General features: G+C 35.6%; 3 protein-coding genes and 1 pseudogene across 4 annotated transcripts; all 4 read right to left on the reverse strand.

Moving 5' to 3' along the window:
* Window positions 1-17,810: 17,810 nt before the first annotated feature.
* Window positions 17,811-19,842, reverse strand: LOC149571354 (uncharacterized). The gene is made up of 2 exons (XM_089808952.1): window positions 19,589-19,842; window positions 17,811-19,501 (listed from the first exon to the last, which is right to left on the reverse strand). Exon 2 carries the CDS (start codon window positions 19,190-19,192, stop codon window positions 18,605-18,607), a length of 588 nt encoding a protein of 195 aa, XP_089665078.1. The 5' UTR covers window positions 19,193-19,501; window positions 19,589-19,842; the 3' UTR covers window positions 17,811-18,604.
* A 9,345-nt stretch (window positions 19,843-29,187) lies between these two features.
* LOC149571355 (RAN GTPase-activating protein 2-like) lies at window positions 29,188-30,040 on the reverse strand. The gene has a single exon (XM_089812893.1). It carries the CDS (start codon window positions 30,038-30,040, stop codon window positions 29,375-29,377), a length of 666 nt encoding a protein of 221 aa, XP_089669019.1. The 3' UTR covers window positions 29,188-29,374.
* A 280-nt stretch (window positions 30,041-30,320) lies between these two features.
* LOC149571356 (RAN GTPase-activating protein 1-like) lies at window positions 30,321-49,536 on the reverse strand (annotated as a pseudogene). The gene is made up of 2 exons (XR_016359806.1): window positions 49,397-49,536; window positions 30,321-31,471 (listed from the first exon to the last, which is right to left on the reverse strand). The product of XR_016359806.1 is annotated as an RAN GTPase-activating protein 1-like (transcript).
* LOC149571357 (uncharacterized) lies at window positions 36,816-49,390 on the reverse strand. The gene is made up of 2 exons (XM_089812892.1): window positions 49,197-49,390; window positions 36,816-39,122 (listed from the first exon to the last, which is right to left on the reverse strand). The coding sequence occupies exon 2, from the start codon at window positions 37,859-37,861 to the stop codon at window positions 36,824-36,826; it is 1,038 nt and encodes a 345-aa protein (XP_089669018.1). The 5' UTR covers window positions 37,862-39,122; window positions 49,197-49,390; the 3' UTR covers window positions 36,816-36,823.
* Window positions 49,537-72,089: the final 22,553 nt, after the last annotated feature.

Below are 72,089 nucleotides of genomic sequence, written 5' to 3' on the forward strand. Positions count from 1 at the left end.
TGGACAGAATACTAAGACTAAATGACAGTTGATAACTGCATCGCTAAACAAAATAAATAGACAACTTGTCTAATTAAGTAACAATTGGTTACATGCTCCATTTGAACAAAGGAACAATGTAAAAACCTTATTAATTATTAATAAAAATTATTGGCCTCAACCTTTTACCAATAAAAAAAACTAAAAAAACTATTGGTTACATGCTAAAGATTGGATGCATAATTGTTTGAATGACCTCACAAACTAACTTGATTGACATGATGAATAATTAGTTAGTGCAAGTTAAAGGGTTGGAAAAAAATTTGCTAACATTAAAAACTTATTTAATTATGCATGAAAGAGAATAAATAAAATTAGTATTTTATTTATTTTTAATGCAAACATAACTAGCATTGTAATTTGATGAAATAATTAAATAAAACAATCATTTATTTGATTATATAAAGAATCATTATTAATTAAATATTTAAATAAATTATTTAACTATGGTGAAAAGAACAAAATATTATTTTAATTAAATAATCAAAAAATTAGATGGAATCAATTATAATGAAATGAATATTAAACAAAATTAGATAGAATGTTGAATGAATATTAAATGGATATATAAATCATACACGACTAAATTTATAAATACAACTTTTCCACTTACATTTAATATAGAAGTCAATTAGTTGAAGTTTAAGCTATCCAAACTAATTGAAAGAAGTTCATACAATTTCTAGGGAAAGTTTAGATTTTTTTGTAAGAGCGTCAAAGCATTTCCATATCATCCTACACCACCATGATCCAAGACATTTACTATTTTTTTTTTTGGGATCCATTTTTTTTTAATTTGTTGAAATTTATATTATTCTTTTTATTTATTAAGCATTTTTCTATATTCTTTAAAAAAAAGTATGTAGTTAGGTTGAAATAAAAACATTTTTAAAGATTCCATGATGAGAGGCCATCTTGGATTTCACTATACTTTTTAGTGTCTTGATAATTCTAAGATAAATTAAATGATGCATGCTCTTATTGATTTCTATTGATAGGCTTAAGACATTAATTTTATTGAAGGTTAATATGGATGTTAAGTATAGAGGTATTGATAAAAATGTCAATGATAATAATATTTCCACCAAGGACATAAGAAGACTTTGTTTCAATCAGCATTTTTTTTTAACAACCAAGATAATATCATTGTTGGATTGATATTTAAAATTATGCATATTTTACCCCTCAAGATCCTTTATTTTAATAGACATAAATTATGCTATATGATCCTTGTTCATGCAAGCCTAGACCCTACTTGTATATGCTCTTCTCATTATCCTTAGAGCAACCTATAAAATATTTCGGGTTCTTTAACATCATGAAAAAGCTACATGTTATAGATTATAACCCTTTCATCACAAAAGACACCCAGATCCTAATTTGATTTCCCTCCAATTATCTTTTGAAACTCTTATGTCTATGTTTGAAATTCCTCATTAGATGCTTCTAAATATGGCACCCAAGCTTGTTGAACTACATCCAATGACTTGTTGCAAATGCCTTTAAAAAATGAATAAAAACAAGAACTAAGTCGTATAATAAATTGAAGTCTTAATTATTTTCTCAAAATCATTAGCCTTTCCCTCTATTCTAGGAACCTAAAATGCAATAATAAAACAAGAACAAAATGTCAATGTCAACTTGCCTTACAATTACTTCCCTAGACATCCAAATTGAATAAACAAATTCAATTCCATTTTATAATAATATGTCAATTAATTCCTTCACCCTATGAAATCTTGAATTTATGTAATATAACATTTTTATAATCACAACAGTCACCCTTTTTTCTTTTATTTTTTAAATGGAAGTCTATTCTGGATAAAACTAATATTTAATCTTTCTAACACTCCAAAACACCTATAAAGCTTCAACCCATGGAAAAGTTTAAAAACTTCAACTTAAAAAGAATTTTCTATAGTAAGAAAATAATTTTCTAAGTAAGACAAGATTGCCTATAAGTCAAGATGGCCATGCATCTTCTTAAAGTGACATTTATATTTTAAATTGCAAAATGATGAAAATTAATAAGACATGTAACTTTGAATATAATTTTTTTTAATAATTTTATTGTTTATTTTTATAATTCCTCTACATACTTAACTAATTTTTATTAATTTTATTAATTATTAATTAATAAAATAATCATAGATAATGTTCTCCTTAAAATAATCTATTCATTTTCTAAATTAAGATATAAACTATTATCTTTTTTTCAAATTTATAATAATCTTAAAAATGAAATGGAAAACAAAAAATCAAGAAAAATAATAAGCATTATTATAAGTTTTTATTTTGGAGGTTGAGTGTTATGGCTTTTTTTCTTTGATTAAGAACTAAGGACTTATTCATTTGTCCAAATTCGCTCTGAGGAGATCCCTTTTTGATGTGTGGGGTCTTGCACTCAACAAGACTTGATTCTTGGTGAGCTCTTTGTAAGCCATTACCAAAAATAAGCCAATAGAAAAATTACAAAATAGTGAAAAGTGGCCAAATGGCATAAAAAATGGGCCAATAAAAATTAAACACCTAAATCAATAACCAATGAGAAATTTGTTTGCAACTACGCTTATATCGAATAATCATCAAAAATATTGTTTTTGTTGTCTCTTTCTCTCCTTGTCCATCTAAAGTGCCTACTGCTGAATTACTTCCTTTATCCTCAATTGCTTCCTCTAATGATAGAAAATAAGCATCAAACTCATCCAATACCATTTCCATTTTATCTACAACATCGTTACCTTGAAATGCCATTTCAATAGGCAAAATCTTATTAAAACTATCAAGTGATATTCTCAACAATCAATCTTTCTTCATTGATATTTATTTTGCCTTAGAAAAATCCATCATGCATATCTTCATTAATTGATCTTTATTAAATGTTTCAAGTTATCCTTCCTCGTCCACATTTACAAGTGCCTTACCAAGATCAGTTAGCATTCTTCTAATTGGAGGCACAGACATGGATTATTAAGAGCTTTCTCAGATTCTAGCCTCTACAAAGTGTTCCTCTTTGCTAGGTCCAGATGTTTTGGCTTGGGGAGGTATCTTGTTTGGTAAGTATCATGTCTCTATTGGGTATTAGGAGATAACTAGACAATTATTTGGGGATGTTGAGGTCCCTTGGTGGAAGCAAGTTTGGAATAAAATTTCTTGGTCCAAGTGCAATTTTTTCATGTGGCTAGTGGCTCACAACCGCTGTCTTACATGGGATAATCTTTGTAAACGTGGATTTCAAGGCCCCTCTTATTGTGTTTTGTGTGGTAATGGGGAGGAGTCTGTCTCCCATCTGTTCTTCCATTGCTCCTATTCTATTCAGCTATGGCACCTTTGGTGGAGTGCTTGGGGTTGCTCTTGTAGGCATGCTTCCTCTTTGCCTGAGTTTTGGGCCCGCTTGGGCAATGCTCCCTCCAAGTCTTCTACTCTCCATGCTGCTTGGATTGCTGGTCCATCATTCATGCTTTGGCATATCTGGCTGGAGAGGAATCGTCAAATCTTCCAAGATGTTCAGCTTGGTGTTTTGCATCTTTGGTGGAAGATCTCACATTCTCTTCAGGAAACTATTCAAGTGAAGTGTGAGCTAGATGGGGGTATGGATCCGATTGATCTTGTTATATGCAATCACCTCAATTTTCATCTTCAGGATGGGGCTGCAGCTCAAAGGTTTCCTTCTGTGTCCAGGCAGCTTCAGCATCAGAGGAAAGGTCGGGTGAATCGGGATGGGCATTGGACTCCTCCTCCCTGTGGAGTTCTGAAAATTAACACTAATGGTTCTTCTCGAGGGAATCCAGGCCCTGCTGGTATTGGGGGAGTGGCTCATTGCAGTTCTGGTGATGTTAAATTCTTTTTCTTAGTTCATAAGGGTGATTACACTAACAATTTCATGAAAGCTCAGGCTATTTTATATGCTGTGGAACAATGTTGCTTGCGGGGATGGAGTAAGATTATCTGTGAATTTGATTCCCAAGTGGTAGTGAACTTGCTTTCCTCACAGGAGCTTGAGGATGTTAGTTGGCAGCTGGCCACTGTTGTTAATCAGATTATTCTCTTTTCTACCTCTTTTAAGTGCATTAGGTTCACTTATATTCCTCGTGAATGGAACAGAGCTGTTGATTGTTTAGCGAAATGGACTTCTAGTCATGCTCCAGGTTGGAATATTATGGATATGGGGTAACTTTCCTTTGAGATGGTGCAAGAATTTGATGAACTTGTTGCTTAAGATCGAGCTCCTTGTTGAGCTCTTCTTGTTGTATTTCTTTCTGTCTTAATAAATTTTTGCCCCTCTTTTTCCAAAGTAGAACTTCAGTGTGGAATTCACAATAGAGATTACTATGAAGGTATATGTTATCATATGATGAAATGCCTATCATTGAAGATTAGGAATTACGAAAGGATTAGTTTTTTTTAAACAAAAAAGATAGTGATAGGATATTACAGGAAACGCCATTTTCATAATGCAAAAATTTCTTAATCATGTTCTGCACAAGGATTTCCATAGACAAATTGCGTGCTACATTCATTATATTGGCGAGTACAAGTTAATTTGAAGTTTGCATGAAATAACATTTTCATAATGCAAATTTTAGTGATTCTCTACCCAAACAATAATAGAAACATTTTCATAATGTGTGAGTGGTTTTAATTTTAACAGGTTTTTAATCTTTTCAAATGAAACATTTTTAAATCCTTATATCTTGTTCCAAATACATTAGAAATTGTAATTGTTCATTTGGAATTATATAGGATATTATGAAAATTGTTAGATACAACAATGGAAGGCCAGTCGAATCCTTAACTGTCACTTTTCTCTGCAGGAGAGATAACCTCTCCACTTTCCATGTTGAGATCTCCTTCTTTATTTCTATATTGAAACATTTTAACTACTTATATGTAGTTTTTACTAGCACATCTGCAAAATAAATGAGGCTCTTGTTGGTGATTGAGTGCAGGTTGAGTTTCTTGCAGAGGATGAGATGGCAAATATTATTCCCAATGTTCAGATGGATGCTTAGAATATGATTTGTGTATCTTCATTGCCCATAGGTTCCATTACTTTAAAATGACTAAAATTTATCTCATCTCATTTTGCTTTGGATTCTTAAATTCCACTTATCCTATTTTCCTTGATTAAATAACTTAAAGTTTCAGCTATAGGAGAAGCATTTTATATTGACAAAATGTGTGTGCAAGAAGATTTTGGTCCTTTTCACCAACAAAAATATGTCAAACTTCCACTATGGCTAGCCATTGCACTAAAGCAATATGGCAAGTGTAGAATGCAACCACCAAACTATATGTCTGATGGTAGGCTTAGCCAACCTTTGCTTCTTGTTTGTGTACTATTTAAACAATTTTCGTAAACTGTGTATTGTTCTCTTTAAATATTCTTTCATAACTAGTGGTCTTGAAGAAGGGATAAGGATGATTCAATGCAACTTGAAGGGTATCATTGGGGATCCCGGATGGTCAATGGCAATATGGGCAAATGTGGCCTAGAGTTTTGATGTGTCTTTCTTTTGTTTGCATTTTGATGTATTCAACCTAAGGCACTATAGAACCTAGCTATCCTCTATATTTTGAAATTATAATTACTTATATGGATAATTTTGTAAAATAATGGTTGATACGAGCAGCTACTGATAAGTAGGACTGAAATTAGAGCAGTGATCAAGGCACACAAGATATGATCAAATACAGATCAAAGGAAGAAAGAAAGAAAAGAAACCGAAGTGTAGAAAAATAAGGATAATAAAGCATATAACAGCATGCAAATAAAAAGCCAAAAATAAAGGTACATTTCATTAGTCATGTATCAACAACCATCATTCATATTGAATAGAGGCAAAAATTGGGAATAGAGTGCCAGAACTTAGAATCTATTGCAAACAGTGAAATTCCTGATTTTTTCACCTCCCAAAAGATATGGTTTTACAAAATAAACTTGTCATATATTATCTACTCACATTGGTAGGATTTATACGTTCACATTTTTGCATTTAAACATTTTTTCTTTGGTCATTTTCTTTGATGACTTCATGGCATGATTTTCTTGCCTTGGACAGTTTTTGCAATTTCTCCAGTTCAAGGTTTGCTCCAATTTTATTTCAAGATTGCTCCCTATTTCAAAGTTAAGTTGAAATGATGTCCGATCAAAAATAGAGTAGATATTAATGTCTTGGGGTGATGTATGCATAAAAAAATAGTTAAAAATCTAGTCTGAAAATTTGGCAAATAAAAAATAAATAATCTTTAATGACATTTTCTGTTTGATTTTGTCAATTTCTGACAGTGCAGTATGGGACTTACAAAGGACTTCTCAAAGAGGGCAGTTATGCCATTAGGGTGGGGCCACTAAGTGGAGTCAACATATAGTTGTTATTTATGCACCATGAAGTATGCTTTGTGCAAGGAAATGTAATTTGACAAGTCATGGGCTAAGCTCAATTTTATTTGCCCCAGTATCTCTATGCTACTTAATGCCTTAAAATTTAAAAACAAGAAGGTTTGGTACCTCTTTCTACATTCTTCGTATGCTTTTGATTCATATTTTTCATTTGTTGATTTTTTCCTTAAAGTATTTTTCTTCTATGATTCATATCATTGGTGCTCATTTCTTACTTTTCCTACCAACTTTTTGATTTAAAATTTTAATAATATTCTGAATGAGTTTTTTAAAGTCTTGAGTTTGAAGTCAATACATTCTCTCAGTCACTAGTCATGATGGGTATGAACTGGGATAGCATGATATGAATTTCTTCGTTGCTGAATACCATTCCACCTGATGAGTAGCGGCTCCTGAATACCATTCCTCCTGATGAGTAGCGGCTTATCCAAATTTTTCATGACATTTACTACAACATGCCAATTAGTGGTCACATTAATAATGGGCCTAGGAAATTTTCAATTGATAGTAATCACATGTTGTTTAACTCCAAGAGGAGAAGCTTCAATGTACGACACATTCTGACTTATATACTGCACTGGATATGTAGACAATTCATGTTGTAAAAAAATCAAGAGGTGATTTTTTTTTACTTTCTTGGTTTAGGTCTTACAAAACTACTTTTTGTTTCTATTTTAGGAGGAAGAAATTCAAAAAATGAACATCCAGGCAAGCTCCAGAAATATCATCAACTGCTTTGCAAGAAACACATGATATATTTGGTGATGTGGGTGGACTTTTGAGTCGTCAAAAGCAATTTTTGAGAGCAAAAGAATTTGCTGGTTTAGGAGGACCTGATGATGAATGAAATAGATCTGTCTCAATGATTCCAGGTGTGTAAAATCTATATTTTATTGATGATAAATGTTTCCCAATGCATTACTATTCTATTATGCACATTTGTAAATTTACAACCATCAGCCAAATAGAAATATCCTACTAAAGTACATTATAATTAGACTCAATTTTAAGTTGGAGACCAAATATATGACACAAAATAGATATCCGTATAAGGAGCACGAAAATAATTATCATAGTAGTAGAGTATGATATAAGAGTTGATAGACATTGACAAAGTTAAGAAATCACAAAAGGGTCAAACAGGGGGATACACTGTCCTGGGGAGAACCCAACTCATTAGGTTATTGGTCCATAAGAGTAGCATGCATAATTGGTTAGGGAAGCTCCAACACTCACAGAAAGTGAGCACATCTGTGATCTCACATGACACCTCCTTGTCAACATTGGCTTCTAGATAATTTAGAAGACTCCCACCATAACCAAAAGATGGAATTGAATTAATAACCAAATCAGATTTCAAAGAACTCACTTTAGAAGTTTTAGACCTAGTCTTTAAGAAAATATTAATGTACAATCCCCTGACCCCTGTAGCTTCTGCTTACTGTTTTTCAAAATAGAAGATATGTCTAGAATAGTTGATGCAAGTCATCATGGAAAACGAGCAAATGCCAAGGATCCTTTTGATCCACACTGATTTCAAGATCCATTAACCTCTGAATGAAGTAACTAACGATATTAAGTCCCAATAATTTCAACTTTCTCATCAGCAAAACTGATCATAATTCACACATTAGGAAACAAAATATAACAATCGTGCTATCATTGTTCTCAATTCCCAAACACTTCAAATATTCAGTAAAATAATCACCATAACTACTTTCAAGGGTACTACTAATTCATGCCACAAAAATCAGCTTCAAGGCCTATTAGGCCTAGGTGCCACAATCAACATAAACTGATCAAACCCCTCACCACGCCCTTTTAACAATCCTCACTCGAGAAGGAATACTGACAACATCTTTTTACCTTTCATGATTTAATGGCTCCTTTGTCCTTATTGCCCTAAAAGCCTTTGTACGATGATCACAAAATAATAGAAGTTACTGTTTACAAACAGTAGCATTAAATGTAACTAAAGAAGAATAATGTCACATCATTCAAGCATATTCCAACCATAAATCCACTTATGTGAAGCGTGCCTTCGCACAACACTAGACAATAAACATCTTTCACAAATATCCTTGCAATTCTTACTAACGTTGACCAATCAAGATAAACAACAAAATAAATCAACAAACATCAATTATAAACTCTTTCAATCAACGAATCAATAACCTAAACCTCATGTTGCTGTAACTGTCATTTCATGACAGTTTTGACTGAATTTCCACCAAATCAATTCTCAAACACCCAAAACTCTTTATTCTATTTGTTGCAGTAGCTAGTTAATGTTGTCCAGCAATATCCTATCATTTAATGCCACCTTAGATCTCTTCAAACAACAATAATAATAAAACCATTAAAATTTGAATTTTCATGGAATAAGCCTACTAGGGTATCAATAACTCAACAACCACATAATCTTTAAACATCAAACCATGTTGGTGGAGTTCTATCAATAAAAGTTTAAGTTTCTTGCAAAAATTGTCTTATTTCCAACCCATGAACAATCATTGTTTAATGTAATTTTTATGATTCATTTTATACCGTTTGAAAGGGACTGTTATTGGACATTTTAAAGCATTGAGTTAAGATCCTTTTGGCTTTTGTATCATTCTGTTTGGTTAAATAATAGGAAAGATATTGCATTTTGATTGAAATTAGTTATAAACCCTTAGTTAAGTTACTGAATTTGATCGAATGTAGAGTGCGCATTGTTCTCACATGAAATAGAGCTCATATTTTGGCCATGACAATGTAAATAGGATGTATTTTGAGTTTTCAATGTGCAGGAGGTCAAGTATCTTTGGAAATGAGACAAGTTGGTAGTTTTTTGGAGACGAGAAGTAACTAGTAACAGTCATGTTGAAGAAATGACTGTCTCAGAATTTTCAGTCTTGGTGCATGGTCCATATCTCCCAAACCCACCGTCGGATTTTGCTGAGATTTTAATATGTTGTTGGGGGTCAAATTTTGACTAATATCAACGGTTGGATTGTTGAAATAAGATCTGGTTCAAAAGATAGAGATCTCTGTGTATATGTCTATCAAGAAGACAGAAAATGGGCAAGTTTGTTCTTTTTAATTAAATGGTGTTGTGTTAATGGATCAGAGGCCTATAGAGGATATGAAAAATTCCTTGGGAGGGTTAGATGGAGTTAGAAGAATGTTTCATTGGGAGTTTAAGGGAAACATTGGTTGTGAAGTTTGTAGCTGTCTTCAAGGGTATTGGTTGACTGCTATGTTTTAGGACAGTTTGAAGTCCTTTTGTGTTAAGAATCTAATGTTGGGATATGGTAGTATTTGGGAGTTAAGGTAAAGGACTTAACATTCTAAAATGAGAGGAGATAGGTGAACACGATTCAAGTTACAGATCCAAATCTAGAGTCAAAGGTATGGTAAGGATATGTTGTGTGAGGAGAGTCACATAGAGGTTGTATAATGATCAAAGCATGACCATTGAGTGCCCATTAATAGGTATATTGTGTGGGTTGGGTTGAAGGAGGCTGATCCATTTGTGAGGGTGATTAGGTTAGTTTCCATGAAGATTGATTGGAGACCATTAGCCTCTGCATCATTGACAAGGGCACCTTTTGTACTTGGTGACACCTATAATACAAGAAGTCCATCAACACTGGGTCCTCTCCATGAGATTCTCAAGATCTTAGTACTAAAAAGAGCCAAAATATATCACTCTACGCTTTATAGAGTCCTTGGAAGTATTATAAGGCTTAAACAATCAGTCCAACATACACGTTAGTAAGTTTTGTTAACAATGACGATTTGTAAAGAGATGCAAAACTTCATCTTTCCGTACTTAATTTTTTTAAAAACTCTTGGATAATTTATTTGGTTAAGGAATGTGTGGTGAATATTAACCTTATCAAACTGCAGTACCATCATTGTACTTACATTGTTCTTCAAAGAACATGCAGAAAAACAACGAATTTAACAAGACTCCATTGTCTCTCTCATTGCATTGCATTGAATTGCATTTATTAATCATAATCAGTAATGCCTGCTGGTGCTCTGGTGTGGATGTTGAATTCCTTTGGACTAAAGAAATTGGAGTTTAAGTTCTTGAGAGTACATGAGATAATTGATGTGAAGCAACAAAAGCTGAAATACAGATCTATAATTGTTGGGATCCCAAGCAGTGGGTTATGGATCTCTTACAAAAACCCATCATGACTTGTATAAAATATGAGGCATATGGTTTATCTTTAAGCATGCTGCTCTAGTGAAATACACAGTTTTCCCTGCATAATTATCTGATTCCAGTCACTTTTCAGGTCAATTTTAGTGAAATATCCAAAAATTTGCATGGACTTTGTTGGACATTGAACCTACTACATTTTGGTGTTGGTGGCAACTGATTTGGTTCTGTTTGAAGAAATTTATTATATTTTTTGTAAAACTAATCGAAAACCCTCCTAGGGTAACCTGGGGCTAAACAAAATGTAAAACTCTTTATTTTTCACATTTAATAAACCCTCAATTGGAGGGGTATGAATGTAGATAACATGTCTTTGATGATCTAAAACTTACAGGGGATCATGTTGAGTTATGCACATGGATTGAATATACAAATAACTACATTTAATGTTACAGACATCGATTGAATGTGCAAATAACTATTTTCTGTACACAAATGTTTTGGTCTGTGTAACTTTGCATATCTCTAATTTTTCACCTCTATTGTTGATTTTTCCTAGGTTAATGAATTCGGGCCTCTTGAGGCATGGTGAATGAGTTTGACAAAAGGAAAAACTGTTGCCTACTATAATTCTATTTTCTGTTTTGATTTCATTCTTGTAACTTTGTCTCAATGAAAGTAGATGATACATTGTACCTTTAGCTCCATATTTACTTCTGTTAGGGATCCAATAGTATAATGGTTCAATATATCTTGCAGTGTTCCAGCAGTTGGATATAATGATTATATTTTAGGTGAGAGTCATCAAGAGATTATACACCATTCAACTGGACAAGTAGCAATGCTGAGGATTCTAGGTGCTTCACAGGAAGGTTATTTAATTTAACCATTATTTGGTTTTATAATTTTATTACTAATTTATGGTTGTATGAGCATCTTACACTATAATTTGTATGTTCAAGTTATTGTGTCTAAATCATGAGTATAATTTTCAGCCATATTTTTATAGAAGTTGAATTTTGATTTTAATTAATTATATTTGTTGTCATGTGCATGGTTTTCAACCATATTTTAATATAATTCAAAATTTTAATTTCAAGTTATATTGTATGTTGTCATGTGCATGGTTTTCAACCAGATTTTTATATAAGTTTCTTCGATAGGATGGGTCCATATGACATACCAAGATTTCAGCAGGTTTTAGAGGTACACAATATGTTATACATTTTTTTGAGTTTCAATGTAATATTTAAACTTATGACTCTAATCTTATTAATTGCTTTGTTCGGTGAAGAACTGTGCATCAATATGAAATCATGTTTATGACTAATTATTTTAAGATTTTTTTATTTCACCAGCAAACATCTTGGAATCACAGGCAAAGATGTTGGAGGAAAATAGAAGTAGCAAGTACCATAAGTTCATCACGAGGATTGAAATGGTTCAAAAAAGAAGTATTATGTACTATGAAGGACAAAAATCTCTTCTATTTCCGAAAATTATTACTAAACTTCCTACCATGGTAGCTAGCTGCAAAGGTGAGTTGTATATTTTAAAGTATATATATACTTTTCAATTTTATCTTTCAGAATGTATGAATTTTTTAGGTATAACTGTGCAATTTTATTTCTCCTATTCTTGAGTTCATGCTAATTGACTTATCATGAGGATAAAAGATAGGAAACGTTTCTTCAGGAATATTAGAGGTTCAAACTTTTATAAATAGATAGCTCACAGAAAAATGGGATGTAATCATTTCATTGAGGGGAAGGGAAAGAAATAAGAGGATAAAATGGAAGAGCAAGGTTAAGCATTATTTAATTAATTATTTTAGCTAATTTAAGATTTTTTAATATTTTAACTAGTGAATTAAATAGATAAATAAATGAGAACTAATTAGACAAACTATAAACTACTCAATTTGTTCTAACAAAATGCTGGTTAAGTCCAATAAGAACCTTTCAGGCTTAGCTAAGTCAAGACAATCATCACTAGACATATTTTTAAGCCTTTTTTCTTGAATTAAGTAGCCTCCCAATTTCTTTCATGGAAAGAAATGTTCAACATCAACACAAATAAAAAAAATTTGCGTGCTTGTATCACCTCAACACCTTCCAAGAGCCATGACTTTATCTTATGTATTCCAAACACAACGTTTCTTTCTTGAAAACATATAGAACCTCAAGAGCAAGCTGCATATGCTAATAGTCAACCTTTGACTCTATTTGATTGTTCCTTTAGGTATTGGAACATAACTTCACCAAAGAAGCCAACTATTGTCTAGAATTAATAATACAAAATTAGAACCATTTATGGATCAGACCTTCACAATTATGGAAGATCTCAAAAGAAGAGGACATATATGCTATCTAAACTTTCACCATAAGCATAAAAAATTGTAGTCACTTGTGCTTACAAATATGCAAATATATATGTTTAAATTTTAAAAGTATTTAATAAATGGATAAAAGGTATAACCTGATCCTCCGAAGACAATTCATGCATTTGCAAGTGTAAGTGCCATTTATGTCCTCTTCTTTTGTTGTCTATCTATGCATACATGGATCATAAATATGTACCAAAAAAATGCAAGAAAACTTAGATAACAAACAATAAGACCATTCATGAATCCCATAATCTTGATTAGTTTTCAATTTTGTTTTCATAGGAATTGAGAGAAATTTTTACCAATGCGTATCATTGTATTGTATTCATAGCTTAGCATAGAAAAATAAAATGAATATGTTTATAATCACTTTGCCATTATTTTTCCTTTGAGTTTTTCCTTCTCTACAAAGTTGGATATCACTCTACTGCGCAATGAACTTATTTTCTCCTTTAGAGTCTCGACATGACATGATGTAGTCTTCGAGTGATTGAGATAACTTGACAATGATGGCTTCTAGCTTGAGGAACCTTGCTTCTTTATTCTAGTTTATGGTTGGGTAACACATCTTTCGACAAGGCAATATGATACTTCATTTGGATTGAGTTGTGCACTTGGGATCAAGCACAACAAACTCCACAAGGAAGAGTGTAGGCACTAGAAGATGATTATGTCTTCTATAAGATTAAAGTGATATGAAGAGAGTTTAGGGTATGCAAGATTGAGAAGAATGAACATGTAATCCTGTAATGATCAAAATTTGAAATGCCTTACTACTTGTAATGGTTGTGAGGTGAATAATTCATTTTTAAGCTTTTGTTTTCTTTTGTCTTTTAATGAGAAGTGAACAAGAAGGATACACAAATTCTGAAAATAATATAGGAACTTTTGGACTTGTTTAGTAGGGAGCTGGGCATTTGCACCCATTTTAAGTCTTGAGGAGAATGGAAAAGTCTAGAGAGTGTTCCTCTTTGCTAGGTCCAGATGTTTTGGCTTGGGGAGGTACCTTGTCTGGTAAATATCATGTCTCTGCTGGGTATCAGGAGATAACTAGACAATTATTTGGTGATGCTGAGGTCCCTTGGTGGAAGCAAATTTGGAATAAAGTTTCTTGGTCCAAGTGCAATTTTTTCATGTGGCTAGTGGCTCACAACCGCTGTCTTACATGGGATAATCTTTGTAAACGTGGATTTCAGGGCCCCTCTTATTGTGTTTTGTGTGGTAATGGGGAGGAGTCTGCCTCCCATCTGTTCTTCCATTGCTCCTATTTTATTTAGCTATGGCACCTTTGGTGGAGTGCTTGGGGTTGCTCTTGTAGGCATGCTTCCTCTTTGCCTGAGTTCTAGGCCCGCTTGGGAAGTGCTCCCTCTAAGTCTTCTCCTCTCCATGCTGCTTGGATTGCTGGCCCATCATTCATGCTTTGGCATATCTGGTTGGAGAGGAATCGTCGAATATTCCAAGACGTTCAGCTAGGTGTTTTGCATCTTTGGTGGAAGATCTCACATTCTCTTCAGGAAACTATTCATGTGAAGTGTAAGCTAGATGGGGGGATGGATCCGGTTGATCTTGCTATATGCAATCGCCTCAATTTTCATCTTCAGGATGGGGCTGCAGCTCAAAGGTTTCCTTCTATGGCCAGGTAGCTTCAACATCAGAGGAAGGGTCGGGTAAATCGGGATGGGCATTGGACTCCTCCTCCCTATGGAGTTCTGAAAATTAACACTGATGGTTCTTCCCGAGGGAATCCAGGCCTTGCTGGTATTGGGGGAGTGGCTCGTTGTAGTTTTGGTGATGTTAAATTCTTTTTCTCAGTTCATAAAGGTGATTTCACTAACAATCTCATGGAAGCTCAGGCTATTTTATATGCTGTGGAACAGTGTTGTTTGCAAGGATGGAGTAAGATTATCTGTGAGTCTGATTCCCAGGTGGTGGTGAACTTGCTTTCTTCACAGGAGCTTGAGGATGTTAGTTGGCAGCTGGCCAGTGTTGTTCATCAGATTATTCTCTTCTCTACCTCTTTTCAATTCATTTGGTTCAAGTATATTCCTCGTGAATGGAATAGAGCTGTTGATTGTTTAGCCAAATGGGCTTCTAGTCATGATCCAGGTTGGAATATTATAGATAGGAGGCAACTTTCCTTTCAAATGGTGCAAGAATTTGATGATCTTGTTGCTCAAGATCGAGCTCCTTGTTGAGCTCTCCTTGTTGTATTCCTTTCTGCCTTAATAAATTTTTACCCCTTTTTCCGAAGTGGGAAAACAATGAACATTGGAAGAGAATAGGAAATATTGAGATTTTTAAAGAAAAATAGGAGATAGCGTGTTTGTGATGTACTTTCACTCTATTTAATTTTTTTTTTGAGAATTAGTGAAGAATGTGATTATTTCCATTATGATATGTGTGTGTTTTCTTTTGATCTATACTTTGATCATTTGAGTGGTTGATTTTTGTTCATTCTACCCTTTATCATGTCTTTATGTGGAATGGGATTGCCTCTTATTTCAAGTTGGATGTTGAACATTGATGTTTGTTTGACTATAAGTATGCTTTATTTAGATTTTATGTTACTAATTCTCTATTTTTTCTATACAGGGACAATGTTTTCTTATGGGCAGACTTGTGGTGGAAAAACCCATATAATTGAAGGTTCTCCAGCTAAACTTGATGTTATTCCTCTTGTTGTCTAGGTTGTACTTAAGAACATCTTAGATGTATTCTTTTCATTTTATTTTACGGGAATTTAATCGGAACAAGCTTATATTTATGATAGTAAAGTTGAATTGAATGGGTCTAGAATCACAAAACTATTTAAAACTAACAAAATAAATATGATTTAGATGTGACAAGAAAAGGGTAAATATTTACAAAATATAAATGCTTTAGTTCTCTCCATGAATAAAATTTGTTTTCTTTTTCTCATGTCATATAGCTCTTCCTAGGATAAGCCCCTAAGGTTTTATCAATTACTCTAGAATTTTTCTTTCCATTTTGAGATCAAAAGTATTTATAATGGTATGACTATTGGAACATTAACACAACGTTCAAGTCTCTCAAATTTGTAAAACAGGTTGAAGTTAAAGAGGACTTGCAATTTAAGGTATTATGTCATCAAAGAGAAGTGGGAACTAAAAGTTTTAGTGTGCTTGCCCTTCTTTGCTTAGGATAGAGGTATACTACTTATAACTAGAAACTAGTGATAAATCACTAAAGAAATGATAATGGGGTTGACTCAAGGTAAGAATAAAGCCAATATACGAAGTTGCACATTGTATGATTATTATTTAAAGGGTGCTAGCTCAATGGAAGAGCACTTGCTTTACAAGCAGGAGGATGGTGGTTCGATTCCATTGTGCCCTATTATGACCAAAATATACTACTAAATTTACCACGTAATATGTGACTAAATCAACTATCAAATAGATGACTAAATATGTGATTAACTATAGTACTAAGTATACGACTAAATATGTGATTAAATCAATTATCAAAATCAGTGACCAAATAAGTGACTAAAATTGTTTAGTAGTAAATTTAGTAGTGTTATAAATGATTGGATGTTAACTACTACTAGTCACTTGACTAAGTTTAGTCACATATATACAATTTTTAATAGTTTTTAAAGTCACATATTGTTGTTTTTGTACTAGTGATTAATGTACTAGTAGTTAATACTATTGCATACTTTTTTGGATTTGTTGGTGCACTTTCTTTTGGACGTTCCTCTTTCTCCTTTGCATAAAAAATGAACTCATTCCAGTCCCTCACTGAAACAAAGGGAGGATGCTCGTACTTCGGGTTTAGGATGAGACTCTTTCTATATGAGTCCCTCACAACCTTAAGATGTTTGGAAGCTTTTTGTAACAATTTCTTATGATAAAAAATATTACTACCAAACTCATGCTCTATATCTTTGATGAGCTCATCTTTTTTTGCTTCATCTTGGAAGTTTCACCTTTTAAGAAAAAACACAAAATTGGTAGATATAGCTAGTATAAGAAAAGACCCAAATGAAAGGAAAAATGTTGCACCAATTAATCATATGAAAAAAAAATAGTGGGGTAAAATTAGTTCAGTTATGATGTTCCACCTTGTACGTATGGTGGGTTCAAATCTTCATAGTGTGAGGTCATAAAGCCTCTTATTAAATGTATCGTTTCCTACAAAAAATGTCATGGGATAATTAATAGTAAGAACCATTAAAATGAATCTGAAAGTGAGCACTCTAAAACTCTAACAAGCAATAGCAATGATGTTGGAAATCATTGAAAACTGAACATTGAATATGAAAGAAGACTCCCACTTTTGGTTCTCTATAGAAAAATTGGTTAGTATCTTCAATTGAAAGCATGATATTGCAATGTACCCAATGGCACATCTCAATGGTACACACACTTCCACTATTTAGATCATACAGTGCCAGTAGAAATATTTAGATCAAATTTGGAACTCACAAATCCAGTTCAAAAACATTAAAATGCAAAATAGACTTGTGCAGGGTTGTGCCCTAGCATAATAGATTTGTTAAATATCAATAGAGGAAATCATGAACTCTAAATTACAAGTGATATAAATGTACATGCTGCTTTTGGTCTACCATCAATGTACCTGCAATATTACCATTTGAGCAATCCAAATTAAAACCACCACGAGTATTGAATCAAATACTTCATAGCTCAAATTGAATTACTAAACTAGAGAATTACTGGTATAGACAAAAGGTCATTGATAATTCAGATGATCCTACCAAACCCCTAATAAAAAGGAATTCCAGAATAATTAAACAACTTGCACAATATGACATACTAAAGAAGGTCATGAGGCATCACTCCACATCAAAAGCCCTTGCATTCACCACTTCCTATCATGTTTACGTCTTGCAAGAAAATCCTTATTACAATATAAAAAATAATTATTTAGAGTACTTGGAATCTTAGGACATTTCAAAGGCATTGATTCATCATCATCAATCAACAATGATGTCTGCGTAGCTCCCCTACTAGAAACACGGGTAGCTCCAGGAAATGATGGTGAATTATCACCAATACATGCACTATGATCCGCATCTGATGACATACCAGATGGTGCATCTCGTACCACAAAAAAATTAATACACTGTGTGATGCACCCAAGATTAAAGTACAAATTATCAACTCATAATTAACACAAAGCCAAATATAGAAAAACAAGGATTTACTAGTTGGACGTCCCCTTGTTGCTGACAGTGCAGTCGGCAATCTCGTACGAGCGTTCATCAACCTTGTAGGAGTCTCCTGCACTGTATGACCTTAACAATACATTGTTAGCAAAGACATTCTGAAATAATAAAAGTAAGAGTTAAGAAGTTTTGAATGTTCGAAATAAAAAATTCCTTCTAACTTGTCCGCTAAAAGATTATTTTACCAATGGCAGTCAGAGCTCTGCTACTACCGGCCTCACTGCGTTGTCCTTGACCAGGTTGTGGATCAATTGCCAAAAAATCTTGTATAACAAGAATTTAGTAGTTGAAGTTTCTTACAACTCTTTAAAAATATCGCATCAATAAAGTATTTTTGCACATATTACATATTTTACTTCACAACATAAAAGATTATAAAATATAAATCTTTATTGATGTTTGTAGTCATTGATTATCATCATCATCATCACCATCATCATCACCATCATCGCCATCATCATCACCATCATCATCATCATCATCATCATTGCCATCACCATCATCGTCATCACCATCATCTGCTTCTTTATCATTTTCAATATCTTCTTCTTCTATAACATTATACTTTATCGGCCTTCCTCTTGGATCATGTCTAACAACAAATGACCAACCCTGTTTATGTGGAATCTCTGAGTAAAACTCTTGTTCGCATTGGCTTGGAAGAACATAGGGCTCATCTCCAACTGGCTCAAACAACCTTGTATTAATCATTGTAAATCCATTATCATGTTGAATAACCGTTCTTTCTGGATCATTTTGATTTAGTCGTAACCTGTACCATTTGAGGACGAATAGAACTACTTTGAAGGTGTTAAATTCACACTCAATTATATCATCCAAGATGCCATAGTATTGATTTTGAGATTGTTGATGATGTATGTCATTTCTAGATGATATATTGGTGACCTTGAAAACTGCAGTTATTCCAGAATCACAAGTTTTTTTTGTGTCATCCAACTTTTTTATGCGAAATTTGTGACCATGATAGTACATAGCTTTGTGGTGCTTGACCTGTAATTTTTAAAGTTGTAAATTATTTGCATCGTGAGTTGATACGAAACATATGTCGAGTTATGATCATTAATAAATTTCTATGTACCTCTCCACCTCTTAAACCCTTTACTAAATCAACTACCATCAACATAACATTGGAATCTCCATTACGATGAGCTTCTGTAACCAATGAAGCAACACCTTCCCATGTTAATGAGCAACCATTTTGTTGACATCATTCAATCCATTCTGTCATCCAATCAAGATTTTTCGAAATATACAAACATATTGCATCCCACTCTTGACCACCTGTTTCAAAAAAAATACACCAATTATAAATAACTTATATTGAAGATTTATAAGAATTAATTAACTACAATAACATCTTAGATTTACCTCTCACTTTCCTCGATCTACCTTTGCCCATAAAGTACTCCCCTTCGAATTTGTCAATTGAGTTGGGATCCCAAATATGATCTACATGGATCTTTGCTGCAAACTTAGGAAGATATTCACTAATGTACACCATGGTCTAGTATACCATATATCCCTCCACCATACAACCCTCAGGATGTGCTCTTTGTCGAACCAAGCTTTTTAAAAATTTCAATTGCCTCTCAACCAACCACATTGACCTGGTTGGTACAGCTCTACACAATTCGATCTCCTCAACTTGATGTATGAGGTAGTGTTCTTGTGCATTGAAAAAACTTGGAAGTAGACACTTTTGCATTTCACACATCAAAAGAGGAATTTTTCTCTTCCAATATTTTATATCTTCTTTATTGATTTCTTTAGATGACAACCACCTCATGTATTTTCCAAGATCATATATAACCTGTTTGACATTGTTGGCGAAGTGGTGTGGGAGAGATAGAGGTAGAACATACTGCAATATTTGTAAAATGATCTTGTCAATATTTTATAAAAGAATGCAATTTAAACTACATGCAATATATAAATATATAGTGAATACAAAATAACATGAATTACCTTAATAAATGTATGCCAATCGTGTGTTTTCAACCCTGGCCCAAATTCACTTTTCTTTGATATGAGATTGTTTATGTTCGCAACAAATCCTGTGGGAAATCATATTTTTTTATGACTTATTTTATAGCATTGCTCTGCTGCTCTGACAATAACCAACTAAGGGCACTTGTATCAATCTGGTCTCCATTGTTATTTGATCGAATGCCAATTTTCATTGCACGATTCGATTCTTCAATGTCACTACAAGTTTTGACAATTTGGTCTTTGTCACGCCTTCCATCCAAGATTTTTCATAATGTCTCTATTACATTCTTTCTAATATGCATTGGATCAAACAACTGCATAATTGGGAGTCGCTCATACTACGGCAACCTAGTAAATTGCATAGGATAAATTTTTGGTCCTTTTGGAAGTTGGTCATTGATGCCTTGACGACCTTCACAAGCATCAATCACATCATTAGTAAACAAAACACAATATCGAAATATAAATTTGAAACAAAAACTATCAGATGGAATGACATTACCTCGACGATTTATTTTATTGTATGCCAACTTCCATAGGCGAGGTGTCATTCGCTATGGCTTTCACGTAGTCTCTTCTTTCCCATTGGAAAGATGTTTTTCGGTAATTTGGTACTTATGAATTATGTGCAGAGTGTCTATTCTCATTGAACACTTGCTTTCTTAAACTTTTTGAATGACGAGATTTCGTCTTTGGACCACAAATTAGACATGCAAATTTTCCCTTTGTCTGAAGACCTACAAGATCGTGTAAAACTGGATTAAATGTGTTAACTTTGACATACCAAAAAAGAGCTGTTAAGAAGAGAACATACCATAAAAATGTGTTAGCCCAGGGGCATCGTGTATTGTCCATACAAGCATTGCATGAAATTGAAATTGTCTTTGTCCTATTAGTCTACAGATGTCATACATAGTAACCCCATTCCATAACACCATCAACTCGTCGATAAGGGGTTCAATATATACATTGATATCTTTAACTTAGTACTTAACTAGTTGAATGAACAAAAACATTACATAATTATTATGACCATTTTGATGGATTAGTAATAATAAATTAATTTAGATGACCACTAAATCAAAAAATACCTGAAATAATCAGTGTCAACATTATGTGCTCTCTCTTTATGGACAACCAAGGAGGTATGCTATTATTGATAACAAAAACAGGCCACACCGACTAAGTAGATCTCATCTCTCCAAAAGGATTGACACCGTCTGCTGCCAATGAAAGCTTGAGATTACAAGGTTCTTCTTTAAAGTGTGGCCATTTTTCCTTTATTTCCTTAAATGTCGAACCATCTGTAGGCATTCGCACAATGTCATTTTGACTTCTATTGCGTGCATGGTAATCCATAAATTGTGCCAAGCTATTGCACCTGAATAATCATTGCAGACGTGGAATAATGAGAATATGCCGAAGAACCTTGCGAGGCACCTTTTTTGTTAATCGATCTAATTGATATCTACTAATATGACAAATAGGTGATTGTGTTGCAAATTGATGTTGTTTATGATATATGATATGATCATTCGGACATGTATGTATTGTTTGATACTCCATTCCAATATCTTTCATGATGGTAGATAATTCTCGGTACGAGCGAGGTAGAATGTTTGATGGTGGTAACAAACACTCACCTATCAACCTACAACCAAAAATATAATTTGTTAATTTAAATAATATTAAGTGCTACACAAACCTAATGTTAATTGTAAGGGAACTACGAGTAAAATAATGAAAGAAGATGGCATAACTTAACATACGTGTCATTGCTACGTTGGATAAACCATTCATAACCTTCAAGTTCACCAACAACAATAGTGGCAATAAGAGTTGTTTTGGAGCCTTCATATAGGGACTCGTGTGCCTTCTCAAGTATAGGTACATCAAGCTCTGCGTTAGGATCATCATCATCATCATCATCTTGATCATCGTGATCTTCATCATCATGGTCTTCTTCCATGGTATCATTACCTTCTACTTCAATATTCACACCTCCATGTTCCCTCATTTGGAAATCCGCATTCTCCGAATTGTCATGGTCCATAACATTAAACTCAGGGATGTTGACCTATATGAAAATGATGACCTTATTTAACCATGACCATGATGTCATCATCAAATCATGTCTTATGTAATTTATAAACTATTAAAATACATACCAATGGATGATATTCGTTTCCCCCTTCAATGTGACCATGTTGCCTACAATGTTGCTCAGCGGTTGGGATTAGATATCTTCGAGTCTTCAAGCCCTTACAAATTTTGCAAGGACAATAATATTTTCCATCACCTTTTCTTTTTAAGTTAGACCACAGTTTAGCAATTGTCTCCCTATTTTTTTGTGCGTTGATATCGTCAGACATGGTCTTTCTTGAATGGAATGACTCGTTGGTGGAAGAAGGATGATTTGTTTGCAACCTGCAGATGGAGTAGTAAGAGGAAGACACGTATAGAAATGAATACTAAAGCGAGATAGATAGAAAGAGGTATAGATAGAGAGATAGATTGATAAAGAGATAAAGAAATATAAAAAATGAAAAGAAACAAATACTTAGTTGACCTTCCATAACTCAAAGGACCAAATCTTTGCTGATTAGTTTAACATAGATTAATGAACAGAAAATTCATAATAAAAATCTGATTTTTTTCCACACTTGTTCAAACCATATAATGAATGACAAAAAATGAATTGTATATAACACAGTGATCAAAACTTAGATCAATACAATCTTTATATATATTATAAATTCAGATCAGTCCTTGCCATATTAATGTGTATCTTGCAATGGCTTGATCCGGCTTTTAGATGATCTCCATAAATAAGGATTTCTACCAAAGTCAAATCAGATATTGCAATTGTTCATTCAATCCATATATTTGGAGATCGATATCTATTTTCCTTTACAGATGCAGATCAATATCTATTATATTAGTAATCATCTTGAACAAAGCATTTTGGATATAATGTTTAAAAAGTTGATATTTGTTGATCAAAGACTTTCTTCATCACCCACATTGTTTATTGATTTCAGATCGGAGGATCGTATTAGAATTATTTTTTGGTAATAAAATCTTGCAGATTAGTCTTCAATATTATCAAGGCAGCAGACATTTCATGTAAGAAGCCTTCAAGGCTCTAACTGCTGAACTGACTATGCTTGTTTTTGGTTTTTATTGTTTTCCATTTTTTTGTGTTTTTGAGATGGTTTGACATAAAAAGCACTACATGTGCCGAATTAAAGCCTCTGAAAATTAATACTTGTTCTATTGGAAATTAAAACACTAATTTTTCTTCTTCTTTTTTCCTATTTTTTGGTGTAGCAAAATCAATTTTACTCACAGCAAAATTGGCACCGACCAATAAGAATTCATAATTTATTGTATAAAAGTTGATTTAAAAAATAAACCAATTAAAAAAAAAAAACGAGCATTGAAGAATAGCTGCCTTGAAGGGAAGGGAATCCAAATTAGACACGCTGATGGCATATTGCATTGGCTTGAAGACAACTTGTTAAAGAACAAACAAGTTTTAATCATTTTGGGTTGCTTGAAAGAAACAAGAGCTCAAAATGGATCAACAGAATATAACAGATTAGTTAAGGAAGAATAACGTGAACAAATCAAATTAATTTAAGGAAGAATAACGTGAAGAAATACTCTGCTGAGAATGATCTTAACATATTCAATAATGCTTGGCACTTATCTTGACTAATTGTAGGAAATTCAAGCATTGTTAGGCAAGTTGATTGACAAGAGATGTCTCTTAGGAAATTATAGTCAAATTTCACCGAATTGACATTCTGGACACAATGGCAAGGTCCGCTTTGGCTCTAGATGCTCCGAATGACTATGATACTCTGAATCTGGGTCGAGGTGCTCCGAGAGATGAGGCAAGAAGATGGTCTCAAACGGCTATGTGAAGAGAAATTCCCCCAGCTCTAATATCAAAGAACTCAACCACAAGCACAAAAATAGACCAAAAGAGTATGATCAATATGAGAATGAATATCCCAAAAACATGTATATACACACTAGGAGTGCCTATATATAAAGGTCTCTAAGATGCATCTAGAATGTCTCTACAAAGAGCTAGGAGATAAGTATGACAACTAAGCACATGTCTTATCCTCCATTGTAAATGAGAGGATAAGTATGACAAGGTGTATCTCATGTAGAGATGTTGTAGACACCATGTGCATAAAAGAGGTGCGAACTCCTGTGTTTTCAACAAGACAACTCATAAGAGTATGCATACTTCTAGGTGTCAAAGTATTAAATAATTACATAATGCATTAGCCTAAGTAAACTTAAGTAAAGTGTAAATAGTAAATATTTATTTACAACAACACATAGTCTATCCAAGAACATTGCCATATTGAACTAGTTTGTACTTCACACTACCAAAACTCATGCTAGCCATCCCATTATGACATGAGATTGTACCAAAATCATATTTATATTGTATATATCACATTCCTCAAGTTGTAGTGATATATGATAGCAGTATTGTTGTCTATAAGAAAAACTATCTTTCTGAATTATGCTTTCTAGCTCTAGACTTGGGCATTTTTCTTGTTCAACCCTAAATAAAATTGATTGTTTATTTCAAGAAATCACGCCAAAGAGAAATGTTTCCATCAATGAAAACACCTGATTTCTCATTCAATGCTCATTTTCCAACATACGATGCTAGATTCTAGGTTGTCCCCAATAAAACACATGTTCATGCAATTAAGAGAATTTTACAATACTTCATGATACCTTCAAAGCATTGCAAAATTCTCTTAACTGCATGAACATGTGTTTTATTAGGGACAACCTAGAATGAAGTATGGGCTTTGGTATCCTAGTGAGAATTATTTCTCACCTACAACCTATACAACGAAAGATTGTGGTTGACGCAATGTAGAGCAGGAGAATCTCCGAAAGAGATGTCCAAACGCTCGGCAAATAACCACACAACAAAAACACAACACAACAACAAGCAAGATTTGATACCAATCACAACCCTTTATTCATATTATAACTGATTACATGCAATATGCCCAGCTGTAAGGCCTCTCGGGTTAGGGCCAAATACGAACGACAATTACAAAACCAGTGCAAGATCTCGCAAAATCCAGTTACCACACGCCAATTCCAGCTAATCTAGATCCACACTGGATAAGAACACCAAGAAGAATCTACCCTTGTACCCTCAGGTCCACCAAGAAATCCTTTGGTTTCTAAGTCGTAGCCCTCGCTCTTCAAAATTTGCATCTACACTTCATCCCCCTTCTCTGAGTAGGATGAGCACTTCTCCCTCCCCACCCCTTTTTAAAAGTCTCTACAAGACCCCTTACTTATATCCAACTAAGCCACAAGTCGGCCCAGTTCATTACAAACTAAATTAAATCCCTTAAATTAAATATAGGTCAAGCCACAAATCGGCTACAACACTAAATTGAATACCTAGACATAAATTAAATGTTAAAAGTAGGATACATAACATCAAGTCACCAAATATCCTAGTTATGTACGTGTGACAGCATGTCGTTGGCAATTTGGCTAACTAGAATATTTGACATTGTCATTTATGGAAATATATCACTCGTGTGAAGAGGGCAGATCATGGAAAATAAACTTGTGGTAGTTAGAAAATTGTCTTAAGTATCAATTAGTTTATCTGGGTGAACAAATAGTTTTGATCAGTGTGGTCTACAGTGGCAACATTGACACGTGCAAACTTAGATATGGATTCCTGAGACAATCATAATTTCATGTTCAAGACCGCAGGTTGGTATTGATGGTACATAAAGAGTTATGGACAAATTACCAGTTATAGCAGTGTATAGGCAGAACAAAGCAAGACAAAGAAATGGGTACTTTGGGTAAAGGAATTAATTTGTCATCAAAATAGTTTCTTAACTAATTAGGGATTATAAGAGTGAAAATTAATTTTGTATTTTGTACAGTGTATAAAGTCATGAAGGCCGACTAGGAAAATAATTTGTAACTGGCAAGGTCTAAAGGAATATTGTTATATGCAAAATTTTGTGTAGAGATTGACTGATATGATTTATATGTGAAATTCGATGTATAATCAGAGGAGTGTCGACTGAAATTTCAATCTGTGGTGAGAAGCAAAGAAAATATCAAATATTGAAGATATCAATAGCAGTGTAAAGAGGTCTTAGTATCTATCTCTTTGTATTGAAGGAACTATATTGTATATTGCATGTTTGGGTAGTGGGCTCATCTTGTATACATTTTGTATTTGTATTTGTATATATCAAATCCTAACAAGGTTGAGGCTTCTAACAAGGCCTAGTCCTCTAACAAGAACTAAGACACTATACGGATGTCATAGACTCTTAACCGGGTCAATGTCTTTCACAAGATACTTTTGATTAGTGGATCATTTTGTGGGTACCATCCCTATCGGGGTTTTTCGTTGGCCTACACAGTCTCCCTAATTAACAAGTTATGAATTTCTCTATTGCATGGTTGTGTTTACTGTTCATCAGTAAGTTATAAAATTGTTAACGATATCCCATTTTTGGCTTAGGTTTGCAAAATACTAATTCACCTCCCCCCGCAACCCACCGTGGTATTTCCTATTTCTAACAATTGGCATCTAAGCACAGTTACTCAAAAGAGGCTTAACAGCTTGAGTAAGATCCCTATGGATAGGGAACAGTCACAAAGGAACTTAGAAGAAGCTCTTGAGCGGATTGATATTCAACTAAAGAAAGAGATGCTTTGAAAGAAAAATATGAAGATGCAAAGGAGTACACATTGGAAAACTGAAAGATAAGATTGATTATGTCAAATCCAAAAAAAAGCCTAAAATTCAAATCAAGGATAGTGATGAAATTTCAAGATTGAAGAAAGAAAATGAGATCCTGAAGCATGAATTGAAGATTAATGATCTAAAGTTGAGCTTGAAGAAAGATGATAGCGAAATTGAATCAGGTTTGAAATCTTGGAATGCAGATCTAAGATCTAACCTTACAAAAGTTACATCTGAGCGGAATCTACAAAGTTGCAGTATGCAGAACTTGAGAAGTACAATATCATTGTGAAAGGAGAGTTGACCCAAACTAAGCAACAGCTTGAGAAGTTATATTCTAGTAGTGAGATATTGATGACTAAATCTTTGTATAAAGACCTTGTGATAATACTGCTCTTTGATATTTTATGGAAATGTCAACTAAGAAATCTGAAGCTAGAAAGGAAGCAGATCGCGAAATTCATAAGCCCATACAAGAAAAGGAAAATCTGAACAAGATTGAGTCATATCAATCTGATGATACACCAAAGGAGAATGAGAAAGTTAGTCAACCTAAACAAGTTGATGAACCTAAGCAATTTGAACAAAGTGAAACACATAAAGAAGTGGGATATGATTTCAAAGGTAGATGTTATGCATGTAATGAAGTTCATCACATCGAAAGGGATTGCACAGGTAAGTCATTTGAACATATTACTGATTTTTATTGTTATAAAATGTTTGGTTCTGGTCATAGAGAAACTAATTGTAGTAGTAACCTAAGTTTGATAATAGTAGTAGCAACAATAGAATGGTTAGAGGTACTTACCCTGTAGGAAGAATATCTAATGAAGGAAATCATAGAACAGGGAACAACACTGTATGTCACAAGTGCAACAACTTTGCACATATAGCCAAAAATGCAGAGCCCCTATTAATCAGACTACACCTAGATTCAAAAACAATGAACCAGTATCCCAGTTGTGTAACAAATTTGGTCATATTACGAGATTTTGTAGAATGAATACAAGGAACAACACAAGGACTCCAAATTTCAGAAGGAATATGAACGTGAATTCCAGAATGAATGATGACAATGGTGACAATCAAAAAGACAACATAAAAGAACATGTAGAATAATTCAAAGAAGTATTTGTCAAAGCTAAAGATCCATCAAATTCGCATGTAGTGTTGGAGAAGTAGTCAAATGAAGCACATTAAGCCAGATTGAAATAAGTTGTAGTGATTGATTCATCTTATTTAAATTAAGCACTTCTATAAATGATCGAGCATCAGAAGGGTAGAAGAGATGCTCGAGAGCGAGTTAAGATATGTGCCGTTTGTAATGCCTCGCCAGGGAACCCGAAAGAAATAAACATAAAGTTGCACTAAGTTTGTCAAACAGTTTTTTTAAAGATAACAATTAAACAACAACAGATAAAATATAGCAGGAGCATTAACTCACATACATACAACCATCATAAACATATTACATCTCCTTAGGGTCCCATGAAATATGCAAATAGGTTGTTTCTAATTTATTTCAAGTCCCACACATGCACACATTTCTACACTAATTCATCACTATCTTGATGATTTGTCAAAAGTGAGGCAATTCAACCAATCTTCTACATTTAGTTTTTCCTTAAATAGGACTCTTACATTTCCATTTGAGTACACACACCAAAAACTAAAGCCTGGACGGCTGGTTGAGTGATGTTTGATATAAAAATTCTGGGGGCATATGGGTTAAGGTTCACAACATTTGGGAAACAGCTGTAGATGGTCTCATTTTGATTTTAGCATACAAAACATATGAAAACGAATTAACTCTCATGTTTTTATCTGGTATTTAAAATACAAAGCAGATTTAAGGTCTGTGTGCAACTTACAAACACCAATAGAAAAGTTAGAAATCCAATTTAGCATTACTTTGCATCCGTACACCAATCACCAATTTGTTTGTTCTGTGACAAACTGAAGAACCAAGAACTGGGAATTCTCACGTTCACATGACTGATAAGCTCATTAATTCAGATTAAAGTGGAACTTGTCAGCTCTGTAAAGTTAAGACATATATCACTTGGCAAGTCCAAATAGTTTAACTTCCAAAAACCGCAAAATTTGGGACACTCAGCAAGTACAAAAAATTAATCTCTTGAAAAAAAAATTTTTTGTAAAATTCAATACAAAATATATTAAATTAAAAATTCACATCTTGAAAAAGAAAATGCATGATTTTGTCCATAAAACATGTAAAAAATACATTTTAACTAACATTTTGATTTGACCTATATCGACATGTTTTTCGTGTCTACAAAACATGAGATAAAGTTGTGTAAACTCTGCCTACAAAAAAATTAATGTACTCAACAACACAGGGAGTTTGCAAACAATGGGTCAAATTAGAGAAGTCCTGCATAGGAATGAGAGAATCCAACTAATCTCTGTGTCACTTCACTGACATGCTTCACTTTTAGTTTTTTTCGTTTCACCTCCATCTCAGTGTCCCTGTAGCTGTCACACTCTCTCCAATCAAATGGAATGTTGTGCCTGAGTACAGAATCACCCATGGTGCCTTGTCTTATGAGAAAGTCTCTGATGGTCTCAGATCCTTTTCTAGTAGTCAAATTATGGTAAATAAAAAGCCCCCTAAAATCGGGCTTGTTTGCAATAGCTTTTGCAGCAGCCTCAGCCCCAATGTCAGTCATCCTATTTGAACTCAAATCGAGTTCTTTAAGTTGCTCGTGACCTTTTGAAATTGCTTTGCATATTATAATTGATCCATCATCCCCATGCATATTGTCTCGTGCATTAAACAGAGTCAGCAAGTCTTTAACAGCAAGGCATGCTGCTAAAGCTGGAGCTGCTTTTGAAGTGATAGCATTTCCTCCAACTGTGACTACTAGCTGGAGCTGCATTTTTAGGCTGTTGGCAATGGCAACGGCCCCTTTGTCCTCAAGATTCATATAGTCAAAGTAAACTTCCATGAGTCCTGGATGTCTATAGATGACTTGGCTGAGAGCAACGGCACCAATTGTCCCAAACATATTATCTTTTAAATTGAGCATTTTCAACCTGCTGCCTTTGCTCAAAGCTTCTGCCAAAGCTTTAGCAACTCGGATACTTATAAAACTCTTGGAGAATTTGAAATCCTCCAGAAAATTGCATTTCTTAACAACCTCTGAAAGAGTCTCCGCTGCATCATCTCCTGAATCATTATAATTGATCCATCATCCCCATGCATATTGTCTCGTGCATTAAACAGAGTCAGCAAGTCTTTAACAGCAAGGCATGCTGCTAAAGCTGGAGCTGCTTTTGAAGTGATAGCATTTCCTCCAACTGCGACTACTCTTAGAGCTGGAGCTGCATTTTTAGGCTGTTGGCAATGGCAACGGCCCCTTTGTCCTCAAGATTCATATAGTCAAAGTAAACTTCCGTGAGTCCTGGATGTCTATAGATGACTTGGCTGAGAGCAACGGCACCAATTGTCCCAAACATATTATCTTTTAAATTGAGCATTTTCAACCTGCTGCCTTTGCTCAAAGCTTCTGCCAAAGCTTTAGCAACTCGGATACTTATAAAACTCTTGGAGAATTTGAAATCCTCCAGAAAATTGCATTTCTTAACAACCTCTGAAAGAGTCTCCGCTGCATCATCTCCTGAATCATTGTTAGAGAAATGCAAACACTTAATCCTTTCAATAGATGGAAGAAACTCACAAATGGCTCTTGCAGCTTCTCCATAAATGGTTGTATCAATGAATTTCAATTCTTCTAGCATTTTCTGCGATTTCAAGAGTGGCCCAAAAGCACTCAGGCCTTTCTCTCCCAGTTCACCTAGTTCAAGACTCAAGGATCTCAGTACGCATCCTTTGAAAGCAGATGAAAATATTGACATAACCAGAAGTGCCTCAGCCTCGGGTCTTTTAAAGTAAAAATCTACAAGTTCAACATCTTTTAAGGTTTTCTGAACACCCATCAAGACGCTCTCTGCAACATGCTGCCTCCACTCCGAAACTTTTGTTGCCAAAGCGTACTCTTGAACAGGAATCCTTGAGCTCTTTTTCTAACGGCCTGAAGAGCTCTATGGCTAAACATGTATCAAGAAATTCGCGTTCCCCTGCGGAAATATCAAAAACAGATTCTTTCTTTTCAGCTATTTCAGGGAATGCTTCCCTGACATCAGAGCTTTCTGCATCAACAAATAGTCTGCTTGTTTCCTTCTCATAAACCTGTAAAGTAGAGATCACATCTGCATTTGGGTGTTCACTAGCATAGTCACGTGAAGCAGCAAATGCTTGATATTCTATTTCTCTTGCATATTCTCTTGCCCTAAAATTGCTGAGAGGACCCCACCTTCTGGAAAAACGGGGTGATGAAATTAAAAAACCAGTCATGTGTCCAACAAACAGCACCCGTACATCCTCACCAGGAAGTCCAAGCTTCATGGACAACAAGTCGCCTGCATGATTCAGATCACTTTCCATTCTATTCTGTAATCTGTAAGAAAACAACCCAAAACAGAGTTTTCAAGATATATGGTTTGGATACAAATGGATTACAGTAAATTCACAAAAAATGAGGAGTTGCAGGTTAACAAAGATGAAATGCAGCTAATAAATTTATGTTGCAGTCCAGAGACCTCATGTTTATAAAGCTGGAGCAGCAGGAACTGAGAATGTTCCAAGACGTAACATACGGCAGGCTAGCCTCTTCGAACAGTTGTGATATTTTGATTTCAAGACTAGAATGGGAAAACAATGGAGATTTCGAGGCCCTATCTATGACATGCGTCCAGAATATACAGCCTCATTTCTCTTTCCTAAATGGGTGCACTACTGTTTATTAAGCAGGAAACTGGTTCAAAATCGGAATGTAAATGATATATGGGTCTTTGTGATTCAAGCCTTCTTGGAAGGCCCTTATTCTGTAATGGGCACCCCTGGATGTCCCAAAAAACTAAACCAAATTGCTGAAAGAAATTATGTCAAACAGTTTGCATTCAACCTCTTATTTCTCTGTTTAATGTTTTAAACCCCTTATTCCGAAAATCAAACGTTTATTTGTTTGTTGTGTTTCGTGCATGGAATTGGTATCATACAACATAAACAAGAAAGAAATTACAATAATATGCAAAGTGGAAATGAACTGCTGCTAATAAAATGTTATTTTCAGAATTCATAAAACCAAATACATGGCAGATTTATCAACTCACTAATTACTTCAGCAGTATTGACATAATACTCCAGCCCATGCTTTCGAACTTGCTGCTACAGTGCTTTGTCCTTCAATCAGTCCACTACCTTCGTAATATCATTCCCTCAAAGCGGCATAAGCGTAGAAAAAGTAGTGAAGAAGATATGAGCAAAATACCAAATCTACCTGTAGCTGGAAATGCAACTAAATTGCCTGATAATGAAGCCAATAACAAAGAATTCCAAAGGCCAAACCCCAAGGGAATGACGTCTAGAATGTTACAAGAGAGGATAGACGTCCTCAAATGCCAAGAACGAAGCTGCAACTCACACACCAATTTCTTCTCATATTCAACCTGGCTAATGAAGCCACAAATGCTTCCTTTTATTCTATTTCCAAGGGTCCGCTCAACTCATATGGGCAATGTGGGATAAAAGATGTGTAGTATATAAAACATATATTAAAATACCCCTTATGTCTCCCTTGGGTACACATCCCCATAAAATAAATATTAAAGTAACACTTTAATATTTTACAATTAAATTAGACGTTACTTTAATAAAACTTCAAGCATTAAAATGTATTAGCAATCGGACTCCGAATAATGCGAGTGATAGCTCATCAGAAAGCTCTCACCAAGGAGTATCAAATCCAATCACCAAAATTGACCTGCATTGTATCCTACCGACTTACTAAAAATAGTAAGTATGCTTGAAACTGAGTAAATCAACTTCGTTTTGGCCCAAACTGGAAACGACTAGGCCAAAACACTCCAGGATCCCATTAAACCCTTCGTTAGCCCTCGAGACCATGTAGAACAAGGCTAACGCACACACACTTGGTCAACTGCTAAAATGGGGACATTACAGTCCGCCCCCCTTGAAATTGCTTGTCCAGTCTGACCAAATACTCCTTCACTATCCTGTTTCTAAGCTTCCTCTCTCTAGTGTCCAAAATAGCCTCGAGTACTAACACAAGCTTCCCCTCCTCATCCAAAGGGGGTAAATCTGCAGAAGGCACTACATTCTGACCAATGGCTTTCTTAAGCCTAGACACATGAAACACATTGTGCACTCGATTGCCCTCTGGAAGCTCAAGCTCATAGGCGACTTTGCCCACTTTGCGAATCACCCTGTAGGGACCATAAAATCTAGGTTTCAACTTTTCAGCTCCAATCTTCTTGAGCGATGACTGTCTATATGGTTGTAGCCTCAAGTAAACCATATCCCCTACCTCGAAGCTACGCTCTATTCGGTGCTAATCAGCATACAATTTCTGTTGATTCTGGGCCTGTTGTATATTCTCTTTGAGCACTTTCAAGATGTCCTGACTATCCTACAATAAGTTTTTGGCTTTGGGCACTCTACTGTCCCCCAAAACTAAATCCATGAAGCTAGGTGCTTCATAACCGTAGAGTGCCATGAAAGGAGTCATCTTGATGGACATATGATAAGTGGTGTTATAACAATACTCTCCCATATGCAACCATCTGATCCAAGACTTTTGTTGTGTAGTTACATAGTTCCTCAAATATCCTTCCACCCATTTATTCACAATCTCTGTTTGCCCATCTGTTTGTGGATGATAACTAGTGCTAGGTGTAAGATCTGTACCACACAACCTAAACAACTCTTGCCAAAAAACACTCATAAACTTACTATCCCGATCGCTGACAATGAATCTGGGCAGCCCATGTAACCTGAATATCTCTCTAAAGAAAAGATCTGCCACCTGTGTTGTTGTGTAAGTGGACGGAATAGCAAAGAAGTGAGCAAACTTCATCAAGCGGTCCACCACCACATAGATGCAATCTCTTCCCTGCACTCGTGGTAAACCAGTGATGAAGTCCATCGAAATACTTTCCCATTTCCTATCAGGAATGGGCAAGGGCTGTAATAAACCTGCAAAAAATGTGTGCTCTCCTTTATTCTGTTGACAAACCACACACTCCCTGACATACCTCTGAACATCATCCTTGAGCCCTTTCCATGAAAACCGCTCTTGGATCTGCCTGTAGGTCTTGAAGACCCCCGGATGTCCAGCTGTGGGTGCATCATGAAATGCCTTCAGTATCGCCTCTCTCAAATGTGATGACGGAATCAAATAAACCCTGTCCTGAACTCTGATCAATCCATCTATCACCTCATAGTGATCATCCTGTATGGTACCCGAAATCAATCCAGAAGCCCAAGCATCTCCGACATACTTTGCTATAATCCGATCTCTCCAATCTCCTGAAATCTCTCCCAGAGCACATAAGTGAGGTCTCCGAGATAAGGCATCAGCCACCACATTTTTCTTACCTTTGACAAACTCTATGTCAAAGTCATAAGCCTGCAATTTAGTCACCCATTTTTGTTGCCGGTCATTAAGATCACGCTGGCTCATGAAGTATTTAATACTGCTGTGATCAGTCTTGATCACAAAACGTCCACCTACCAAATATGATCGAAATTTGGCCAATGCATGCATTATGGTCAACATCTCCCAGTCATAGACAGAATAACTCTTCTCAACTCCCCGAAGCTTCCTACTCTCGAATGCGATGGGATGCTTCTCCTGCATCAGTACTGCTCCAATCCCATCACCTGATGCATCACAATGAAGCTCAAAAGGCTTCGTGAAATCCGGTAGAGCTAGAACTGGACATGAAGACATTATCTGCTTGAAATGCTCAAAACACCTCTGTGCTGCCCCTGTCCACACGAAGGCTCCTTTCCTGGTAAGATTTGTCAAGGGTGTAGCAGTCTGTGAGAATCCCTTAACAAACCTCCTATAAAAACCACATAAACCAAAGAATCCCTTAAGCTGTGTAAGGTTTGTGGGAGTAGGCCACTCTACAATAGCTCTAATCTTTTCGGGATCAACCCGAACGCCATCTGCACTAATGATATGCCCAAGGTAAAGGAGCTCAATCATGCCAAACGCACATTTAGATTCTTTGGCATACAATGACTCTCTCTCCAGAATAGATAACACCTCCTCCAGATGATGTAAGTGCTCCTCCCAAGTCTTACTGAAGACCAAGATGTCATCAAAGAAGATCAAGACAAATCTCCTCAGCTGCTTCCTGAATACCTGGTTCATACAACTTTGAAATGTAGCGGGTGCATTGGTTAGACCAAATGGCATAACTATGAACTCAAAGTGGCCATAGTGACATCGGAAGGCTGTTTTCTCAATGTCCTTTGCTCTCATCCTGATCTGATGGTATCCGGATCGCAAATCAATTTTGGTGAAGAAGCATGCCCCATGCAACTCATCAATCAGCTCATCAATCCTAGGAATGGGATACCTGTTTTTAATTGTTTTCTTATTCAGTGCCCTGTAATCGATGCACATTCGCATCATCCCATCCTTCTTCTTTACCAATACTATTGTTGAAGCAAAGGGGCTCTTACTGGTCCTGATATGCCCCATCTCCAACAAATCCTTAATTGCCTTCTCTATCTCATCCTTGTGTTTCTTAGGATGACGATAGGGAGTAATCATAATTGGTTTAGCTCCCTCCTCGAGCTCAATAACATGTTCCATCCCTCTGTCAGGAGGAACCCCATGAGGAATATCGCTAAATACTTTAGCGTGTCTATCAAGTATCTTCTGGATATCTAGTGGATGACTCTTTTCTTGTGGCTCTGGTGAAGTTGGCATAAGGTAGCACTCTCCTGCCCACTCTATGTCATCATGACGAAAAAGTCTCTGCATTCTCCTCAAGGACACTACTCTGCAACCTCCATCTGAAAAACCTCTAAGTACCACAGTTCTGCCCTCATGCTGGAATCTCATCTCCAATTTCGCTAGGTTGAGTGTGAACTCCACTAGTGAAGCCATCCATGTCATGCCAAGAATGACATCATAATCTCCCATGTCCACAACATAGAACTCATCCTTCAACTCATAGCCATCTCCAAACCTGATGTCAAGATTAGATATCTTCCGAGTGCATAATAATTTATCACCATTAGCCACCATGACTCTAAACCCATCATGCTCCTCTGTTTGTAACCCTCTCCTGGCTACCAACTGTGCATCTATGAAGTTATGTGTAGCCCCAGTGTCAATAAGAGATATCACTTTCTGCCCCTGGATAGTACCCCTGACCTTAAATGTGATTGCCTTTTGGGCCCCTGTCAAGCGTGCCAACAATCTATCATCCTTAGGAATGTTGCTCTCCTCTATAGTGTTACCCTCATCTGAATCGGAGTGCTCATCCTCCCCCTCTGACTCTGAATCTTTTGCTGAAAAATACTCCATTTGATTTGCCTTAGCCTTGAGAGAACATTTATGACATAAGTCCCAAGGCTCTCTACAATGGAAGCACAGCTTCTTCTTTTGAAGTTCATTCAAGGTTTCATTGTCTAGTCCTTTTGATCCTTCTTTGGGTTTGCTATACTCTTTCTGAAACGGTTTTTTGTCTTTGTCCTTGCAGTAGGAAGAATCTGTTGAATGGCTTTTTCCTTTGTATATCGAAGGGGCTAAATCTCGTGCCTTTTTAGTTGCTTCAGCTAAAGTGAGTGGATCATGTCCCTTCACCCAACCTCGTAATGGATCAGCAAGACCATCACAAAATAACACCACCAATCTCCTAGGAGAGATATCAGTTACAAGTACAGACAAGCGCTGAAACTCAGCAATGTAAGCATCCACAGAACCTGACTATTTTAACTGTGCTAGTTCCTTGAAATGTAACTCGGGATCCCTAGTGTCAAATCTCTCAATCAATGTTTCGGTGAATTCCTCATAGGATGTAATCTGATTATGCCCCAAAGTCACCATGCCATGATGCCACCATTCATGTGCAACGCCATCCAAGTGCATAGCCGCATACTTGATAGCCTCCTCCTCAGGTATAGGATTTAGCTGCAAGTATGTATCTACCTTCTGCACCCAAGCTCGTGCAGTCATCTTTCCTAAAGCATCATAATAAGGTAAGGAAAGTTTTCCAACTTTCTTTCTCAGCTCAAAGTTTTGATTCCTCCCTCCTGCTCTAGGCATGTGTCTCATCCTCAAGTCCATATAATCTCTGAGGGAAATATCTGCCTGAAACTCCGGTCCACTAGCCTCCCAGTCCCTCCTGAATTGATCCTGTAACTCGGTAATCTGCGGTTCGTTTACTGGTTGAACCGGATCTCTGGGTGGAAAGGTGGGTAGAAGAGGTCTCGATCTCGCAGTCCGCACTGGACGTGCAACGTGTCTAAAGTTATCAGCCTCATTCCTATTATTGTCGTGTCCATTATTACCATTAATGTTATTCTCAGGACCATTGTTCTTGCCTTGGCCTCCATGGTTATTGTTTCCCCCATTGTTATTGTTTCCCTCATTGTTATTGTTTCTGTTGTTGGCATCACCTGGATTAATATTGACACCCATCTGTCTAGCCATGAGCTGCAACATCATGTCCATTCGCCTATTCTGCTCCTGCTGCATACGCTGCCCCTGCTCTAATGTGTCCAGTAATTGTCTGAACATTATGTCCCCCTGATCTGGACCGGCATTCCCGCCTCTGCCTAATCCTGTATTCCTGTCATCTCGATCACCCATATTGTTGTCCTGATCAAAGAATATCTCCTCTATGTCTGTATGGTTGGATTCAATGTCCCCCTGCACAGATGTACTAGGCTGTTTGCTTTGCAAGTCTGAAATCCTATTTTGTTTTGCTCTGGTATTGCGGAAATTAGAAAGCCCCTGTCGCATGCTCAAACATAAATGCTTAGCCTGTGTTTTTTTTTATTTCTGATTTTAGTGTTTTGACATTTCGTCAAACATTTTTCCCTCTACTGGCTGTTCCAAATTCCCTATAAGACCTCCACAGGATGGCAGGACTCATAGCTCTGATACCACTGTAATGGGCACCCCTGGATGTCCCATAAAACTAAACCAAATTGCTGAAAGGAATTATGTCAAACAGTTTGCATTCAACCTCTTATTTCTCCGTTTAATGTTTTAAACCCCTTATTCCGAAAATCTAAAGTTTATTTATTTGTTGTGTTTCGTGCATAGAATTGGTATCATACAACATAAACAAGAAAGAAACTACAATAATATGCAAAGTGGAAATGAACTGCTGCTAATAAAATGTTATTTTCAGAATTCATAAAACCAAATACATGGCAGATTTATCAACTCACTAATTACTTCAGCAGTATTGACATAATACTCCAGCCCATGCTTTCGAACTTGCTACTACAGTGCTTTGTCCTTCAATCAGTCCACTACCTTCATAATATCATTCCCTCAAAGCAGCATAAGCGTCAAAAAAGTAGTGAAGAAGATATGAGCAAAATACCAAATCTGCCTGTAGCTGGAAATGTAACTAAATTGCCTGATAATGAAGCCAATAACAAAGAATTCCAAAGGCCAAACCCCAAGGGAATGACGTCTAGAATGTTACAAGAGAGAATAGACGTCCTCAAATGCCAAGAACGGAGCTCCAACTCACACACCAATTTCTTCTCATATTTAACCTGGCTAATGAAGCCACAAATGCTTCCTTTTATTCTATTTCCAAGGGTCCGCTCAACTCATATGGGCAATGTGGAATAAAAGATGTGTAGCATATAAAACATATATTAAAATACCCCTTATGTCTCCATTGGGTACACATCCCCATAAAATAAATATTAAAGTAACACTTTAATATTTTACAATTAAATTAGACGTTACTTTAATAAAACTTCAGGCATTAAAATGTATTAGCAATCGGACTCCGAATAATGCGAGTGATAGCTCATCGGAAAGCTCTCACCGAGGAGTATCAAATCCAATCACCAAAATTGACCTGCACTGTGTCCTGCCGACTTACTAAAAATAGTAAGTATGCCTGAAACTGAGTAAATCAACTTCCTTTTGGCCCAAACTGGAAATGACTAGGCCAAAACACTCCAGGATCCCATTAAACCCTTCGTTAGCCCTCGGGACCATGTAGAACAAGGCTAATGCACACACACTTGGTCAACTGCTAAAATGGGGACATTACATATTCTCAGTATAAAGAAAAAAGTCACAGCAAATAAATCACCAAAAAAAATTTAAAAATAGAATTAATAACAATGTTGACTGGTATATTTCTAATTAGAAAAAATTATCTAAATGATGTCAATAGATAATAATTTGGAGACACTTAAGATGTGCTTGTGAAATGAATGTCAAAAAGCATTGAAAATGAATGTAACATGAAACTACAAGAGTATACAATTGTGTAGATTACAAAATATCGTTTGTATTCATGTTATTCACATTAAAAGTATACATTAAGCATGTTATGATTTGAAAAGTAAATATAAAATGAAATATAAGAACATAAGTAATTAGAGGGCTGTAGAGCAGTGGAGTTCCTCCCAAAATACTGGCAGAATTGTTTAATTTTTTAAAAAAGAAATTTAAGTTTGAAAAACTGTGATCATAGAATGCTATAATTGATTTTATACTGCAAAATTATTCCATAATACAGATCAGAAATCAGCATCTGGAGCTAGATATTATTATTCAATTTTGTTCTTTTTTCTTTTCAGCAGAGAATTTGCAAAATTTAAAACTGTGTGCATAAGGTGTAACCTTGCGAAATATAAAGATAAGTACTAGGATATTATTTTCCAAGAAACAATGTTTCTTTAATGGTTATCTAGTCATCTTTAGTCTGTATAGGAAAGTTTCCTATTCTTTCTTCTCTCAACATTTGTTTCTTTTAGACTAGTATAGACTTTTACTTGAAAACTTGTCTCCTGCAATCAATAGCACATGCCCTTGTTGGTTTTTACAGACCAAAAAAATAATTTGCCTTTTTAACTTCATACCCTTCTTAGCCCTCCTTGTATACAGCATAATTATTAGTAGCTGTGTGTGTCCAGCGACGCGTCATTAGTAATTTGCATACCACGATCTACAATTGTAAATTTCCAATAACTTTGAACCCCTCATACATTCAAATGCATGTGACGCGTCATCAGAAATTTGCATACACTCATTGAAAGAATACAGACTGAGGAAACGTACAAAATGCATATAAACTGCAAGCCAATTTGTCTCACTGGAGCAAACCGCATTGTTTAATAAGTAGTTAAATAAGAGCACATAATAAGATTGCAGACAGAACCTTGCAAGTACTGGAAACTCATGCAACTTCAAACCTTGGCAATAGGATCTAATTTGATTCAAAGTTGAGCCTTGGGACAGATGTAATGGCCTCTTTTAATCAACAGTGATGTGTGAATGTTTTGGAGGTGTTTTGTCAGAAGCTAACCAAGGAAGTGAATGTAACATCAACAGTAACATAGGAATGAATCAATCAAGTAAGGCAACCAAGTAATGCTCATCTTTCTAATCCAAAGTTTTCATGTTTCTTCTTGGAAAAGGTCACTGGACACTCCAAAAGGCAGACAAAGCATATTCAAAAGTTCTATCAGTTCCAAATACATTACCAATAGATGCTCATACTAAAAACTGACAAATTAAGCGCCAAGATTTTAATAAAGTTGCAAACAAGATACACAGAAAATCACATATTTAAGCATTATATGTCTCATCTTTTGACACTATACAATTCAAATAAAAACCCTACAATACAGAAATCCTCAAATTAGACACATGAACCACATCCAGTGTGCCAAATAGATTCATACATTACCAAGAAGTTCTGCAAACACGGTAAAGAAACCAATAGATTCCAATCCAGAGGTGCAGATGTTCATACATTGCTCACAAGTCATTTTGAAGCAAGACAAGCGAACATCACTTGAAGATGCCAATTGAAGATATCTTTGGACATGATCAGATGTCAAGGGTTTCAGTTGAGTGAAAAGAGGATGATCTCACGCTCTACTTTATGTTCTTCTATACTATGTGCTTGAAACAACAAGCTTGTCAAGTTGATATTAAACAAGAAAATTGCTTAAATTCAAAATTGCTGTGTTCAGAAAGGCCAAATCACATCATGAGTGTCTACAGAAAGAGACAAGTTCAATGAACAAAGGTTTACACGTTGAGTTTAAACAGGAATCAGGAACTTTTCGGTGTTAGGACAAGCCACACATTTAAGAATTAATCAAGCATGTTAAACTTTCTTCCTTGGTGATGCTATCATCTGTCCAATAAAAAATGCTCTCTTTCCTATGTGGGGCTGGATCACTGTAGGACTTGCCAACCTCAAATCTCCAGTCAAGATCATGCATATTTGTACATCCATTCAAATTTACATGGGTGAGGTGCAAGCAATACGCCAAAAACTCGTCAATTCCAAATTGGCAAAGTGTGTCGTCTGACAAGTTTAATTCAGAAAGCTTCCATAGAAGGGCAGAATTTTCAAAAACTTGGGAGTTGAAAACCCAAGTAGTTAAAAACCCGCTCTTGATAAGACCTCAATGTAACTAATAAAATCAATTGGAGTTCAAGAGAAAACAGAAAAATGATGAAGAATTTGATTTCATTCAAAATGATATGGGATGAAATCGATGCAAAATCAATACGTGCTAAATCGCTGAAAGGAATAAACACAAATTAATTATTTGCCCATAGGCAAATTGACCCATTGGTACAGAATTCACCTGTTTAAATGAACTGGTTTGATTGGTCAAGAAGGGGCAGTTCAGCCTAGAAAAATAGGCATGGCTCTTCAACCCAAAATGTCAATATAAGGGTAAGGATTCATTTCATTTGCAATCGCAATAAGCACGCATCGAACTAGCAATTGAAGGCAGATCAAGCTAATCATAATGAGCGGCAATTTAAAGAAATTATAAAGTTTAGAAGAGGAGTTTGGGGAATGTCGATGTAAGTTTTGTTCCACTACAACCTGCAGAAACTCAAATCTCCATCTATCTCTTTAATAATGTCACTTTTTATGCTAAGCTTGCAACGTAAGATCATGAAATGACTTCAAGATTCCTTCAGTTGCAGACACTCGCTCTGTGAACTAATGTGATTTGTTGGGATCACTAAGGGGCTTACATTGTTCTCAAGACTTGTCAAAATGGATTTCTAAAGGTTCCGCTTCACAACATGCAATGAAAATATAGTTTAGATCTCCAATTCTTGAATTCTCAACTTGTACATGAACTTTAACTTCTACGTCTACTTCTACTTCTAATTATGAGTACACGAAAGTATGGATGAACTTGGACTCTACTAGACGCAATCTTGTCAACGACTCCACCAACCTACAACACACTTCTAAGGTATAATCAAATGATATTCAAATCAATGTTTCCTCTCGAAATCCCATCAACGGATGTAAACTAAATATTGGATATCAATTAAGTTTAAGTACTTTCAATCACTAGCTAACCACGTAAGGCACACTTACAGCCAGCAAGAGGCTATTGGACTAGTTGAGTTACATGTCAAGCAATAAACATCCACAATTTGTTTCATCCAACTAAACTACTTAAAGCGAATTCTAATCTATCTTTACAAAACTTGAAATTGAAATATACACTAAATGAGGATGAAGGCAACCATGCAATAATTGAAATTTGTTCACGACAAATCTCCATGCAAAGCACAATAATGATAAGCAAATCAAATTTGGCATTATCCTTATAACATTTCTCCAACGTAACTCTTTTCAAATGAGAGGAGCAAGCTTTATATAGGGAACTTAAGGGCAATGGATGCCCAAGATTAAATCTAAATCAATGGCCCAAATTAAGTCGTACAAACCCTAATTAGCGGTGTCAGCTCATCGGCCAATGAGACTCAAGTATCCCAAAACGAGCCAATAGAAAACTTACAAAATAGTATTGGAACACAAGGTGTTCACTTCTAGTATTCGTCAACATAATTCAACAAGAACAACCTTGTCCTCAGGATACTTGGGGGAGCCTTTTGGGATAGACTGAAAGTCTGGCAACACGCAGCAAACTAATATGTGCCAAAGAGTATAAAATTTCTGACTGGAAGAGTCGGCCTTCTTTGAATCAATATGCCAGTACTTATAGTGGATTGTGTAACATTTTGGCCAGCTCATAAAATAATATCCATTACTTGTATGAAATTGACTCTTGTCATGATATTAATATTTGTTGTTTTATGGAAGGATTTTTGCACAAAAGGATTTCTCAAGTCATCCAAATCTCTCTTGTTCAATCTATCACGGTGTGATTGTCCACTTTCAATTCATATTAAAAAAATTGGTATAGCTGAACATTAGAAAGCTCAGGCAACTAACAAACATAGGGAATATCTCTCATCAAATGCTATAGCCTTGCACAATATACACGACCATTAAATATCAGATATTAAGGATGTGCGCTTTAAATCTTCAAATAATGCATTCGGACAAGGAAATCACCAAAATGGGGTCTAATAGGTCCTAGAGCCTCCACTTACGGTGCAAACTGTTTAGGACAGTACTAGCATATCACATCATTATAAATGAGTGAAAGTCCAAGATTAGAAGGAGCCTTGAGGCTCACTTGTTTTATCACACAATCCATATACCCTGTTTTGCATGCAAACCTCATTGTTCAATAGATAGTTGGAGATTTGGTCTCTCATTCTGAAGTACTAAATATTCGACTATGCATGTTGTAGTGGAACAAAACTCACATCAACAACACACTTAATGGAAAATACACAATTTACTCCACTTGTCATGAATTCTCAACTGCTTAGGAGACTAAGGCGCTCTAAATACTACCAAGCCTAACTAAACCGAACATGGCCAATTTTTGAAGAGTTGTGGATGTAATATTTTTGAAGAGTTATTATATTGGGGTAGTAAGCTGCATCCATAATCAGAATATGTGTACAAACTGCTGCAAATTCCCTAAATGCGTCGTCATTGGCATAAGAGCAGTTGGAAATATCCATAGACTTCAATAAGGGACATGACTTAGCTGCAGCATGAACCACACGGTCTGAAAGCTTATGGCATGAAGCCATGTCAAGATCCTGCAGCACAGGGCAATTCAGATTTGCAGATGCCACACCTGACTGCTTAAGGGTCAAAGTTGCTAGTCCAAAGTTGGTAGATAGATATGAATGATATAAAAATGTGACTGAATAATGCTATTTTTTATTTTCTAATGCAAAGTTGTTTAGCAATTGGTATGTCAGTGCAGGGGTACCATAGTTGAAAATGTATTATGCAGAAGGACTAAAAAAATACAATTAGCAAGAGAAGGAAACCTACAAACTTCACAGAGAGCATAACCATTTGATCCCTTGAAGGTACACTCTGAGAATCAGAAATAATGTATGCCCTTCCGTTAAGAAACTGCCCCCAGGAAAGCAATTTCAAAAATAGTAATAATACAGCTAATTGGGGTGGAATAACAAGACAAAAAGGTAGAAGAATCTGCACACCGGTAAGAAATACAGCAGTTGGAATTATGAATCCAAAAAAGCGTTGCAGTCCGCATCACAAAATTAAATAATTGTCTTCTCATTCCACAGGTTGTGCAACTTATTAGTACTTGTTATAAAGCTATTGTGGTTTTTGTTGAAGTAGAAATAATAATTTCTATATACTGTTTGTACTTATTCTTTAATTTGTTAATTCTCAAGATTTATTTCTTCTCGATTTGTTTAGCAGAAAAATGCGGAGGGTTTGGCAATTTTCGCCGCACGACAACGAAAATCTCAGGTGCAATTGTTTGGGTAATTATATCATTCCTCTTAGTGATGCACTATATATCACTAGTTTAACAATATATCACAGATATTCTTGACCATGCTCTACAAACTGAGCATAACCTGTTAAAGATGTTCAAATGGGTGCTAGAGAATTAAAGATGGTAAACAAATATATTTAATTTAAAAGTGTGATTCTAAATAATATCTTTATACCTGGCCCTTCATCGCAATGGCTATTTGTAATATGCACAACTTTAGCTAGTAATTGTTAAGAAAAACAGATCGATTTGGTGAAGACTGAACTATCTGATATTGGCAGAAATACTGTACGGATTTGAGTATTATTCAGTTCCCTTTTTGAGAATTCTGATATATTTGATTGACTTTCTTTTGCAGTTCAATTATGCTGATGAACGATAACTATGAACTTCGATGAGGGCAGATCTATTTCAGACTCTAATGAATGTATGTTGCAGACCGTCTTTGAAATGTATTGCAGACTGAATTTGTTAAGTCGAAGACTGTGATTCACATTGCCTTTTCCGTGATTCCGATAGCACTTGCGACTGTATCACCTGCCGTTTCAATGTAATATCATTATCAATGATGGTCGATACTTAATTGACATTCGGTCTTTGATAAAGCCAATACTTATCATGATTTTAATAATATACTTTCGGTATATATATATACAATATAGAATTGGCTTCAAATTCACTATGAAGCTAAATTTCTCAACAGTAATATGTCACTTGTTTATATAAAACTAGTAGATTTCTTGATGATTTCCTCTACTTTCCCCATGCACATCTTCCTCAGAAAGGGAAATTTCCAGATGTCAATTCAATAAATGGGACTGTCAAACAACCCTCAAAACAAAAAGAAATGTCAAAGATACAGAGTACCAATTTCTCAATTCTTCGTAAGTAGGTGTGAGCCTAGATGCAATGAGTGTTAAGTGTTCCACTCATTCTTATGAGAGATGGGTTCTTGTGAACCAATAGTCATGAAACATGGGTCAGTGAGTTTGACTCAATGACTCAGAAAACTGCAAAGTTGAATCCTGATACAATTCTTAGTTTTCTCTAGTGGCATCTAGCATCTTCTCTATTGTAAGAGAAGTCCAAATCATGAATGGATCAAAACAAGCAGAAATTGAGTACAAAAGATTCAATGGTAGTCACAAATAGGTAAGACCATGGTATGATGATTAGCAAGACTAAAGTTGTGATAATGACAAGGCTACCAGTACAACTGTGCATGCCTTTTAAAAATGATCGCAATAATGCAAGGTCAAGAATATAAGAGCCTGAGACATAAACAATCAAAATTCAATAGAATAGATATCTGTTATCATTTTTTACGCCCCACCAAGATTCAAATTTTAAATGTTTTACCCGCCAACGACTAGTGTGCAGAGTTAATATTATTTTAAATACCCGATCAAACCTTATAATATGTTTTGCGGCCCACAAGTCTTCCATCTTCAAATCTAAAGAATATCTATGGTTGGCGCTATCTCGCCATGGGAAGTTGCACGGTGGATACGTTAGCGACATAGCGCCCTTTTGCCGCGTGTCAGGTGGGTCCCCTTTTCCTCGATTGTTTCTCCGGTGCTGGGTTTTGCTAGTTCCACGGTGGGCGCCATGGCACTATCAAAAAATCCGAGCTTCTCGCCGTTAGCGACATAGTGCCCAGACGGAAAGTGATCCTGCGGCAAGGTTTGGAAGTACAGTGGGTCCCAGGTGTGCCCTGTCAGATATCGGCGAGGATTTGTCAAACATGTTGGCGGTGGATTCATCTTTTCATTGGCTAAGTATAACTGCGTGGAGTATAGGTCCTACTTTCCTTGGCAGGCCGCAGACAGGGGTTTGTCAGACAGGTCAAAGTACGTAGGCGGATCTTATTGGCCCATCCAATTAACCAGGTATGCAGTCCTGCAAAGAGTTTGAGCGCCGTAGATGTGAATTTGATCCACGGTTGGCGTCATGTCGCTATTGAGAGTTGCACGATAGATACCCATAGCGACATAACGCCTTGGCGACGCGTGGCATAGATGACGTAATGGGCCCGCCCTTCTTCAAAGTGATAGTACATCTCATCCTCAGTGGCAGTTGTCAGACGGGTCAGAATACAATGGCATTTTTTCATTGGTCCATTCAGCCAACTCGAGACGCAGTTGTACAGTTTTGTGGACCACCATAGATCTAAGGCAGATCTATGGCAGGCGCTATCTCGCTATGGAGAACTGCAAGAATTTTAACCATAGCGACCTAGTGCCCTTTCGCCACATGGACCAGGGGGCCAGGTCTCGCCAAGGTATGTGTGCCAAGGATTGCCAGGTGTCATTCGAGTGTGGTGCAGTTGCCGAGATGGCGCCAAGTATGACGGGCCCGAGTAAGAACAAGCATAGTATTACGACGAGTCTTCACGATCATCAGATTTCAGGAAGATCGATGGTGGGCGTTATCGCGCTATTGAAAGTTGCACACTATATACCATAGCAACATAGCGCCTCAATGACACATGTCAGATGGGCCCGTGTTATCTCGTGAACCTCAAGGATGATGCCAGGTTGTGCCAGGTAGATACCAGGTGTGCTGACAGCGTTTCGCGGGCCCAGAAGTTGCAAAGCAAAGCGTGGAACACGACGAGTCTCCACGATCGTCAGATTAAGAAAGATCAACAATGGCCACTATCTCGCTATGGAGAACTGTCATAATTTTAACCATAGCAACATAGCGCCTTGGTGACACGTGTCTTGCGGGCCCAGCCAAGGTTGACAGTTAACGATTGGCAGTTAGTGTAATTGTCGCAGCTGGAGTTGGAGGAGTTGGCGCGGTTAGTAATGAAGAAATGGTCAACTATGTAGGACTTCCGCGAGGTGGCAAAATAAAAAGAGGTTGTTGGTCCACGTGGTCCATCCTGCTTACAGAAACAGGTTGACTCGCTGACTCTACTGATTCACAAACCAAAAAATGAAGGTAATCGGTTTTGTTGCGCGATCTAATCTTCATGATTGATTCCAACTACAATGAAATGAATGCAGAACGAGAAGAACACTCCACCACCCATCTTTTGATCCATCTACCGAGTTAGAGCGCAGTTATGGCGCCGTTTCTGTCTTCTCAGGGCCCTGTTCCAAATCATTGTGTCTGGATCCGCGTCCAGATCAGATTTCCCCTTGATTGTTCTCTGCAGAACTTAATGGCAGGTAGCTGCGAAGTCACTTCAGCTGGAAGAGATCTCAATTATGCCTGAACTATAAAGGCAACTTTTGTAGATTTTGTTGAAGTCAAACCTTTCTCTGGCTTTTCTCTGTTGTTGCTCTGCAATTCCAGTATAAATTCCCCTGTGCCTCTGAACTATATGATTCTCTATTTTATCTCCTTCAACCATTGGTATGAAAGTGCAAGAACTCCTTGCCTTCGCCATTGTTTTGTGAAAGTCTGTAATCTGCATGACTGTATCTCTATTGGCTTGTGAATGGTATATAAGTGAATCTCTCTTTTCTTGTGACATTCATCTTGATCATCTTGATCTGCATATGGTTATTTGATTAAAGCAAGGCTGAATGTGTATATCCTTAGTTTCATTCTAGTTCAATAGTGCATATATGGGCAAAGATTGGTCTGAACACTCTATTTTGGTGCATCGCCTCTTTAGATTAGGCTAGGTAGATTTGTTTCATGCTCTCCTTCTCCCTTTTCCCCTCCAAGAGTAGTTAGGTGCACCCTAATAGTAAGAGGAAGCCGGCCTTCTCCGGAGACTCAACCTCACAGTTCAAGTCCCACAGCTTGGAGGTTGTTTCCATATTTCACTAGGTTGTCCTCATGCATAGGCTCTGGACAAGGGTGCAAACCTAAGTGACAATAATATCCATTAGATAATAGTAGAGGAATCACTTTTTAAAAAATAGGCTCAAATCTAATGGAAAGGAATACAACAGCTCATGGATGAAGTAAATGTCAAGCAATAGATGGACCCTACGGGTGAAATTAATTTCAGGTGTATGAAAGTCTAGATTCTGATAACATTTTCACTGATAATCTTCGCTTCCAGAGAATTTTACACCTTGGTATTAACAAATCTACTATCTAATAAAATGTTATCTGTATTTTCTTATAAAATTATTTCTCATGGTTTTGGCAGGCTGATATAGACAATATTGGTACTATAGAGGACGGAGAGTAGGGCTTTTCAATAATCGTAAAAAAGCGTTCCAATCATTGTAGAATAGAGTTATTTTCTGGCCAACATTGGTTCGGGGAGTAAAAAAATTATTTTCTGCTGACTGGACAGAATAATGTTTTGTTTTTTTTCTGGCGAAGATTGGTTGGGCGAGTAGGTATTTCATTTTCCGTTGCTTGGTCAAATGCAACAACATGATAGATTGCAATTTTAAAACTTCGGAAAATACTCATAAAAATATTATTAGAAGGATGAAAAATCGACTGACCGTCTCTGCCAAAGTTAAAACTGCACTCGATATCATTCAATGGCTCCAATATGCGTCGTAAAACATTCTTTGGAAGAGAATGATGAATTACTCATTAGAAGATGCGAAAACTAGAAAGGTGAAAATGAATGAAACCTCATCGCTCGACTGTAAGAAAATAGAGAGCTCGTCAAATATAAGCAACCAAGGATATCGCGTACCTCATACGGACCCCAGACAGCTCTGAATCCAATCGCGAACAGTACAAACCCTAGCCTTTCAATGAATTAAGAAGAGGAGATAAGACCGAGGTAGGGAGGAGGACGGGTTAGTGGCTAAATAGCCAACTTAAACGCGTATTCTACATAGGGGGATATTATTTTTTTCCATTTAATTTCTATTTATTATTACGGGAACTTGTATTCCATGGAGCTAAGTCACTCTGATTTCTCATTCAACAATATTGATTTTAATTATTCATTTTAATTTACGGTTTATTTACACTTTATAATTTACAATTCAGTAGATCTCACACATCTCAATTTTTCTCTTTATTTCACTTTTAATTTACAACTTCTTGGAAGTCGATTAATTTGGAAAAAAATAATAATTGAACATTTTATAAGTTTAATATGTTTCGAATCTATCTTCTACATTTCATCCTTGTCTACTATATAATGATGATTATTATTAGGGTTGCCACCTTATCGGCAAATGAGATTCAAGCATCCAAAAATAAGCCAATAGAAAAATTACAAAATAGTGAAAAGTGGCCAAATGGCATAAGAAATGGGCCAATAAAAATTAAACACCTAAATCAATAACCAATGAGAAATTTGTTTGCAACTAGGCTTATATCGAATAATCATCGAAAATATTGTCTTTGTTGTCTCTTTCTCTCCTTGTCCATCTGATGTGCCTGGACACAATATTGCTAAGCTTACTCAATGGAGGTATAAGTTTATTTTGTATTCTCCAGACTGCTAAATTACTTCCTTTATCCTTAATTGCTTCCTCTAATGACAGAAAATAAGCATCAAACTCATCCAATACCATTTCCATTTTATCTACAACATCGTTACTTTGAAATGTCATTTCAATAGGCAAAATCTTATTAAAACCATCAAGTGATATTCTCAACAATCAATCTTTCTTCATTGATATTTATTTTGCCTTAGAAAAATCCATCATGCATATCTTCATTAATTGATCTTTATTAAATGTTTCAAGTTATCCTTCATCGTCCACATTTACAAGTGCCTTACCAAGATCACTTAGCAACAATGAGGATATGACTGTGTGTGTGTGTGTGTGTGTGTGTATTAATTCACATGGTGATTTGGTATGCATACATGCGCACACATATGTTGACAGTTGTCATGTCAGTTTATGCATGAATTCTAACTGACGCTATCATATCTTAACAAAAGCTCTTTACCAAACATGTCTACATAATTATAAGTAATCAAAATGTTACCATATTATCCAAGAGTTAAGACCTTGAATTTTGTCCTTGCATTGCCAAAGAATTGAATTGCTTATACTATACAATTCACTAAGCCAAAATACCCGATCACATAGTGTAAGAGTTTGCCTTAGGGAAAAATTCACCCAAGATCAAGGAACTCAAGCACAAGAACAAGAATACACCAAAAGAGTATGATCAATATGAGAATGAATATCCCAAAAACATGTACATACACACTAGGAGTGCCTATATATAAAGGCCTCTAAGATGCATCTAGAATGTCTCTACAAAGACCTAGGAGATAAGATAAGCATGACAACTAAGCACATGTCTTATCCTCCATTGCAGATGAGAGGCTAAGTATGGCAAGGTGTATCTCATGTAGAGATGTTGTAGACACCATGTGCTTAATTAGAGTGCTAACTTCTGTGTTGTCAACAAGACAACTCATAAGAGTATGCATACTCCTAGGTGTCAAACTAATAAATAATTAAATAATGCATTAACCTAAGTAAACTTAAGTAAAGTGTAAATCGTAAATACATATTTACACCAACACCCCCCTTGAGTGCAACTTAGGGGAATGCACATAAGCCCACAAAAGCTAGGATGAAATGCATAATGGGTCCCGACTACTAGGCCATGTTAGGTACCCATGTACAAAATGTAATGAAATTTCGGCACTCAGCATACACTAGATAACTTGGCACATGAAGGAACACTCGGCATACACTGAGTAACTCGGCACATGAAAAACACTCAACATACACTGGGTAACTTGGCACATGAAGAGTCACTCAGCATACACTGGGTAATTGGGTAACTCGACACATGAGTCCAACGGTACCATTATCTGGAGGAGGTCCCACACCCCACTTTCCTTCTGATTCTGAAGGCACTAGTAGAGAATCTTCGCTAGTTGATCTCCCTTGCGAGCTCAACTGAAAGAGAGTTCCTAATTGAAGAATGCCAAAGATAGTCACGATGTGCCTATTGGCAGAAGATAGTCACAATGTGCCTATTGCTAATAGGCACATGGTGACTATCTTTGACATTCTCCTATGGCTCTTGTGGTTCTAATCTTATAACATGAGGCTTCCTCTTCTTTTTTTGAGCGTTAGGTTGATGTAGCCTTGTAGTAAGAAATGAATGGGTTTAGTTTTGATTATGTTTGGTCAGGGAATTGTCAAGAGAAAAAGAAGAGAATAGGATAAAGTAATTCAATTCACTATAAAAGAAACACCTTAGTTCAATTTCACGATTCTTAAGCAGTTGCAATTAATTCCAAAATCAAGTGACAGAAAGTTAATTGAAGTAGTGAACCTTCCTTTGTTTTCTTTTTAATCTTCCTTCTATGTGTTTCATACTCAAACCACACTATTTTCGAGATGTGTTATGCATGAATGGCTTGGGTAGAGAATTAATCAAGCAACAATTTCTTTCAAGAAGCTTTAATAGAGAAAAATACCAAATTTAGATTAAACTTGCACCTTAACATTTACATAGTTTTATGTCAAAGCAAAGACTCATTTTTAAGTTTTCACATGGAAGAGAAAGAAGAACTTGAAAACAATGTTGTTCACAGCTTGAACAAGCACCTTCCCTTCTCCAGCCATTGTTACCCTTGAATGCACCTTTGTTTTGTTTTATAAACATTGGGAGAAAATAATAGACCCAATTGTAATTCATAAGAAAAACTAAAGAGTTATATGTGAAAAAAATGAATAAGTTATGTCATTTGTTATTATTATTATTATGTTAGGAAGGGCTATAAAAAAGAGTATATAATGTGTGAAGATTATTATTGAATTTTAAATATGAATGCATTTAAGTTGTCTTCAAGATGAAATCCTACATTTTCATTGCCATGAATAACTTATTCAGTTAAGTAAATGATTAATATGCTAACAATTTACTTATTATAAACGCTACATTATTACTAATTTCATGACATCTCATAGAACATACAAGAACTAGGTTAAAGTAAAATGCGACATCAATTACTTGCATCAAGTCCTAAGTGGTGTGTGGGCTATGAGATCATCTAGTTCATCCCCTTCTGAGAGGTTAACCCTGTCTACTTCGACCACACTCTCATCTTGTTAGGTCCTGCAACCACTCAGAGACTCATAACAAATATCAACTCAATAACCAAGATAATATGACTAGATATAAACATTAAATATAATCATGAGTGGCATACATCACATGACGTAATCATATAAGAAATGAAATATGATTTCATAATCATACATCTACGCATTAAATTGATCATTGATTCATCTTAATTAATGCAGTCAAGTTACAAAACAAGAAAAATAGCTTAAATTAGGGTTTGTGCATTTAAATTGGTGTCGCTTAACATAATTTTGGATTACAACATAAGGAATGGCAAATCAAGTTCAATCGGCTTGCATTCCAAGGCCTCTATTTATATGTTCTCTTTCCTCCAAATTCTATTTATTAGTCATTATGATTTGATAAGTAAATTTTCTCTCTCCCTTGAATTAGGTACTAGCATTTAACACTTGATAGAAATCAATCAAGAACAACTTTAAGGACTTGTACTCCCACGCATCTAATAGTGTCACCTTTGAGATGTTCACATGGAAATGACCATATTTGATTCATTGAAAATTAGCTTTTACATTCCTTATTTTTTTCCTCTACAACTCATCATATAATGCATATATTGCTTACACCTTTGGTGCACATGCTGCTTGTATTTGTTGGGAATTGATCCCAACTACCATATCTACGACATCAATGTAGACTTCTTCTCTAGCCATCATGTTCTCCTCGTTATCATGTCATATCTGTGTGAACATGACAACTTTATAAAATATTTTAAATCTTCTTTATATATATATATATATATATATCTTTTGGTTTTGTGGCTGTCCTTAGCCTTGTCCTGATATAAGTCAGACAATGATTCCTGAATCAACCTTGTTAGCCGATAGGCTATTAATGGATGGAAGTTTCTGAGTCAAATTTTACAATATGTTTTTCAATTTTGGATTGAAGATTGATATTTTATTGGCGTCCTTTTGCATTCCTCTATTATGGAAAGTCTTACCATAAAGACACAAGCTAATATATAACAATAGCTTTAAATAAATTGATTACTAAATAATGGACAATATATATTTTTAAAAACAATAATTTTTTTTTTTTAAAATATTCTATCTTAAAAATAGTGTCTCTATAACTCTTTATGAATTCTACAAATACGTATTCATATAGGTTTCCCTACTTTTTTATTATTTCATCAAGTGTGCTCATCCTTAAACAAGATCTAGAAGCTTCATCAGATGGTTATAAAAGAAGGGTTCAAGCCATAATTTTGTGTTGTTGAAGTTTTTAGCAAGAGGATTTTGTAGTTGAAGGTGAATCAGAGGCTAAAGGACTAAGGCGGTCAAGCAATGCAGAGAGGAGATATTGCATATTTGTCACATTGAGGTGATTACATATTGGAAAGAGAAGTTATGTACATAAATTGACATATAATAACTTCGACTGATACATCCAATTAAAAGAGATACAAATAATATATACAAATTATTAAGTTCAAAATTTGACATGTATATTTTGAGAAATATAATATTTATAATAAAGTATGTAATTTAATTCATTTTTCGTTGGTAATTACAAGTCGTTTAATCACTCATTAAAATGAGTAAGTCAATTACAATTAATTTAATCACTCTTTAAAATGAGTAAGTCGATTACAATTTATTTAATCACTCATTAAAATGAGTAAGTCAACTACAATTCAATTAATCACTTGTTAAAATGAGTAAGCCACAAAGTGATACAATAGTACTTAGCCTACCGACAAGTACTAATAATACATGATACTCGTGTTTATAATTTGAGTAGGAGAATAATGCATAACACCAACCTTATCATGTTTGTAGCTACAATAACATTTTAAATATGATTTGGCCTTATTAAAGAAATCTTGCCTAATGACAAAAGAACAATTGTTATGTCTTAAGGTTTTGAATTATGTTGTATTCAGGCATTCAACCACAAGGTTTCATATACATAGAATGTTGAATGAATGTATCCTTCATTTAATATTCTTGAAACTTATTTTGAATCTAAAACTAGGAAATTAATGTCAGTTAAAATGGATGACTTTTGTCTTACACAAGTTGAGGGTGGCTGAGGATATAACCACCAAATTATTGAAAACCTAAATGAAGGTAACCAAGTGTAATATACACCCAAAATGACTCTTATTTCCCAGATACATTTGAATGATTTACTTAATTAACCTTCATCCTTCATTTGTATCCATTTGTGACATGGTTTCTAAGCAAATCTATCCTTTCAAGGCCTTAGATTAGCTACAGTAAACTGAGTCTTCATGATGTTAGGTACAATTGCAAACATACTAAAACAATTAAAAGACAATCTTATCCAAATCTAATCTTTTAGGGGTCATTTTGAATGCTTCAATAAAAAGCATGTTGATATTGAATCTATTTGATGGTGTTGACCATAGACCTTACTAATAAGCAGGGGACTTGCCAAATAAGCCCTAAATAATTTGGAGCTAATTGAAATTGTTAAATAAGATTTTGAGAAGTGGGAAATGAGGGTCCTCAACTACTAGGTTATCTCCATGTCCCATAATCTATCTTTAGCCTCACAGACGTTAAAAACTAATTTCTATTTTTCTTTCTTAACAAGAAAATTAAACAAGCCCAAACTAAATCTAAAGACCAGATCAACTATAATTTTATGCAATCTAGAGTTAAATCACTAGACAATCTTTGTATAGAACCACCATTCTCCTTAATGAAAAATAATCCATATACAATTATCAGACAAAAGGAAGATTCTGGATTGCAACAATTCTCATAGTAGAGTAGAAAGGTACAAAATCTCATTATTTCTCTTATTATATATGACTTTACGTATGTTTCCTTCACCACTTTTTAATTGGCTACATTTAAGCATTTCAGAGTCCTCCTTCCCCTCTAAATAAAGTTTTTTGTTATGAGTATGGTGAGAAGATGCCCCTTGTCATGTTGAAAATGACATTTTTGCAAAATCCAATTCTTCGTCTTCCAATTGCAAAATCCAATTCTTCTTCTTCCAAAAATAATCAAACAAAAAAAACACATACTAGTTAAACTATCTTTGTTTTTTGTATTTACATTTACATTTCTTTTAATTTTAATAATAAATCTATATAAATTTAAGAACACCTAAATTAAACTATTTCAAAATAAAAATATTTAATTTAATTTTCAAATTTTTAAGTTTCCTTCATTCATATTAAATTCCTAAAAATATTCAGTGGATGTTATTGAGACTTTTTATGATTATTTTAAAGTGGGACATCCCATGAATTTTGAGGTGAAGTTTATGCTTAAAAGTTTAACCTCCATGATTTATAAAAGTTGATGGTCTCATGAATTATTTTATTGAGCATTGTCAATTTACATGACTAAATAATCAAAAATTAATATTGATAATTTTTTTTAAAAATATATATGATTGATGTGTGGAAGACAAAAGGTCCAAGTTGGTGGGGAAAATTCTAGCCCCTTGCCTTTTCCACCCACTCAAATTTGTACCCTAGCAAGTAGGAGTTGCTATTTTTGAGGAGAAGATTCCAATTTATCTTGTAGCACTTTTTTTACTTCATGGGACCTTTCACTCCCTAAGATAGAACCTTTGAAAAAAAGAGGGTATGAAAATAATCTTTTAAAAAAGGAGGATACGAAAATAAGATTTGAAAAAAAGGAGGGGCTAAAAGTAAGAAGCTATCTAGATCAATGCAGCTACTATGGTGTTTATGATGCCTATGGTCCAACACCATGCCTAGTCTTCATTTTTGCCACTTAACAGATCAAGCAACAATTTTCAATTTTTATAAACATGGGTCATGTTTCACCATTTTATGTACTTCAATGGGATGTCATCATAACTGCCAAATGTCAATTGTTTGTATTCAAAATATTGCAATTACAATTAGCTTTTTCTCACGACAAACAAGATTCCCTTCAATACAAATTATACCCTTGCTAACCCTGGGGTCCCATGGGGGGGGGGGGGGGGGGCTTGGGCTCTATATTTAAGGAACTGGAGGTTCCATGATTTTTTATTTTTTTATTTTTTTATTTTGGGGGGGGGGGGGGGGGGCGGGGTAAAGCTTAATTTGGAATCTTTTCCTATTAACTAGGAGCCCCTACTTTTTAATTGAGTGGATGCAAAAGGCGGGGGGTTGGAAATAGCCCCTACTTTATGGAAAATGTAAAAGATGAGCAAAAAATTAAAATAGTTAAATAATAAAAGCTTGGACCACATACATAGTTTGTTCTTAAATTCACTTTTCTTGCAACTTCACATTGATAGATATTTGGGCATTCCTTTCTTAGTCCAACCTTCCATTAAGGATATGTGGTTGTTGATCTTTTCTGAGATTGAAGACAAGCATAAAAATGGAAAATCCAATGGTTATATCTTGTTGGAAGGGTCTAGATTGTGTAAAAAAAATTGGCATCTCATGCAATATATTGCTTCTCTTCTTGGATGTTTGCCAGTTATTAGTTCAATTTGATAGAAAATCTTGTAAGAGACTTTTTGTGGTTTGACGATTTGGATAAGAAATTAGGCATTGTGCTTGTTGGTATTATCCTTGCAAACCTAAAGTACTTGGTGGGTTGGGCTTAAAGGATCTTAAATACATGGTGTTTTTCTTGCTAACAAGTGGATTCTTAAGGCCTTGCTTGGAAATGAACCATTGGAAAAAATTTGTTCTAAGAAAACATATATTTGTAGGCTTGGAATAAAAACAGGTAAATAATGGAAAAATGTCCCTATATGTGGTATTGTTTTTCGGGATTTTGAGATGAAAACATTTGGCTCCTCCATCTTTCATTCCTTATAGAAGGCATGGTGTCAAGTAAGGAATCTTCTCTATCATCGAGTAGCCATTAATAAATCTCATGCATATGTTGTCCTTGATAGATCTTTATCGTGGGTCCCTGAATCTTAAGCCTCTTACCCTTACCCAATGTTTCTTTTTCAAAGAGTTGAATGCCAAATGGACTTCATTTGTTAAGGATATTTTGGTTGACAATTGGTTAGATTCTTGCGAGGAGGTTAGCGAGAAATTTGGCCATCCTTCCTCTCTGAAGAAAACATATATTTTGATCATCCAAACAATGGACAATATATTTCTAGGTAAACTATATGACAATTATAGTTTTGTTATTTAATTACAATGAGATAATAGTCCTATGTTTTTTGATATATGAACTAAATAACTTTATAATATGATGAAGAATGATTTAGTTTTTATTAGCAACATTAACCAAAGTTGGGGCCTCGACTAGTCTATCTCTTTTTGGCATCATATTTTTGAGCTTTTTTGGCATTCTCCTATGGAGCTTAAGAAGATTTGTTTTAGATGGTTTATTATTCTCAAAAAGTTAGTTGTTGGGTCTGTTTTATCCCCTATTGGTATTGAACCCTTCATGTGCTCTCTTTATAATTGCCATAAAACTTTTGAGTGTCTTGTTCTTGAGTGCAAATTTGTTGTTGAAATCTGGTCATTATTTTTGGGAGGCCAATTTTCTAGGATGGTCGTGTTCGTCTATCATAGCATGAGGTCTAGGTTGGTTATGTTGATGCTATTAATCTCAAATTAAACAAGTTTTGGTTTTCCTTTTCTATTGAAGTACCTTCGTATCTTTGGAAAAAGAGGAATGCAAAGGTTTTCCAAAACAAGAGGAGGGGTCTTACTAAGTTTAACTTTAAACTCGTGTTTTTAAAACTTTAAACTCTCTTTTTTAACTTTAAAGTCATGTTTTTTTACCATGTCACATGTTTTTGTTGTTCTTGAGATTGTGCAGACTAGACTTGTGATTTTGTTATGTAGAGCATCCTAGGTGTAAGGGCAATCTTGCATCACCCAAAAAAAATTATATTTCTAGTTTTATATTTTCAATAAGGACTATTCCTATGCAGAGTTGTTATTTGTAGAGGCTTGCTAATTTTAGTGAGTTAGTCTTATGTGCTCAGATTTTTTTAATCTCATATGTGAAGGTTTTACAAATGGGGTTGCAAGCTTTGGGTTTAACCATGGAGGAAACTCTGTAGTTAAGCGCGCTCGGGCTGGAGTAGTACTGGGATGGGTGACCTCCGAAGAAGTTCTGGTGCTTCACCCCTGTGAGTATCACCTAGATCCAATGAGTGCTAAGTGTTCCATTTATTCTCATCAGAGATGGATTCATGTTGAATCACTACTCATGAAACATGGGTCAATGAGTTTGACTCAAAAATCAAACAGTTAAATCCTAATAGCAATATCATATTTTGACTAGCTGTGGAAATTATCTCCTACTTATCAATTGATGAGCTTAAGGGGCTTTCTAATGAATGGTTCATATGGCACAACACTTGGTGAAGGTTTTGCAAATGGGGTTGCAAGCTTTGGGTTTAACCATGGAGGAAACTTTGTAGTTAAGCGCACTCAGGTTGGAGTAGTACTGGGATGGGTGACCTCCCAAGAAGTCCTGGTGCTTCACCTCTGTGAGCATCACCTAGATCCAATGAGTGCTAAGTGTTCCATTTATTCTCATGAGAGATGGATTCATGTTGAAGCACTACTCATGAAACATAGGTCACTGAGTTTGACTCAAAAATCACATAGTTAAATCTTGATAGCAATATCATAATTTGACTAGCTATGGAAATTATCTCCTACTTATCATATGTGAAGGTTCATCTTAGACATATGAACCTACCAAATGAGTTTCATTACCATAGATCATATGTATTAGTATAGTTATTATAGATTTTTTATCTGAATTTTGGCTTTGAAAAAATTGAAAAAAAAAAAAACTACTTTTTCTTTGCAACTGCTACAAACACGTTGCAAAAAATAGAAAAACCCCAAATTAACAACATAGGAGATGAAAAAACATAGACTTCGCTACCAAAATTCTCTAATGAATGACTTAATTATGTACTATTATTTTGGCCACCCTTCAACATCACACTAAGGGAAAAATTAAGTTTGGAAAAAGTAAGTCAACTTTGACTATTTAACACTTTTAGTCTAGGAATCAAGCCATAGTGTGTGGTGTTTAAACCATCCATATTATTTATCTATTGTGCTTGATTATGTTAATCATTTTTTTAAATTTATTTTTGATATAAATTTTAAGTTGATAGTTTTTTTTCAAGCTATAATTTTGTAATTTTAAGTTGATGGTTTGTTTTCAAGCTATAATTGTGTATGTTATAAATTATAGTATTTATATGTTTGTACTAATATTATTAACTAATATTTTGAAATCAAACATTTGATCAAAAATCATTTCTTTTCAAATTATTCTTTAAACAATTACTGAAAAATACAATGAACTCATGGTGTGTTATAAGGTGAACACACTGCCAATTGAAGAGGATGTATGAGATTGCAATGGAGTACATACAGACAGCCTAGTAGACAACATATTTACACTTGTCCCAACATCTATGTACTGTGAAGAAATGAAGCCGCACAGACATCATGTCATTGGATATCTGAAAATACCATTTCCACCATGGAGGACACCTCTTCCATTAGTACATTAGTTCTTCCTTTTTTACAAGTTAATTTTCATTCAATCAGAAAGGAGGAGTACCTGTCATGAGAAAAATTCTCAGAGGAGGATCCACAATAGTAGAATAGCCACTGAAACAACTAAAGCCATATTTTGGTCAAAAGCAATTGTTGCGTCGCTTGTCATTTGGAGAAGCCTATATGAAAGGAAGCCAAAATAGAAGAAGAAGAATCATTATAGGAATTGTTCTACATTGTAGTCAAAGTGCATTGTGAATCTATAGGTGAGTGCTTGAATCAATGCATGTGCAAACAAAATTGTTACTCGTAGTGGCAAAAATGAAGGATAACTTCTACCATACATTTAATTCAATCATATCCCAAAAACTATAGGGAATTCAAAAAATTAAGGTACCATTGAAGTTATATATAAGCCATGATTATGACCAATTGTGAAGTTGTAATAAAAAAATTAGATCGAACTCAAAGCAAGGGAAATCTATAAAGAATATTTGTAGCATTTGGCTTCAACATCTCCAATTATGTACAGTCTTTGCAATGTCTTTTTTAACAAGAAAATTAGATCCACATCTGTCCATGCATAGAAGATTATGAAGTAGTAGATAAGGAGATGACATCGACAAATATTCAAGCAAGAGAGAAAATAATGATAGATGGCATGATGTTTTGATCAGTGCATAGCATGCAAGCCATGTGCATGCTACAATTTCGAGGCATGCCAACACTAACGAGAAGTTAAGGACACAACTAACAATACTAATGGAGATTTAAAATGCTTGAACATGATTATTAGACAATCTTTTTAATTAATAAATTATTTAAATATTCGAGTTTCATGACTATCTATTTCAACAATAGTCATATTAACAATTCATAAATCTTGTTTTTTATTCAAAAATTTTGTTTTTAATAAAATTGACATAGAGCTTAATTTCTACAACTAATATTAATTCACTCCTTAGGTTGAATTCCCTTCTCAACAATTCTTAATCTACTTATCATTAATAATTCTTGTTCAAAGCTCCCCTTAATACACTTGCATGAATTCTACAATAATTTTCTAAATTTAGAAATATGGATTTTTTCTAATGAAATAGGTTTAAATTCTATCTTCTATGATAATAATTCTACACTAGTTTTGGATACTTTATTTTACCTATGTTTACAAGTGCAATACCATAATGTTAGTGCCTTCTATATTGATGTTTTTGTATTCTTTTCAAATGTTATATCAAAATCCACCACCTTCCAAACATCTCAATATTTCTGTAAGAGACATCATGACCTTTTAGATAGGAATTCTCTGCATAAATTGACTAAATATAAGATATAAAATAAAACTCAAATCGGTTGCAAGAATACACAGACAGACGATGGAAATTAAGGAGCATAGATTTTATTGTCTCAATTGCAATACACAAATGCACCCAACAACCAAATTCTACAAAAAAAAAAAAATTTAATGTCTCAATTCCAATACACAAATGCAACCAACAACTAAATGCTACAAAAATAAACGGAGGAGAAAACAAATGGGAAAGTTGAATCTTACACGGTTAGGTTTTGATAGGAATATTATGATTTGACCTATTGACTTGTTCTCAAAAATATCTTTGTCTATCAATTAATGAGCTTAATCTAATCAATGGTATCACTTGCTTAAGGATTTACAAATGGGGCCCTAAGAAAAGTGACTTTAACCATGGAAGAAACTTTGTTGTTAAACATGCTCAAATTGGAGTAGCCTTAGGATGGGTGACTTCTTTAGAAGTCTTGGTGCTTCACCTCTATGAGCATCACCTATATGCAATGAGCACTAAATGTTGTATTGGTTCTCATGAGAGATAGGTTCATGTGAACCACTATTCACGAAACATAGATCAATGAGTTCAACTCAAAACTACATAGTTGAATATTGATAACAATATCACAAATAGGAAAAGTTATCAAAATATGGAAACTATAAGGAATTAAAAAAATCCCTAACATAGTAACACTAGAGAAAGGGAATATGGATAATGCAATTTATATAGAGAACTATATTATAGAAAACTTAGTCCACTTGAAAAGCATGCAAACTAAGGGGAAAAATGGTGATAGCAATCAAAGCATATAACCAATAAAGAAACCTTGTAAAGAAGAGAAAGTAAAGAGAACTCTGAAAGGTCTTGTGGAAAAATCTAGAGGACACACAAAATACATTTTCAAAAGGGACAATAAATAGGAGGGAAGTATCATAAAATTAATCAGGATTGAAAGACCAAAAGAATAGACTATTTATGGTCGGAACTGGCACAAGATGTAGAGTGAGAGTTTTCTTAGGAAGGCAACATAACAATGAAAGTAACATAGTAAAAGGGATTTTGTCTTTTGAGTACTCAAATAATCAGACAAAGTGATGTGTATTACCAATGATAATGTGAATGCAAAGGAGAAGAGTGATGTAGGATTATATTTGTTATTTGTAATTTGTATTATATATTCTTTAATAATTGAATAATTTATTTTTAATTTTTAATGCATTTACTTCCATTATTGCAATCTAAATGTTAAATTGGAAGCAAAGAGTCTCTATGAGTATTTTACATTTGAGTTTTGTGGTTGGGGTCAACAAAGAGTATTTTGACTTAAATAAAGTTGTCTCATCCCATCATTGAATTTTTTTTCCAAAATTTACTAAATTAAATCAACAAAATATAAAAATAACACATATTATGGAAAATGTAAGAATCAATTTGGTCAGTTGTTTCAATATACACTTGAATGAATTATAATTGACATATTTATTCCAACTAAAAATCAATCTTGAATTCATTTGTTTTTGCCTTTGATAAGTAGCCCATATTTTCCAAACAAGTCAAATTGTGATATTTTCTAGTAGCATTGGATTCAACTATGTATTTTTATTTTTATTTGTAGTTTTTGCATTTGTTGTCTTCAATTTTTTGTGCGTGCATTACCAATGTTGCCTAAGTTTTACAATACCACCTTCGCTACAATCAATGTGCCATGTATTTGCAAGCTCATCGACATGTTTTCCCTTTAGAATAAAAAAAATAGTAACTATTTTCATTTACTTCTAAAAAATAAAAGTAATGTTTAGTTTTTACTTTACCCATACAAAGTGATTGGACAAGATTTTAATATTATTTAATAATTTAATAATTAAAACTCTCCCAACTTTCTTACCAATGACAAATGTGGAAAATAAAGGGGAAATTAAAAGTGCACATGAATTCTACCATTAAAATAAATAATTTAATACTATATAAATATTTTGTATGATTGCCACATCAACCCCATCCAGGGTGAGGCCACATCAACCCCATGATGCACCTCGCAACAAAACTCGCCTCCCATGGAGTTTGGCTTACTTTCGTTCTCACTCAAGCATGGCACAAAATCATTGCAGAGGCCGAGAAGGATATTTTCTCAAATGCTCATAAACTTGGCTTAGACATTCGGGTGGGCATCATTCCACACTGCATTATGGGAGAATCAGAAAGGTGGGGTAACAAGGAGGCCTTTCTCCTCTCACTCGCAAACATGGAATCCCATGTGGCCGACCTCATTTCAGACCTCAATCGCTCAGGAGTCACAACGTCCTACTTAGTAGCCAACATTGCGCTTAGTTGGGCGGTTCCTCTTGCCAAACAACTTCATCTCCTCTCTGTTTCACTGTGGATGACTTCCGTCACATCTTTCCTCTCCTTCAATCATTATTTAAATTTGGGTACAGATGAAAACTCAAGAATCATTAGCAGTTAATTCATTCCTAATTGCTTGGCATTGAAAAATTAGATGTGATTGTTAATAATTTGTCATTGCAGTTGGGTCGCAAGGCTGCGTAGATGATATTCCTGGCGTGTCTTTGCTACCATGGACAGAATTTGTGGTTAGGCATCCCCCTCGTGTTGGGCCCATTTGCCATTGCACCAAAAGCCTTACAAGTGGTATCAGAGCTATGGTTTTATTATTGTAACCCTAGATTGAATACATGGGAATGCATAAGAGGATAAAAGAAAGGGCAAGATATATGAGTTTTTTATTGCAGATCTAAGGATTTTAGGTTTGCTATTATGATGGGACGTTAAAATATTTGGGCATGTGAAATTGTTGGACAAAATTTTTTTTTGGATGTTTCATTTAAATGAGGGTTTTGGGGGGAGCTTGCAGAAATGACCTCCTGGGTAAAAACAAACCTCACCATTGGATCTGGGTCGACATTTTCATAAATTTTGATATATAATATGTCCTACTTTGGCCATGTTCAGAGGAAATGAAAGAGTTTTTTGATTTCAACCCATGATGACCGTCAAATTTAATCCCGTCGAAATTTTCATCACAATAAAAAATGAAAAATTGCAGTGAAAATGGTAAAAAGACTGTCTTAGTAAAATAGCCATAACTTTCTCTCAGAATATTAGATTTCAGAGTTGTTATAGGCGTTGGAAAGCTAATTCAGAGCACTACAACATGGTATAGGTTTGGTTCTATGATTTTGATATTTTGTCAGGTTTTAAGAGCCCTAAAGTCAAATTTTATTTATTTTGAGCACGGATTGGGGCATAACTTGGGCATACGAAGTCAGATTTTGGACTTCGAGTAGTCAACGGAAAGCTCTACACATTGGTTCAAATTTGGTGCAGGTTTGGCATGATTTATTTGGTGATATATTTATCTGAATAGTTTATGGTATATTTTGACTATGGTAACATTGTGAGTTTATGGCATTGGAGATTTAAATTTTGATGTCATTGTATACTCAGTTTATATTGGTCTCACGATGATATGGTTATCAGTGTTTGGTTTGGATATGTATGATGACTTATTGGATCTACAAGTTGTGCAGTATTGTAAGCGGTCTATACTTACAGGTTGTATTTATAGCTTGGTTGTGGGTTGTCTTTGCCCATTGATCTTTTATTATTGATGCATATTCAGATTGGTGGCTTGGATTTGGGTTATCTATGCCCTAAGTCACATGATTTGCTAATTTTTCTTCATGTAGAAGGGATGATATGTTGTTACCAGGTATAGTCATGGTGGAGGATTGTGGTTGACTATTTTATGCTGACAGGTTGGACACTTTGAGAGATAGATGCTCGGTTCATGGATGTGATCATGGTGTCATGGATTTTGGCATGACATGATTGGATATACAACTACATCCTTGATGTTCATTAGCTTGAATTTTCTGATTTAGTTATGGTGGTATATCTTCTTGGTTGAGGATCATGGTTATTTGGTTTCTTTTGAGGAGCTCATGATGTGCACTTTGAGTTCTTTGATGGTTTGATGCCTTGGTTGATTCTCATGGTTAGAGGATGGTTTTTCATCATGATATCATGGATAGCTTGGATACACGATTTAGTGGGAGCTTGTGATAGTGATGGGGTGATAGTGCAGGATTAGTTCTTGGTTTGGTTTGGATCTTCATGTAGGAGATGGATTTTATGATGCCATAGGTGACTTGGTACCACAGTTGAGTGGAAGTTGTTGGCATTGATATATTTATTGAGTGTTTGCAGATGATGGAGGTTTGTTTTAGATCCTGTTGCTACAGAAGCGTCTTTGACATTTGCTGGTGCACTTGGTTATCTTCATGGTGTGTGAAGATGGTTAGATCTTGAGGACTCATGGAGTTCTTGGTTATCTTCATGGTATGTGGAGATGGTTCTTCATGGTATGTGGAGATGGTTTTCTTCATGGTTTGTGGAGATGGTTGCATCTTGAGGACTCACAGGGTTCTTGGAAAAGGTGTGGTTTATGCTTTTATTAGCATGTTATCCTTGGTATGAGGATGGTTTCATTATTATGTCATGGTATACTCTTGATATGCGTTTAGAGTTGTGACATGTTATGGTGTGTTCATATGGAGCATGTTATCTCTTTAGTTGAGATGGTAAGATCATGTTGTCATGTTTATGTTCCTGAGGCCATGGTTGGAACTTTGACATTGATCTTGGTTTAGTTTCTTGGTATTGAGTACACTGATCATAAGTTGGATACTTCGTGATATTGCTATGTTGCATTTGGAGTTGGCATGGATTGATTGGTTACAGGTGCTCATGGATACTTCGAGACGGTGGTGATGCTGATTTCTCTTGGATTAGAGAAGTAGTTGTTGGGATGGTTGATGGTTTCAACAGGGAGCTTGAGGGGCAGTCACCTGATATGGACTTGAGAGGAGATTTTTCTTAGATGAGTCTTGGTTGGAGACTTGGGTATCTTGATGAACATTCTCATTACCCACTCTTGGTCTACTCGACGGTTTGCTACTTGAGAGGTATAGCCCATTGTTTTTCTCAGTTGCATTATGCTTGTCTTTCATGGATATAGATATTGAGCTATGGTACATGAGTTAGTTCTGGAGGGTTCATTTGAGAGATGATTTAGCATTGGTTATGTCCATGTGCATATGTTGTTATGCTGGTTGAGTTTGGGAGATGGTTTTATATTGGGCATATTCCTTGGATTTAGGAATGGTTTATTGAGTTTGATCTTCTTGTGAGAGGCTTACATCCATGATTAGCTATATGGTATGGTTTGGGTGTTGTTGAGGCTTCTTGTTGGGGTTTAATGGAGGAGATCATACTTGCACAGTTTACATCTAGAGGTGTGTGTAGAAGGACATGATACAGGTTATGATTTGCATGGTTTCTCTGGTCTTGGTTATCTTCTTGGATGTTTAGTTTTGCCTACATTGGATTTGAGATTGGTTAGAGATTATGATCACTGGTTTGTGTTCATGTATGTCATGTGAGAGATGACATGGTTATCCTGTTATCTCTTTTCTCTATTGGTTGTGGAGAACTTGGGAGAGCATCAGAGACTTGTTATGAGAGTTGTTCTTGCAGGATATTAGTTTATGTATTGTGGATGTCCTTGATACTACATGGATTCACTTCTTTGAGATGTTGTGAGTGGATTGGTTATAGATTTGACATTATCTTTTGCAGTGGGAGCTTCTTGGTATATATGTGGTAGGTATTGCTCTTGAGGCTTGTGATTGCAGGTTATAGATTGGATATGTCAATGATATGAAATTCACTTGTTATACCTTTGAGGTATGGATAGTTGGATGGGTTTGGCACTTGCTGTGGGTGTTATTTCAGCTATGGATATTTTGACAACTACAGATACATGTGATTACCTTTGGATCAGGTTTTTTGTGCTTGAAATTTTAGTTGGTACAAGATTTTATGATCTTCTAATGCGACAGGTTGGGTGATTTTCTCTTTGGATGGCTTCTATGTATGTCCAGTGGCAGTGGCATAATAGGAGGTGAGATCATTCATGTTTGAGATGCTGGATACTTTGATTTTGTTGTGGGTACCAAGATAGAGCACTTGGTGTATTTTGATCCATGATGGTGGATGTGCTAAAAGGGATTGTTCCCTTGTTCATTTATGTGGCTACGAATTGACCCTATGCAATGTATACAACAAGTGGGAGATTTTTGAGATAATGGGTGTTGCACACATTGCATAATATTGTTATTTTATCATTTTATTTTATTATGTAATGTTGTACCTAGATGGACGTGCAACATTTAAAGATTCTCATGGAATATTCTTGATGAGTTGTATTGTAACATTGTGATAATATTTGATGTAATTATTTAATATTGGGGAAAATAATTAAATGCCCAATATTAAATGTGGGGTCAGTGGGTTAGGTAGCACATGGTTTATGTAATACCACTTAGTGGTTTTGTGAGACTTGCTACTATATAAGCAGCCACAAGGGTAGTTGTTGTAGAGAAAGAGTAAGAAGGAGAAAGGCAAGAGTCGAGCAGGACAAGGCTTGATAGGTTAGCCAAGGGAGCATTTGTGAAGGTTGAAAGCATGGCATGGGATGTGTGGATTCATACTTGTTCACATAGTTTGCTCGGTTGTGGCTATGGCCATGAAGGCTTCCATGGTTGTATTGCAATGGTATTTTTACTGAATAATACATGGTGATGGATGCTTTTGGAGGCTGGGTTTTTCTCTCAATGACGGTTTCCCAGGGTATATCTTGTGTCACAATTTTGTGGGTATGTTGTCTATTCTCTTGCATGTGGATTTTAATTCCATGTTTATTTTAGATCTATTATGGGTTATGTGGAAATAGTTATATTCTTTGTTGCCAAGTTTTCTTACAAGTGGTATCAGAGCCTAATTTTGGCTTGGTCATGGGTTCAAATCTCCCCAGTGCCTTCCCAACCTGCGTAAGCACCTGGTATGTGCGTTGAGGGGGAGATTGTTGGGTGATGCGATGTGCTCCTCTGCCCATAGGTGGTTAATTATGTGGTGTTCCTTGTTCACTAATAGTCATGGCTTTTGGTGCAACGACAAATGGGCCCAACACCTCGATCCTCCCCTACGAGCAATGAGGTTTTGCAGTGTATAAATGCGAGAAAAAATCTAAGAATGATCTAGCAAAAATGACAAGTCATTATCACATTTAATGCAAAAGCAAATCCATCTGAAGATTTTATTGATCATGGAAATATCACTTGAGATCTTACGTCCACCCAAGATGATTATCTTTGATTAATGCAGTAGGTGTTGTGTCGGAGTTGTATAAGATTGTATAGAGATCTTCATTTAATAGTATGAGCAATTTATAGGGGAGATTAAAATAGGCAATGGTATCTGGTTTTAACAGATAGGTTTATATGAAATGCTCACATATAATAGCCTATCGGCTAATAATATTAAGGATGTTAAAAGTAGGAGGGCTAGGCCAGATAGGACATCTAATATTAACTCACATGATCTGCTTGGGATTCTAGAGGAGGGAGTAGGTGTGGAAATTTGCAGTGGGGTCAAACCAGAGGTAGAATTGTTGTTCGTGGTTGCCTTTGCCCTGAGAGAACACATTGGTGTGCATTATGTATGGAACTCTGGACAGGTTTCCAAGAATTCAAAGCCTATCTTATCGTGTGTAATCCCTTGTGAAGACAGTTGCGACAGAACGTGAATGTTTTATTAGGCCATGCTCAAGTTCACACAACAAAATAGTGCTACTGCCCACTGGGAAAAAAATCAATTGAAGGGGGAGACTTACATAGTATGCGGTCATAGTGCCGACAGAGTTACTAGGAACAAGCTTGATTTGTGTATCAATTTTTCCAAAGAGATATTTATTCTTGGATTGGAACCCTAAACCTATTTCCATACAAGAGATTCAAAGGAGATAAGAAGCGGTTCATCATACCACTAGTACATTTGGGCTCATTTTTCGACCTTTATTGGTCAAAATTTTGACCCAATTTTCGACCAAACTTTGACCAAATTCGACCTACACATTGGTCAAAAAAATTTGGTCGAAAATTCAACCAACCTACTGGTTGGTCAAAATTTTGACCAATACATTGGTCAAAAACTTTTGAAATTGCCAGCACATTTTCTACCAAGCATTGGTCAAAATTTTGACCAATGCTTGGTAGAAAACTGTTAGGCATTGGTCAAAATTTCAATTTTTTTTTGAGGCTCACAGTTGTTGAGGTCCACTTCAGCAATGGCCCTTCCTATGAAATCGGTTCATGATATGGGTGATGCACAACTGCCTCCTAGATTCACATTCCATCCCACTGATGAAGAGCTCATAACACATTATCTCATTAGAAAGGTTTTAGACAGTGATTTCACAGGAAGGGCCATTGTTGAAGTGGACCTCAACAACTGTGAGCCTCAAGGAGGGTTTAATTCCCTCCTTTATTATTCACTATGCATATAATCCCATACACCCATTTGATCTCGAATGATGATATGTACTGAATGTTGAGTGTCAGTGCTGAGTGCTCCAAAATCATCCATTTCATGCCTTCATCTGTACACAATGTCTTTCTAGTTTCTTTGTACTCGCACACCCATTTCATTTCATATGATCATCTGAAAATTGTGTCACTCTAAGCTCTCAACTATTTCCTCTTGATTGATTGGACTTGCTAAGTTGGCTCGCCAACTTGCCCTACCAAGTTGACTGTTCAAGTATGCTCGTCAAGTTGATTCTTTGAGTTCGGTCATCAAGTCACCCCACCAAAGTGCCTCATCAAGGTCAATCTTTAGGTCCACTCATTGAGCTTGCTCACCAAGTCAGCTCGCCATGTCATGTCTCTAAGTGGCCTTGCTAGGTCAGCTCGCCAACTTGCCCCACCAAGTTGCCACTTTAAGCCCACTCACCATGTTAGATCGTCAGGCTGGCTCCCCAAGTCAGCTCGCCAAGCTGACAATTGAAGTACGCTCACCAAGTTGACTCTCTAAGTTCGCTCACCAAGTTTGCCCCCTAGGACAAATCTCCAAGTCAGCTCACCAAGTCACCCCCACTTGCCCCACCAACTCGCCACTTTAAGTTGACTCGCCATGTCAACTCGCCAAGCCGACTCCCCTAGTCAGCTCGCCAAGCTGACAATTCAAGTATGCTCACCAAGTTGACTCTTTATGTTTGCTCACCAAGTCTGCCCCCTAAGTCAGCTCACCAAGTCACCCGCACCCAGTCACCTCAACAAGTCAACTCTTTAAATCAGCTCACCAAGTCGGCTCACCCAGTGGTTTTACAACCTTGCCTCGGCAAGTTGGCTCATTATGTGTGCTTGCCAAGTTGCCCCACTGAGTTGCTTCTCTAAGCCCACTCACCATGTTAGCTCACTCAGTTGACTATTCAAGTATGCTCGCCAGGTGGGCTCGCCAAGTCACCCCACCAAGTCATGTCAACAAGTCGATTGTTCAAGTACGCTGGCCAAGTTGACTCTGAGTTCGCTCATCAAGTCACCTCGCTGAGTCACCTCAACAAGTTGACTCCTTAAGTTTGCTTACCAAGTTAGCTCTCCAAGTCATCTCACCAAGTCGACTCACCATCTCGTCTCACCAAGTGGGGCTCTCTACGTAGGCTCGCCAATCTACCCCACCAAGTCACCTCTTTAAGGTCGCTGACAATGTTAGCTTGCTAGGTCTATTCCCAAAGTCAACTCATCGAGTCAACTATTCAAGTATGCTCACCAAGTCGCCTCACCAAGTTGACTCTTTAAGTTTTCTCACCAAGTCTGCTCGCCATGTTGGCTCGTTGAGTCAGCTCACCAAGTCACCCCTCCAAGTTGCTTGAAGCAAAGAAAAATTTGGTGTATTGTGCAAGTCTAAATGATGCTATCATTTTATATTTATAAAAAAACTTACTTGGAAACATAACAAAGTGTTATCCCCTTAGATTACTTCCCATTTTAAAAACTAAGGAAAATGCAATAGATATATTTATCAACAAAGAAATAACATCAACGAGAGTAGCCATACCATCTCTTAGCATTCTCAGTATTGTCATTGGCACATAAAGAACTGGGCTACACTTCACAATGCCAAAACCTTGAGCAGAATTCACTGTGGCAAGAAGTAAGTTATGTTTCCTTGGCAGGTGTTAGCTAGCAATCATTTCACAGAACATCTTATAAAAGAATTTCTAAAGCTAACCACATTTTGAAATGAGATAACAACTGATATATATCATTTCAAACTCAATTTATTCCTATTTGTTAACATTAGCAGGTTAGTGTTATGCCAAGAGAATGGAATTTATGTATCCTCTTGACTCTAACAAAGACAAAGGGCCATTCTTGTCACTCTTTAGAGGTAAACCATAAACTTTGAAGAGACACTAAGCCAAAATTATTGGGCACACAAAGGCAAAAAACATGGCAAAATGTACAGGACAAATAGAGTCAACTTTTTTGAAAATGATAAACATCTCCTAGCAACAATTGAGAAAGGTTCAAAGCACATGCCTCCTCATACAGCTTTAATAACATTTCTGGACGAGATGTTATCACAGTAGACAAACACTTAGCTGTTTCCCTCTGAACCTTCCAGCT

This window comes from Cupressus sempervirens, chromosome 2, assembly GCF_028749045.1.
Source record: "Cupressus sempervirens isolate cs-2001-9-10 chromosome 2, ASM2874904v1, whole genome shotgun sequence".
NCBI classification, from domain to species: domain Eukaryota; kingdom Viridiplantae; phylum Streptophyta; class Pinopsida; order Cupressales; family Cupressaceae; genus Cupressus; species Cupressus sempervirens.

Coding starts and splice junctions, on each gene's coding strand:
- LOC149571355 (XM_089812893.1), bottom strand. CDS start 30,040: ATGCTCAATTTAAAAGATAATATGTTTGGGACAATTGGTGCCGTTGCT.
- LOC149571354 (XM_089808952.1), bottom strand. CDS start 19,192: ATGTACTATCATGGTCACAAATTTCGCATAAAAAAGTTGGATGACACA.
- LOC149571357 (XM_089812892.1), bottom strand. CDS start 37,861: ATGCGACAGGGGCTTTCTAATTTCCGCAATACCAGAGCAAAACAAAAT.